We start from the raw sequence: 68104 nt of genomic DNA on the forward strand, positions 1-68104 counted from the left end.
CCATCCATCCATCCATCCATCCATCCATCCATCCATCCATCCATCCATCCACTGACCTATCATTCCCTCGTCAGCAGTCTGAATTAGCAGCTGGCTCTGGGAGATGTGTCAGAGCCTGGTGTCACTGTGTGTCACCTCTGTGGAGCTCAGGGTACAGAGGACAGCCCAGCATCACAGCACTGACGTGTTTACCCTGTGTAACACTCCCGCATGGGCAGGGCTGCACGTTGGGAACCTGGACCTTGTTTGCATCCATAAGCAAGGCTGCCCCCAGGGCTGACATCACTGGCTGACATCAATTTTCCTGGAAGTGTTGCCCTGGCAAAGACAGCAAAGATGTTTGCCCTGGTCAGGAACACCATAGTCTGCTTGGTGAGGATGGTGCTAAGAGCAGTTTGTGCAAAGGATGTGGGTGAATCTCATTTCCCTGTCACTAAAAAGGGCACACGGGAGGTGAAATTTTCCTGCCCTCCTTGCGTGGGCAGCAGGGAAGCTCATGGGGAGCCCAGAGTCGCAGGGGCAGAGCTTCAGCCTGACCCTCAGCCCCCACGCTGGCTCCATGGCCACGCTCCCTGTGCTTGCTGGGCTCCTCGGCAATCACACGTCAGCGCTCTGGTGACAAGAGAGTAAACATTCGGGGAGGAACCAGCCGTGACTCAGCGTGCTTTCAATGTGAGCGCTGCAGTTCCCCGCTCACAACAGAGCCTTGCACAAGAACCAGAAGCATGAGATTGCTAAACTGCCCAAGCTTCAGCAGGCACAGCCTCCACTGGTGACTGGAAAGACAAAGAGCCCAAGGGACTTTGACTAGGAACATGCAATTAAGAGAGAAATGTGTTTTAAAAGGCTATTAAATAATCTGAACCTTCCTTCCTGTAACCTTTACTCACCTTCAAGTAACTCTATTGAGAAAGTAAGACATAATCTGCTAGCCAGGTGTGGATTTAAATCCATTCAGGACACAAGGTAGGATGCTGATCCACAGAGGAATGCCACACCAGCACCCCACAGAGTGCCAGGGCTATCAGTGAGGCTGAAGAGTGGTGTTGGCAGAGCCAGCATCAGGCAAGGATTGCAGCTGGGGTTAACACTGCACCAAGCCCCCCAGCACTGGCTTTTATTTTTTTGCTCCTGGTAAACTTTGACGAAAACAGGAGTTAGCAAAAGCACGAGACTTCCTGATCTTACTGTTGCATTTACACTTGTAACCACAGGCTGGAAATCCCCCTGCACCTCAGGGTGTCTGCACCATGCTCGGAAATGTGAGTGTGCCCAGTACAGAACATCTTGTCTGGCTGCAGCTCCTGAGCTCTTTCAGGCACAAAGATGTAAAAATGGAATCACATTTTTTTTTCCAAGTTGCAATATGATTAGGCTTTCTCCCAAATGTCATGTGTAAATAAAGGAAATCAAATTGTTTCTGATGGATTTTGTGCTGGTGGAGGTGGCTGGGTGGTTGAGCTGGAGACTGATGGGCTGAGCAGGGAAGGCAGAGCTGTGAGCCAAGGGCTTTTCTTGGTGGATATCCTGGGACTGGAGAGGGGTTTGTTGCATCTCCCATGTCAAAGCCTCTCAGATTGTCATCTCATCATCAGCATAATGTGTCCTACCTGAGCTGGGTTCAGATAAGAACTCCACCTGGCCTGGATTCTTATAAAGAATCTGGTCTGCATTCCCATAATGAGTCCCACTGGTCTGGATTCAGCTGGTGGTGCTGAGCTCTGGGTATGTCTCCAGGGTTGGACTGCCAGGTTTTTCTGGGCTGTGTATGCCCCACCTGTGCAACCTGAGCCAGCAATCTCATCCCCTCCTCTCCTGCAGCTCTTGATCCCCGTGCTGTGGATGTGTGGCTGTAATTACAGGAACTGGGAAGATCCTGTTTCCCTGGGGATGAGCAGTACTGACCGCTGCAAAGTGGGACACTGGGGCTCAGGGAGTCAAGACAAGGTGTGCCCAGAAGGGGACACCAATCTCCACTGGAATCTCCACCCCTGCCTCCTGAAGGACATTTCCCTTACTCTGAAGCATCTCATGGCACCTTCTGGGTGCAGGCCCTGTTGTCTGTGCCATGCTCTCTCCCCAGGCTGAGTGTGGCATTCCCAGGTTGCCAGCGCTGTGCTGCAGGGTGTGCCAGCTCTGTGGCACACAGCAGGACTAAAGGGCCTTTGGGCTAAGTCCAGGTGTGCAATAAACATCATTTCTGTGTTACAGGGCTGCTCCTGGAGCTGAGCTCAGCCATGGGCAGCTCCAGCACCTCCCCAGCCCCAGATCACCCCGAGGCAGCTGGTTGCTCTGCTGGTGCCAGAACCACCACCTTTGAGGATGATCTGTCTCCTGCCCCCTTCTCTGCCTCTCCAAGGGAAAATGGACTCCAGCATCTGCCGGATACTTGCTGAGGCTGAGCACAGGAGCTGCTGGAGAAGAAAAAGGTGTGTTGCCACCATGGAGCTGTGGAAATGTACTGGCACTGTTGGGCAGGGCAGGAGGGAGCGGAGCAGCCCGGGGTGCTTTCAGCACAAAGACCGTTTTTCTTGTGAACAACTCCAGTCTTGCCACAGGAATGAATTTGGGCTAGGGCTGAGCTCACACAGGGCTGGATCCCAGAACAGGCTGCTGGGATTGGCTGCATCACATCCAGGCAGCAGCTTTGTTTAGTAGAAGCACAATGTGAAACCAGCAGTCAGGTCTTTGGGCATGTGAAATCAGTACCCATCTCTTCCTGGGGTGCCTGTGTGGGAGCAGAGGGTCTGAGTAGGATGCTGGGGTACCTGGAATTAGAAGCCACAGACTCCCCAGGTGCTGCCCTCTCATTGCACAGCACTGCTGGAGCTGCCAGTGTGTTGCAACTGGCTCAGGATCTCCTCCAAGTGCCCCAGTCCAGCACAAGGTGAATTCTTTTCCTAGCAGACCTCCCTGGAAATAAACCACGTGTACCTCAGCAGGCTAAAATCCACACAGGGAATAAGTCTGCATGAAACAAACAGTTGGTCTCTCTCTGTTTCCTCTGTTATTGATTAATGCCTCTTAATGACTCCGACCTCAAAAATCTTGTAGTTGCCGCCTGTCACAGAAGATCAATGGAGCAGCATTAGGAGATAGAGGCAAACTGTCCCGGGTGAGCTCTCTGCCGAGGCCAATCTGGGACCAGCACAATCAATAGTTCAGCATGACCTCTCCCTCTTGCTTGCTTTTTTTCCCTCTTTGAGCTGGTTGGGCAATAAAGTCTGCTCTGAGCTTTCACCAGGACTAGATTATAACTATCCAAATTGATCTGATATGTAAAGGATAAAAGGGCCTCTTAAGCCAGCTGTCTGCACTGGCAAAACTCAAGTGGCTGAGCAGACAGGGTCAGACCCTCATTAATTCCTGGATGCTTGGGACCCTGCTCATGCCATGCGTGAAGGCTGGACCACAGTGCTGGAGGGAGTCAATTAGTCATGACAAATCCAATCCGACTTCTCCCCAGAGCTTTCCCAGTCATCTGCCTGTGCTGCTGGTGCCTTTTCATGAGTGCATCGTCATTGAAGCCACCATGCCCTGTCCCTCCCCTGCTCTTTTTGCAATACCTCCCTGTTTCTCTTATTTCCCTCTCTCCAGGGAGAAATTGGGCTGAGGAGGGAGAGCCCTTTGTTGATTCACATGCTGGCAGATGCTGCAGGGAGCAGGTGTGTCCCAGGTGAAGTGTGAGGTCCCTGGGCAGAGGAGGTGAGAGAGGATTCTCCTTTGCTCAGACAGCCACTGCCTTCTTGAAAACATCCTGCATATCAACCCTCCAAACTGCAGCCTCTCCTCACTGAAGCTGATAACAGGGAGCACCTGGAAGATGAATGTTGACTTAAAGACTGTGTCCAGAGCTGCTCATCCCACTTGTGCATCTCCATCTCCTCTGAGGCCAGCTGAGCCCCGTGCCTGATCCAAGGAATGTCTCTGTAGCCAAGCCTGACTTTGGGAGCCAAATGCTCAGGGTGAAAGCCATGCCTTGGCTCTCATGTGGAGGGGCTGGGGGCTGGCAGGGGCTGTCTGTGGGCACTGGTGAAGGAGGAATCCCCTGGGCTGTGTCTCCCAGAGCAAGACCTGATGCTGAATAACTCCATAATCTAAGCCAGTGCAGGGATCTGCTTGCTCAGCCGCCTTCTCTGAGCTCCTTTGCAAGCTCCCTTTCCTCCTTGGCTGGGAAGCGCCCACGGTTGGCACATGATGGAAATCCCAATGAGAGAAGCTCCCCTTCCAGAGCCAGCACCGCAGGGCTCCCAGCCACAGCCACCACACTTCGCCTTTATCCGCAGCAGTGCCTGCAGAGCGCTTGAGCTTCCCTCTCTTCCACCTCAGTTCAGGGCCAGGGACATCCCTGGTGTGTCCCCAGCCCGAGGGGATGGTGGGGAATAAAGGGTGAGACCCCCAAACAGTTCCCAGCAAGCCAGGAGCTCTGTGGGGGCTGCAATCCTGGCCCAGGGTATCCAACGAGCCCCAGCACCTCCATTCAGCCCCCTTTAACTTCATAGTGCTTAATTACAAGTAGCAGGGATTTGGAGAGGAAGCAGAGGGGGCGAGCATGGGACAGATTGGAGGGAAGATTGTGCTGGGGGTGGCAGGGCTGTCAAGCCAGAAACACAAGAGCTGATTAGCATTTCTAATTATAACCGCTGCGCTGAGCCCGGCAGGGCCCGGCAGGCAGCAGAGGCAGCGGACGGGCTGTGCGGAGCCAGCTGTGGATGCCACGCAGGAAGCGCGGGCGATCCGCCTCAAATCCTTCAAAGATGCACAGAAAAGAGCATTAAAGCCTGGATCCATCATCTCCGGAGCTGCGGCGCTGCCTGGGAATGCCTGCTGCCATCGCAGCCTGCCTGGGGCAGAAATCCCTCTGCTTTGTGGCCGTGGGGCTGATCCTGATGGCAGAGGAGGCGGGGGTGAACGTGTGCCCCTATTTTGGTTCGGGGTCCTGCATCCCGCTGCCGAGCAGCAGCTCTGGGAACGCGGGTGATGGCATTGTGCTGTCCCCTGCTGTCACCCAACCCTGACATCCCACCCAGAGAAAGGTGGGCAGCTCAGGGTGCTCTGGAAGGGACGAGAGATGGATGGCTGGGGATCCCTGCTCACGAGTCAGGGCTGCTCTGCACTGCTGCACGCTCTGGCTGGAGGTCATGTACTCATTATCATTTAGTCAGGTAAATATTACGGGCCAGCAAATGACCGCAGCAGGGCTGTGGCTGCCCTGCGAGCTCCCATGCCCCGAGGGCACAGCGCTCTTGGGGACGTGCCCGCAGAGCCACCGCCTGGCAGGGAAATGAGCAGAGGCCAGCGGGCGGCACGCTGCGGGCTTAGCTGGGATTAGCAGGGCTTTGACCAGGAGAAACTGAAGCGACTTAATCAAGGCAGTGAGTGAAAGAATTCCCAGGGAGGAGATGAGCATTGACTGATGCCGGCATCTTCTGGATGCTGAGGGTGCCTGCGGGACCATTTCCCCCACCTTGGAGCTACACAGCTCTGGGTGCCTGCCTGATACTGGAGCTCATCCTGGCAGTGCCAGGGGAATTTTGGGGAGAGATCCCGTGCACAGGGGCAGCAGCCCAGACAGTGCATCCCTGGTGCCTGGGATAGAGGCTGGAGATGGGCACCGTGGGGAGACATCTCGTTTCCCTTGTGCATTGAATATAAAGCATCATCACACCTGCAGAATTTTTATCACTCTTTTGATTGGATTAATTAATCATTCTGTGATAACTGCTCATTAGGCATTCTAACAATCAATACTAATCACTTAATTACTTGGCGTATTACAGTTTGGGATGGTCTGTTCATTCCTAATTAGATTTGCTGGACAATCCACCCCCGAATTTTGCAGAGCCCCGCAGCAGAGTTCTGTGGATTTCAAGCCACCTTCAGCCCTAGCCCAGGTATGTCATTTCCCATCTCCATCGAGGATTCTTCTCCCACTCTTGGCCTCCAAAATCAGGGTTCAAGTCACAAGGAGCTGCAGGAGCAGGGTGAGCAGGGAGGGTGGAATGCATCCAGCAATGCACCATCCTGTCCCTGCTGTTTCCCAAATTACCAACCTCACCATCAAAAATAAATCTCAGAAGCTCTTCTTTTTTCCTGTCTTATTTAACACTAAAAATAAGAACCCACTGGAAAACCGTCTTGGCTTCAGTGGGATGGTAAAAGCTGCCTGGACAGGGGCTGTGTGTGGCCGAGGTGATGTTCATCGGCCCTGCAGCAGCGCCGTGGGCAATGTCAGCCCAGCCCACACAGAGGTCAGGGAACAGCACTGGAGCAGCAGGGACCTCCTTGGGGTTAAAAGCAGACAGCAAACACACTGCAAGATTTGGGAGGTTTCAGCCAGTTTTGTGTGATGCTCCCTATTTATCACCACTATTCAGATTAGTCCAGCAAAGGCTTGTGCTCATTAGGCCCTGATTACTCAGTGCTTGGCACTCACACGGAGCGAGGATCTGGGCTCACAGTGACCAGCTTGTTTTCAAAGGTCATTTTGAGCCAAATTTAAAAGGAAGGAGCAACCTGAACCATGAAAAGGGGGCGAATGGATAATCTGAAGATTTACCGATGGCAAGCAAGGAATTATTTTAACAATGACCTCGTGACTGAGCCTCCCAGATCATTTCCCATGGTATTATTTGCATCTGTCCCCTTTGCTCTAACTTGCCTGTGCACACAGGATCCCCCTGGATGGGGCTGTCCCTGGCCTGTCGGACACAAAGCAGCCCCTGTCTTGCTGTGAGGTTTCCCTACCCAGCCTAGTGCAAACAGGGAGGACGAGCCAGTGCTGCTGCTGGGCTTCAGGGTGGGAAAGGACACAGCGAGGAGGAGAAGGAGCTGCAGTGATGGCAGGGCTCAGGCTTGAGGGGTTGCACCCCCGAGCTGTGCTCGCAGGTTACTGCTGTGGGTAACAAGGAGGGATCTGGCTGTCTGTCACCCCAAATGGCTTTGAATAAACCTGGAGCTGCTGTGAGTGCTGGGGGCCAGGTGGGATCAGCATCTCCACAGACGCCTTCCTGCTCTGCCAGGATCATCAGCCAGGGCTGGGAGAGCCCCTGTGTGGTGGGGAGAGCCTGGGGATGGGAGTGGGTGGGGATGAGCTCCTCAAGCGGGATGCGCGGCCGGATGGGACCCCCGGCTGGGATGCCCAGATGCGGAGCGGGGCCGTGGCGGGCAGCAGCCCCCCGGCTCCCCGGGCTGCGGCGGAGCTGCGAGCACCGCCCCCGCCTCCCGCACCGCCCCGCGCCGGGCGGAGCCGCCGAGCCCCGCGGGCCGGGCCGGGCGCTGCGGCGGAGCGAGCGGGCGGCGCGGCTGGGCCCCCCTTCCCGGGACCCCGGCCCCCCCCGGGCCCCCCGGCCCCGGCGGCGGAGCGGGGGCCGCGGCCGCCCCGGCCATGCCCCCCGGAGCCTGAGGCCCGCGGCCGCGGGGCGCCCGCAGCATGCGGAGGATCCGGCGGCTGGTGCATCTGGTGCTGTTCTGCCCCTTCTCCAAGGGCCTGCAGGTACCGGCAGGAGGAGGATGCGCCGGGATGGAGGATGCGGGCTCGGGGATGCGCCGGGCCGGGGGGATGCGCTGGCATGGGGGATGCGGGCTCGGGGATGCCCGTCTCAGCATCCTGGCACCGGCCGTGCACAAAGGGACGCTCCGCCTCGGTCTCCCCGGCGCCGGTGCGAGGAACTGGGGGCCGAGCACCGGCACCGCGCGGGTTTGGAGCGGCCCCGGGGGTCTGGAGCGGCCCCGGGGGTCTGGAGACGCCCCGGGGGCCGCAGCGGTTGCATAACCCGCTCCGCGCTCCGCCGTGCCGGAGCCTGGGAGCAGCGGGGCAGCCCAGCCCGCAGCGCTGGGTGAAGCCGCCGAGGCAGCTGGGCAGGGATGGCTCCTTCCTTCTCTTTCTTTCTTTATTTTCCATCCTCTTCCTATCCCTGATCTTCCGAGGAGCCGGGCACCTGCCTCAGATCTCCAGGGATGCTGGGGCCAGGGATGTCAGGGATGCTCGAATGGGTGTTTTCTCTGCAGCCGTGGGATGAGAAACCCTGACTATGGCAAAGATGCTGGACCAGAGGGGTTATCCCGGAGGGGATGAGGGGACACGGGATGGGATACCCTGAGGGGGCAGAGCTGGGGCTGCTGTGGAACGACCCCCAGGTTCCCAGAGGAGACACAGGGATGGAGCAGGATTTTGTTGATGCTGCATCCATTTTGCCTTTGAAGTCAGCCCCAGCCCAAAGTCACTCCCAGATCGTCCAGAGTCACTAAAACTAAACACAGCAACTCTTGTGGGGTAACACTCTTCAGTGCAGGGGAGGCAGTGGGGACAGAAACCCCTGTGCCTTGACACTGAGGTGCTGGAGGAACTCTCAAAATCCAAAATCCAAGAAAAGCTCAGGGGAAGCTCTCATTGAAATGCACCCCTCACTCCCATGTTTCTTTCCACCATTTAGGGGATGATGAAGGCAGAGCTCCCCATGCCATGCTCAGGCTGCAGTCCTGACCCCCCTTCTGCCACAGGAACACGAGGGATTCCAAGTCAGAATAAGCAAAAAGTGACATTTTGTCTATTCCAGGGTTTTCCAAGACATATCTCGAGTGGGAAGTCCCTTGCTGAGGGCAGGGGGCCTCACACACCCACCCTGGGCAGTTTTGGGGAGCTGCTGTGCTGGGGGGATCTCAAGGTCTCAGTGTGTCTGACTTCAGGGCCATGAGCTGGTTCTCAGCTCACAGGAGCAGCCACCCACACTTTGTCTTTGCCAAGTCCTGGCTGTGCTTGGCTTCTCTTTAATTTAATTTCATGTTAATTAGCGGTGCCATTGCTTGACAGGCAAACCGGGCACCCTGGCCCACTTCACACTTTGGGGTTTCCAATTAACAGGAGAAATGTCACGATCTCGAGGCAGACCTGCCTGCTCTCACCCTCACTGCCCGTTCCTGTGGCTCCCAGAGCCCTGACAGCTCCTGGAGAGGGGCTGAGGAGGAGCATTTTGGAGGAGGGAAGTGGTTTTGGGCTACAGGACCCAAACGAGGGTCCCTGGCAGGTTTTAAAGGTGCTGCATCCACTCAGATCCAGCCCTATCCCAGCAGCAGGTCATGAGGAGGGTTTGGAAGTGGTCAAAGGCCAAGGGTTCTGTAGAATCACCTATAGAAACGGGATGGAACGGTTTGTTTAATGCAAGGATCCATTCCCTGTCCTTTGGAGCTGCCGGGATCTGCTCTGTTACACGAGCCAGGTGAGCAGGCTCTCTTGCAGGAGGCCAGATGGCAGCAGTGCTGCTGTGCCAGGGTCAGGGGGGAAGAAACAGAGCCAACAAAACAAAATCCTGCTGAGAGCCTCCGAGCTGTTTGCACAGAGCATCACCCGTGAGCTCGCAGGTTTGTTACTCACCCGCTCCCACACGGGAACTGCTGCTGGGAGCTTCCCCTGCCCGTGGGGCTTTGTAAAGGGGGGGTTCTGCTGCCAGGGGTGTCCCCAAACAGGAGCAGAGCTCTTGCAGCCCCACCGGGATACCCCAGGCAGGAGAGCGGGAGGATGTGGTCACAGCTCCTGGGAACGCACAGCATCCAGCTCCTTGCAGCCCAGCACCATAATCCCCCTGCTTTTAGGGAATTTTAAGTGACCTACTTGCAGCAGGAGTTGCATAAGAGACTGATGAATATATGTAAAAAGGGCTGGAGGTTTCCCCAGCGCTCAGGTTGGTTTGTGTGGCAGAAGCCATCCTTGGCCAGGTGCTGCTGCCCTGGGCAAAGCCCTGCCCTTCAAAAAGGGTTTCAAAAGCATTTCCTTTCCGTTGCAGGGCCGCCTCCCGGGGATCAAGGTGAAGTACCTGCTGGTGGTGTGGCTGGGCATCTTCGTGGGCAGCTGGGTGGCCTACATGCACTACTCGTCCTACTCGGAGCTGTGCCGCGGCCACGTCTGCCGGATGATCATCGTGAGTGGCAGCACAGCCCCTGGCTCCTGTTCGGGGTGCTGGGCTGAGTGGGGCTGTGGGAGCCCCATTTCCAGCCTCCTGAGCCCCAAAATTGGGAGGAGGAGCTCTCCTGGCAGCTGCTGCCCTGGTGCTGTCCCTGACATCGCACGGAGCTCGGAGCAGGAGGGGTGACCTTACCCTGCCAGGGTGACAGTGAAACAATTTCATGAGATGTCAGAGGGAAGCAGCCAGGGCAGACGTGGGCAGAGCTGTGTCTGTGCAGATGAAGCTGGAATGTCAGGGCAGGGAGCAGCATCTGTGGGCAGGGACAGCATTGCACCAGTCCCCTCTGGGCTCTGCAGAGCAGGAGGAGAAGGGGGAGCACTCAGGCCATGGTGCCTCTCTGTGACTGCTGCTGAGCCCTAAGGAGAGCCCCAGAGCTCCTTGTGGCAGCCTGGCTCTGTGTGTTGCCCCTGTCCTGGGTGTGCAGGGTGATGCATGTTCCGTGTTCCCCGTGGCAGGATGTCCCCAGGACTGCTGTGTGTGCCTGGCGTGGGACTCAACCCAGCCCAGGCGAGCAGGGGGAGCTGGGCTGTGTCAGAACAAACCTCCTTGATCAGTCCCTCAGCAGAGAAGGGAGGCAGGAATTGCCATAACAACAGCGACGATCGTTTAATTTGATTTTCTGCCTGACTCCGACCGCGGGGTCCTGGGCACTAATTCCTGCTCGCAGCTGGGGCTTCCAGACGCCGTGTCTGGCCATGTCCCCTGTGAGCAGGTCCAAGGGTTAATTCCCATCCACAGCAGAGAAAAAAAAAGGGAAAAGTTGCAGGGGATGCCTGCAGCTCCAGCTTCCAGCCCTGAGGCTGCCCTCGCTGTGGAGCTGCAGCTTCTCCTGCCCAGGGATGTCTCCAGTCCAGCCTGGCCGTGGAGCAGAGCCACCGTCTGTCCCTGTCCCTGCCACCCCCTGGACTGGGGCCAGCCTGGGTCACAGCAGGGACTGCTGCTCTGCTGAGCACCCTGAGCCTGTGCATCCTCACCCAACCCCACGCTGCCCTCTCCTTCAGCCCACAAGTTCTCCCGAAGCCCTGGATTTGCAGCAGCAGCATCCAGGAATAAATCCCTGAGGTCCCTCCAGCAGCACAGGGGTCCCTGCCAGCCCAGCCCCACCACGCTCAGGGCACTGAGCCATCCCTAAGGGCCAGTAGGAATCTGTCCCTGCTGAGCTCCTCTCTCCTTGCCCTCCCCAGTGTGACCAGTACAAGAAAGGGATCATTTCTGGCTCCACGTGCAAGGACCTGTGTGAGGAGCGCAGCCTCCTGTTCCAACACTGCCTCTCCTCCTCCCCCAGCCAGCAGGTAGGTCTGAGCCCCCCAGCCATGCCAGGGGCTGGGCACCAGCATCAAACCCTCTGCCCATCCTGAACCAGAGCCCAGCTCCTTCCACCTGCTGCCCTCCTCCCTGTGCTGCAGGTTTACAGAGGGCTCTGGAGGGACAGGGAGGTGATCATCAAATGTGGCATCGGGGAAGCCCTGAGGGCCGACAGCCGCCCGGACTCTGTGCCCAGGAGGGACGTGGTGCTCTTCGACAAACCCACGCGGGGGACCTCGATGGACGAGTTCAAGGAAATGCTCCTCAACTTCCTGAAGGTCAGTGCAGGGCCCTGTGTGATCCCACAGGTCTGGGATGGCTCCCGTGAGTCAGAAACACCGATGGTGTTTTTCCTTCCCTTTGAACGAGAGCTCCTCCTGCCCGTGGCCCCCACCCACTGCTGGGTGCCAGTGCCATGCACTGGATTAGTGGAGGAAAACCTCCATTCCCTGCCATGAATCCTCATCTGTGAGGTTTCAGTAGCCACATCCCTGGAGGTGGCTGTGCCATGGCTGTGGGTGGCATCTGTGCTGGGCAGAGCTGATTTGGTGGCCCTGACCCCTGTTGGGGCTCCTGCAGCAGTGGTGGGGTGGCAACTCTGGCAGGAGGGTCTAGAGCACCTTTTTACTCTTTACTCTTTTATCTGAGGCTGGTAAAACTCTGCTGGAGCTGGATCTGCCCACGCCTGGTGTGGTGCTGGATTTCCTGGAGCGTCACTGTTTCCTCCTCTCCCCAGCTCAGTTCTTTGCTCCCCCAGTTCAGTTTTGTGATGTGACACCCAAACACGGAGAGCTGTGAGGCTCTGATGCCACTTCTTGTTGTTTTTGCAGTCCAAGCTGGGGGATCAGCCATCTCTTCCCGCCTTGGTGAGCCGGATCATCACCATGGCAGACGTGAACCGTGACAGGAAGGTGTCCCTGGCAGAGGCCAAATCCATCTGGGCACTGCTTCAGCTCAACGAGTTCCTCCTCATGTTCTCCTTGCATGAGAAGGAGCACACAGCCAAGCTGCTGGGGCACTGCGGGGACCTTTATGTCACCGAGAAGATCCCCCACACCTCCCTCTATGGGGTGGATGTCCCCCCTTTCCTGCAGTCCCTGCTGCCTCCCATCGCCCACCAGCTCATCCACCAGTGGTTTGCGCCGGCCTGGCCCCGGCGCGCCAAGATCGCCATCGGCCTCCTGGAGTTCGTGGAGGAAATCTTCCACGGGACCTACGGGAACTTCTACATCTGCGAGAGCAGCCTCAGGAACGTGGGCTACAACGACAAGTACGACTTCAAAATGGTCAACCTGCGGAAGGTGGCGACGGAGATGACAATCAGAGGATTCCTCAAGGGCCGGCACTGTGAGCAGAACGGGGACTGCACCTACGGGCGGGACTGCACGGCCACGTGTGACAAGCTCCTGAAGCAGTGCAAGGGTGACATGGTGCAGCCCAACCTGGCCAAGGTGTGTGGGCTGCTGCAGGACTATCTGCTCTATGGAGCTCCCCTGGAGCTGAAGGAAGAGCTGCAGAAGCAGCTCCGAACTTGCATGACCCTCAGCGGCCTGGCCAGCCAGATGGAAGTGCACCACTCCCTCGTGCTCAACAACCTCAAGACCTTGCTCTGGAAGAAGATTTCCAACACCAAATATTCCTAACGGGGGAAGCACGGCCCTGGCGTTTCCAATCTGAGCTTGGAGTGAGGTCCAAGGGCTGAAGGCCTGTTTCTCCATCCTCTCCCACCCAGGAAAAACATACCCTGCACAGGGAATTCAGCAGAGCTGCAGCCCCTTCTCCTTCATGGAAAACCAAGCATCATGACTTCCACCACCCAGCAGGATCAGGGATGGGTTGGCAGGAGCGGAGCTGGGACACGGAGCCGAGCTGAGCAGGCTTGGGGGAGGAAGAAGACACGGAAAGGGATAAGGAAGCAGAGCCCAGCTGGATGCATCAAACTGTTCCTTGATGAGCAGGAAAGCAGAGCAAAGCGATGGGAATGAATCATTCATGCTGTACTTGTCACATCTCCTTTTGAGGAACGGCTCTGATGTAAATAAACAGCTTTGACGTGAATCACACCCGTCCATCAATAGCCAAACAGCAGCCTGTTAAGTACCAGCTTGTTTGTGATCTAAAAAGGAGGAAAAGGTAGATTTCCCCATTCAAAAGTCTCTCCTTAAGTGTCTGAGTCACCTGCCATCAGATCCAGCTGTCACACAGGAAGCAGATCAGCTGTCTGGTGCACCGTGGAGAATGGTGGCGGTTCTTTGGTTCCGTTTTTAAGTGCCTGACCCTGACAGTGATGCCGTGGCTTGTGAGAGGCTCCCCCAGCTGCTCCTGCCCCCAGCCTGCAATTGGCAGCACAAGCCATTCCCTCACGTGTCCGCTCTGGAAGCGGCCGAGGCCAAGGATGGCTTAAAGGCAAAGGGCTAAACTCGAACCGCTGTGACCCCTTCGTGTGCCCCGGGAGTCACTGCCCACCACACTCAGAGCAGGGATAAGCCAACCCCTCCGTTTCATTCTCCAAAAACTAAGCTGGGCTTGCCCTGCAGAGGTTGAAGGTTAATACCAGAATAATCCAGTGCTTCTCTCATTATTAAAATGAATTTCCGGGCAAAGCTTTTAGCAGGTCTCCAGACATTTTTTTTTGGCTGTGTCTACTCTCCCAGGGCTCCAACTATGGCTGTTTCCTTAAAATGCTCAATTACAGCAATCTTACAACTCTGGGCAGGGAGGAAGAGCTGGATAAACTCCCCCAAGGTTGCTCTGTTCCCAGCACAGCCGTGTTCCTGCTGCTGGAGCATGTGCTGCTTCTCCTGCCAACAATTCCTTAGGGAATCACAAAATAAAAATACACCTGACCAGGGCTGCAAATTTAGGAGTCCTTTGGGGAGAAAGATCAGGATTTTCCTTCTCTCGGTTCTTAAGGATCCTCATCACCTCTCACTGGGGACATTTTGGTGTCAGGAGTGCTCCGTGTCCAGCACTCAGAGCTCACTCCCTGCTGAGGAGCTGCCTCTGAAATGTGATTTATCCATGGAAACGTTGAGCACTCCCAAGGATTCTGTGTTTGAAGGGGTCCTCAGCCCGGATGGAGTATGGACACTGCCAAGGTCCTGTGTGCAGCTTCAGGTGCACGGCAGGGAAAGGCAGAGCTGGAATTCACTGGAATTCAGCAAGGGAGGCTCCAGGCAGCCACCCCATCTCCTCATCCCTTGTCCTGCATCCCCATGGCAACAGCTCCCTGACAAATCCATCTCCTGCCATTAGCAAAGGAATCCAACACCCCTGCCAAAATCCCCTCCTCAGGGCGTCAGAAAAGCCATTTTTCATCCTTCCCTCCCACTAAATCCCTGCTGTTCCCTTCCCTCAAAGCAGAGCACCTGGAAAAGTGGAGGGAAACCATTCCCTCAGTATCAGAACCTCTCAAAATATCTATGAAGAGGTGGCCCCTGTAGCTGAGAGACCTGGCCTTGACAGCTTAATTGAAATAAAGACACTTGTGACAACAATTGTTCCATTAATCCATGCCCCTGGACACTCCCAGGAACCGTTGCTGACTCCCAGGAATTCTGTCACTAATAAAAGGCACAAAGCGAGTGCAGTTTACAAACCACACTGGCATACAGGAGAAATGAGTCAAGGCAAAGCTGTTTTACACTATTAATTCCTCCAAATTCCCCACAGGAGATGGAAAAAAAGCCAGGACACTCCAAGACTGACAATCTGATCTCATTGGATCCCCTCTGTGCCCAAGGGGATGGAGGTAAAACCTTTAAATGCTTTAAATCAATCCTAAATTCTCATATCCACAAAGTCTTAAATCCTAGAATGGTTAAAAAATAGCATTACTTGGGGTGCCACAAATACACAGCATAATCCTTTCAGTCTTGTAGGTGGCATCTTTATTTAGTGGTTTTTTTTATTTAAATCCTTCATAACCATGTAGAGAAAACACAGATGATCAAGTTTTAGGAATCTCCAAACCATCAGACGTGGATGCTGCCAACCAGTTCTCAGCTGCCACGTTTGTCAGACGTTCTGCAGCTCAAGGCATAATCTGCAAATAAAAAAAAAGGCCCAGGATGTCAGGAAAGTTGAAAAACAGGCAGGAAAAGGGAGCAGTAATGTCAGTACTAATGAGCTAATTAACCCCTGCCATCCAGACTCTGCTGCCCTCATTGTCTTGGGATTGTCTCAAGATTTTTCACATCCCAGGGGAAATAAAAGATGAAATAGGAAATGAAACCACACTTTTTAAGGCTCTGTTATAAGGGTTCACAAGGAAACTTTTACACAGGGATTTCCTTCAGTCCAGAAGGACATGGCACAAATTTAGCAGAAACTCTTTGCCATGACATCAGAGGGGTTTTAGAAATTAATCTGGCTGGGGGAGTTTAGGAAAGGGATAATTTGAGAGCAGGATAGCTCGAGCCTGCTTTGGGCTATTCCATCACTCCCTAAAAATCCAAGGTGAGTTTGCCAACCCTGGTGCAGAGCCAAGCTATTAATAGTGCAGGGAAAAATAATCTGGACTTATCCCAGCCTTTGAAGCCATGACACAAACCAGCCCTTGGTGATGAAGGGCTGTCTTGTGCACACAGAGATTTTTAATTTCTCTCAAAACCACTTTCATGCAAAACATTGACGTTTTCCACAGCTGAGAGCCAGCAAAGCAATATCCATGGCCCAGGAGTGCTGCTTGGGGAAGGGCAGTTCCAGCAAATGCCATCAGGAAAATGTCCATGGTTCTGCTGTGCCTCACACAGGGAAGCTCTAAAGAGCCACTCATTAGCACTCAGTGCCCATGCAGGACCCCCGGTGTGAGGAAAGCCTGATGAAAAACCCCAAACAAAGATTGCAGGGTTAAAAGTCACAAAATTCAAATAAAAGAGCCACATCCTCAAGCATAACCACATCCCCACAACCTTATTAACATTCTTTTCCAAAGCCAGTGACTTTTGCCAATTAAAGGGTTCACTTTGCACCACTGAGGGACCTTTGGCCCTGTAAAAGCCATTTAATGAGGTTTCCCATTTAGCAGTGCCAGAGTTACTCACTGCAAAGCCTCAGGGTCACCATCCCTGCGTGCCCAGAGCTGCTCTCGCTCCGTTTCTGGCATCCCTCAAGAAGGGGCAGTGGCACACAGCACGATTTGGATCCAGGGAGCAGCAGCCTGGGATAGTGGAAGGTGTCCCTGACCAAGGACTGAAGGACAGTGTCAGCTGTGTGCTGTCCACCCCTCACCATTCCCCATCCAAGGACCAGGAAAAGCCATCAGGAAGTGTCAGGTTGTTGAGCAATCCTGAGAGCTCACAGGGCTCAGAGCACCAGGGAAGACATCGCCTGTTGCTGTCTGCCACCGAATGACACAGACGTGGCACTGCAGCCACGCCTGCAACACGAGCTGGGGCAGGGGCTGGGCAGCTCCCAGCACTGCAGCTCACCTGGCCCGCGGCTCCTCCGGGTCTGCACGGCCTCGGAAATACCGGGATGCTGTTCAGCCACACCCCAAAGCCTGGTTACAACACTGCTGCTTCACTGGCAACGGGAATTCAAAAGAAATAAATTAACAGCACAGGAATACTTTTATTTTCTGAGAAGGTTAAGGTTGGTGACTCCCAGTGCTGCCACGTGGTTTTACAGATCACTTCAACTCTTCTGTAACACAAGTGGCACCCACAGGGTCTGATTTTCAAGGCTAAATAATCAGAAACCCCTATGCACAGATCAAACACAACTTCCCAGTCTGCTACATCCAGATCTCACGTTTCAAACAGCTCAGTTAAGTTTTTCCCCAGTCTCCTATCAGGCTGATTAATGATGTCAGGCTATCAATCACTCTGAGTGCTCACGGGGTGCAGAACAAACGAGCGTAGAACATAGCCTGGCTCTCTCTTGCCACTCTCTGACACAAAGATGACACAGCAGCCATCTCTGCAACGCCGGTGGCAGCCTGGGGGGAACAAATAACCCATAAAGACTGAAAAAAACATAATTATGGGTGGATGTCCATCTCTGGAAGCATTTAAGGACAGGTTGGAAGCTGCCCTGAGAAACCTGCGAGAGTGGAAGGAGTCCCCTCTAATCCAAACCATTCCATGACTCTCTGGTATTATAAAAACAAGATTTTATCACCTACTTAAAAGCACTGCTACAAAGGTATTTGCTGCATATTGGGATACCAAATGTAACACTCCACTTACAGTTAGAGGTGGTTGAAGCTTGTTCGAGCAGCCTTTTTCTGAAGGATTACCCTTTATTTTTAAAGTCACACCATCTTGGCTGGTTCATTTTTTGTCCACTGCCAGGCTAAAGAAAGAAAAATAAAGGAAAAATGCTGTTAATAACCACCTAACAACCTTAATTTTCTGTGAAACGCGCCATATAACTGAAAACCAGAGAATTACAACAAGAAGGGGATCTACTAAAGATTCACGTTAGCTACTGAAATATTTGAAAACATTTTCCTGAAAATCTTAAAGCCCTTCATTTCCTTCCTTTCTTCAACGGGGTATATTAGAATATACACAGCTGTGTATGCTTTATATTACAGCTCTACGTATTTAAAAAGATATATATTCAGTTAATAACATACAAATATATGACCATATTAGATATTGATAATATATATAATAATTTATATATATGTATTATTATTTTGCTTGTAGCGCATTCCATGATATGCCCGATTTATGGCGCACGTGGTTGCTCCCGGAGCCCACAGAGCCCCAGGGCCGCTCGGGGCCGGCCCCGGCCGCGTGGCTGAGGGGGAAGGGCCGTTCCCGCAGCCTCACCTGGCTCGTTCCTTCCGCCGCAGCCGCTCAGCGCCGGGGGAAAGCGGCACCGGCCCTGAGGGAGCCTCGCCGTAACATGGCGGGGGCAGGCGCAGCTGTGGAGCCGCCTCAAACAGCACCAGTTTCCTGCGCATGAGGGACGCAGCGCTTCCCGCTGACCCCGCGGGGAGAGGGGGAGGCCGAGGCCGGTCGCGGTCCCGCTGCGGCCCCGCCAGAGCTGCGCTGAAGCCCCTCAGCAGCTCCGCTCCCGCCGCCCCGCGCCCGCCGAAAGGGCGAGACGGCCCCCGCCTCACGCTTATATAGGGAGGGACGGGCGCGCGTGCGCGCCGCTCTGCCGCCCGCGAGCGCCCCCTGTCGGGCGGGAGGACCCAGAGACGGGAGCGGCCGGTGGGGGACACGGGATGGGACACACGGGATGGGACACGGGATGGGGCACACGGGATGGGACAGGGGATGGGACACACGGGATGGGACACACGGGATGGGACACACGGGATGGGACAGGGGATGGGACACACGGGATGGGACACACGGGATGGGACACACGGGATGGGGCACACGGGATGGGACATGGGATGGGACACACGGGATGGGACACACGGGATGGGACACGGGATGGGACACACGGGATGGGACACACGGGATGGGACACACGGGATGGGACACGGGATGGGACACACAGGATGGGACAGGGGATGGGACACATGGGATGGGACACGGGATGGGACAGGGGATGGGACAGGGGATGGGACACACGGGATGGGACACACGGGATGGGACATGGGATGGGACACACGGGATGGGACACACGGGATGGGACATGGGATGGGACACACGGGATGGGACACACGGGATGGGACACGGGATGGGACACGGGATGGGACACACGGGATGGGACACACGGGATGGGACACGGGATGGGACATGGGATGGGACACACGGGATGGGACAGGGGATGGGACACACGGGATGGGACACACGGGATGGAACACGGGATGGGACATGGGATGGGACACACGGGATGGGACATGGGATGGGACATGGGATGGGACATGGGATGGGACACGGGACGGGACACACGGGATGGGACACACGGGATGGGACATGGGATGGGACACACGGGATGGGACATGGGATGGGACATGGGATGGGACATGGGATGGGACACACGGGATGGGACACACGGGATGGGACACACGGGATGGGACACACGGGACGGGACACGGGATGGGACATGGGATGGGACACATGGGATGGGACACACGGGATGGGACACACGGGATGGGACACGGGACGGGACACGGGATGGGACACACGGGATGGGACACACGGGATGGGACACGGGATGGGACACACGGGATGGGACACACGGGATGGGACACACGGGATGGGACATGGGATGGGACACACGGGATGGGACACACGGGATGGGACACACGGGATGGGACACGGGATGGGACAGGGGATGGGACACACGGGATGGGACACAGGATGACACATGGGATGGGACACAGAGCCCTGCCCAGGACTGCTCTAGGGCCTCCCATGGAGACACGATGCTACTAAGGGATAGGTATCCCATTTTCTCAGCTGCTCCTGGAGTCCCCCACATCCCGTGGTGGCAAAGGTTGGGCTCCCAGCGTGTCCTGGGACAAAGTGGGGACCCTCCCGTCCTGCATCAGCCACTCTGCAGTGTCCCCAGCATGGGCCCATCCTTCATCCCTTTCCCTCATTGCTGTGATTGTCCCGGCCAAGACTCCCCATCCCATTCCACAAGGGAAAAATCCAAAGAGGATCACAGGGATAAATCCTTTTATTTGCTAAGAAGAGATGCAAAACAGAAGTGGTTTCAGGTGAGATCACAAGCTCAGGAAAGCCACAGGACAGCGGCACCCCCCTGCAACAGTGACAAGGACAGGAGCAGGCGCTGGCCTGGCTCTATTTCCCCTTGCATTGCTCTGTACAATTTTTTGGAGCTAAAGATCCTCCACGGCTGTGACCGCTGTGGGATCACCATGCACAGGACTGGGGGGTCCCTTCCCCAGCCAGCCAGCTGTGCCAAGAGCCGGTGCTCTGGATGCAGAGCCAGTCCCATGGAATTGGAGCAGAGGCACTGAGCTCAACCCTAGGGCTCTAGTTGCCCTCGGCTTTCTTCCACAGCTCCTTCATGGCCTCGCTATGCCGCCTCTTGTCCTTGGCACGGATGATGGTCATCCTGAAGAGTTTGCAGTAGAGCTCCACGGCCGCGGGGCTGTCGTCATTCCCGGGAATGGGGTAGCTGATCAAACACGGGTTGCAGTTCGTGTCCACCACCCCAACCGTGGGGATGTTCATCTTGGCCGCGTCCCGGATGGCCACGTGCGGCTCGAAGACGTTGTTGAGGGTGCTGAGGAAGACGAGGAGGTCGGGCAGGCGGACGCCAGGGCCGAACTGGACGTGGGCGTTGGTGAGGAGCCCGCCCTGCCAGTAGCGGGTGTGCGCGTACTCCCCGCACGCCCGCGCCGTGCTCTCGACCAGGTGGCAGAACTGGCGCTTGCGGCTGACGAACAGGATGATGCCCCCGCGGTAGGCGACGTGGGCCGTGAAGTTGAGGGCCAGCTGCAGGTGCTGCATGGTCTGATCCAGGTCGATGATGTCCTGATCCAGGCGGCAGCCGAAGATGTAGGGCTCCATGAACCTGCGGGGGCAGTGGGAGGGCGGCACAAGGGACACGGGGATGGGGTGTGCGGGCATCGAGTGTTTGTGGATGTGTGGGACCCCACGGGAACCACCCCATGCTCCTGCTCCTGGCTGATACCAGAGGTGTTCTCTGTGAGAGCCCTTGCACCCAGCGTCCGTCCCAGTCTCACACCCTCTCAATGTTGGGGGGAATCTCCTGTCCTGGGTGGGCAGTTCCAGGCTCAGACCAATCCAGCAAATGTGGTGTGGGGAAGCATTCCCGATGTCAACAAGCACTGGATCACGAAAAGCATCACTCACCTGTGCCGACATCCTTTTTTGTGGCCCAGGTGCACCCGAGCATCAAAGAGATCTTTCAGGGTGAAGAGCTCCTTCACATTGAAGAAGTCGGGGTGGCTGAGAGGCTCGGTCAGCAGCTTGTCATCCTCAGCTGAGAGAGGGGAAACAAATAACCCGTGTGTTTGGTGTGGCCGAGCCGGGACTGCGGAGCGGCGGCCGATGCAGCACGGCGGCTGCTGCAGGGCTCAAGCGCTGTGTGCAGGGGGTGCAGGCAGCACTCACCGCGGGGCCGGCTGGCTGCCGGGGCCGGGACCGGGACGGGGACCGGGACCGGGACGCTGCTGTAGAAGCGCGGGGCTGCTGCGGGAGAGAAACACGCGGGTCACACGGGCGGGTCACACGGGCGGGCCGGGCCGCTCCGGGCCGGGCCGGGCCGGGTCCCGCCGCTCACCTGCCCGCAGGAGCCGCGGCACCGCCATGCTCCGGGCCCGCCGCAGGGCACGGAGGAGGAGGAGGAGGAGGAGGAGGGAGGGAAGGTCAGCGGCGCTTTCCGCTTCCTGCGGGGCGGAGCGGAGCGCGGCCCCCGCCCTGCCCGGGGCGGTTGCGCGGCTCGGAGCGGTCGCTCCCCGCTCTCCGCGTTTCGTCGCCGGGCAACGCTCCGGGCCGGCGGCTCCGCCATGTCCGGCCTCAGCCCGGGGGTGCCGCGCCGCTTCCAGGAGCTCACCTTCTACCGCGGCTACGGGTGAGCGCTGGCCCGGGCCCGGCCCCGGCGCCCCGCTCCCCGCGCTAGCTGTGCTCTCCCCCCGCAGGCAGCCGCAGGCTCACCCCCGCTTCCGGACCGTCAACCAGAGCTACGGCAGCAGGGCCCCCACGGTGCACGAGCTGCCGGTACGGGACCGAGCACCCGAGGCAGATGGGGACACGCTGCCCCTGGCCGCATCCGCTGCATCCAGCCTTTGCAGCTGCTGTCGAGGTTGGCATTTAAAACATTCCCCCCACCCCACCCCTCTCCTTTTCTCGCCATCCGCAGAACTCCTTCCACTCCCTCTCGCACAAGTTTTCGGATCACCTGGGCAAGATTGGCATGTGCAGGAACGAGAGCCTGAACACGTCCCTGGAGAAGAGCCACTGCACCGGCTCCGACACCTTCATCACCGCCTACGAGCACCTGGATTTCCACCCCAGCTACAACCCCAGCGGCCCCTCGCACTGCCGGGACCAGCCGCTGTAGCCAGGACACCGCTGCAGCTCTTGGCTGCCTTGGGAAATACACCCACAGCCAGCCTTGCTACTAAACAGACCCGCTAGATTACAGAGGGAATGTTATTTAGGAGTAATATGTTAAAGATTTCATGTGGTTAAGTGTCAGTTAGGTGGCTGATGTGAAGCATTTTACCTAATTTATCAGCAGCTTATAAATGCTAGAACTACATAAATTCCGTATTTATCCCGTTATCCCCTTCTCTGTCACTAATGATCCTTTACACTCTTGCCTCGTGTACCATGTATCATTAAAAATTAAGATGAAACTGCTTCTCTACTATTTAATGAATAATCAATCTGCAAGTTTTCCAGTGGTATTCATTAACTCTCTGGATTTCTGGTAGAAAGTTCATGTTTCTTCTCTCTCAAAACAACAAAGTTTTAAGAAATTATTCAAATAATGACAAGTAATCAAAAAAAAAGTTTAAAGTTTTATTGGAACAACTGTAGGGACAGGCAAAGAAACTGCATCAGTTGGACAGTGACTGCACTGAAAGAACATCTGAACATTTTTGACTGAAAAATGAGTTTTTAAGAGAAACTACTCTTCCTGTTGATGGATAAGAAACTGTCCCACCTTACAGGTGTAACATAACATTAAAGATGAGCAGAATATTATTCAAACTGTTTGCTAAAAATATAAACAATGAGTGTAACATTATGTCCAAACCCCACTGCGACTGATACTCTTCACATGTCAGAAATATTCCCTGCCTGTGGCATGTGGTAAGATCTGGGTAAATCCCCCTCTGCTGCAAACACACCAATAAATTGGAACAGATAAATAAACTGAGCAGAAATGGGCCTGAAAAGTCAACATTTTGAAGATTTAACATCTAAAAAGAAATAAGCAACCCTCTTTCATTTGCTGTGATTCTTCTATTAGACTCTAGACAATACCTGGAGCTTCTTAGAACTTCCCTTTCTTCTCCTGAAATGAGAAAATAACAAAGTGCTGAATCAATAGAAATAGTGTGACAATGTTACATATATTTTTATCCACAGATTTTTCTGCAGGTGGCATAATTTAGAAATAAGGCTGCCTCTTAAAAATATAAACAGAGTGGATTCTGTCACATATTTTCCCACTCCATCTGAAAACACCCACCTCTTCTTTCTTGCTTCAATTTCTTTCCTTTTAATCTTGAAACCAGTTCCTTTGAAGAGTTTGGCATGCAGTGTACAGTGTATCTAAGTGTTCAGAGGTTAGACCAAATACACCTTCCTTAAAAGAAATACCTATACAAATTCAAAATATCATCCTAAAAACGACTCATTTTACCACACAGGATCTACCTGGAACAATCTTTCTACTCTGTCTTTTGAAAGGAAGATTTTCACATTTGCAGATAAAATTACGTGAGGCTGAACTATCACCAACTGAAGGGATGAAAAATTTAAAAGCTTCTACATTAATAAAAGAAATGGGGGCAGGGATGCTGTGTTCCTGCCTTTTATAAAGAGCAGCTACATGTCAAAACACATGTTCCTAAAATAGCTGCAAAGAACTGGGAATAAAAAATTAAGGGAGTCCTTATTTTCCCTTGAGGAACCTGGAAGTTGTTCCCAAAGCACACATAACCAGTCACTGGGGTACCAAATGAAGCAATAAACCTCTTTTCAGATTTATCTGACACCTGTGGTACTGCAGTCAGGATCTGTAACTCACCAGAGCTGTAATAAAAAACACCAAGTTGTTTAATCACTTAATATCTAAATTAACAAGTTTTGTGCTCTGACTGGAAAGAAAAATTAGCATTGTGTATTTTTAAAAAATACAAACCATCACTCATTAAAGGAAAGGAAGCTTTACAAGCTTCAGAAGAGCTGAGTTTATGGTTCCATGTATCTACTGCAATAACTGGTGTCAGGAGGGTGGGAGTAATAAGAAAAGGAGTTTTCTGGACACTCCCCAGAGCTGGAGTGACAGGGCCAGCAGGGCTGTGCAGTCTGTGCCTGCTCTGTGCCCTCCCTGGTGCTGTCACGGGCACTATAAACAGGAAATAAAATCTGCTTTGATGAAGATTCAGCCTTGAGAGATTTGTGCTGCAGTCCCAACTTTGGTACCACATGTGGCAATTTACTGGCACTCAATATAATCTTTTTTATTCCTCAGCTGGTCAGCCTTTAGTGATGTGTAAGAGGGATTTCTTATTGCTCCAAACCACCAGACTTCGCTTTTCTGAACAAGTGATGAGAACTGGGCCAGGATGAGGACACTGCCATGGGAGCCCTGGCTGTTGCAGTTCCAGAGATGCTCCTTGACACACATTTAATTACACATGGAAAGATTCCACTTCTTCACCACAAACACCAGGAAAGAAAACTCCTGGGGTTCTGCTACCACAAGAACCATTCCAACCTCCCCAAAGCCACCCCTCTGTATTTTGTAAATTCTCCTCCTTCATTTTTTTGTTACAAAGAAATAACGACATCCTCAGTCAGGAGGGAAGATGAGGGAACACAAAAGTTATTACTCGCTCAGGATGATGACACAAACCATAGGAACACTCCAGTTTCACGGTCCATGGGCAGAACCCCATTTATTAAACATTAGAAACTCAGCAATGTACACCAGTTCCTATATACAAATCAAGTTCATCAATTAAAAAAAAAAAAAAAAAAGTGCTGTTTGAAATCAGGTTTTATTTAAAGCACAAGGTAACTGGAATTGCATTTTAAACTGGGAGTGAATCAGGTCACGAGTGGTACTGAGGACACAGACACAGTGACAGGGGCACAAGACACTTCTGAAGTCTCAATGTGGATTTACTGAAAACTTTTGAGGAGAAACATTCAGCTTTTTATACAAACAGTACAGAGTGCTTCCAAGATCTCTAGGAAAATTAAGTATACAGTTTAATCCTTTTAAAGCAAGGTACTTGGAAAACTTCTAGTTTAAAATACCAGCCTATTGACCTATTCCAAACAAAAGGCTCAAATCCTGCAACGGAATCAAGGCAGAGCAAAAGACAAACCTGTGAAGAGGGAGTGCAGGCACTGAGCTACGGAAAAAAAACACTTTTCCAAGGTATCCTACCACAAAATGGAGATGAGCTAACACACTGACCTTTAAACAACCCGGCCAACCGACCCCAGGGCTACAAAAAGGTGGCTGGACAGTCAGAAATGCCAAGTGAGCACTAGAAACATGTTCCAAACGTAGCTGCACCACAGCATAAACACACCAAGGATGTTTATTTCTCTACATGCCACAGATACTACTCTATGCTACAACGTATTTTGCCCACATTCTGCATCACACCAGGGACACCATGGGATTCTGGATCCAGTCTTGGCTGCTTTTGCTCCATTTTGCAAGTTTAAGGCCAGCCTGGAGGAAGACTCCTGAAGTGACTGAGAAACAAAGTGATGCTAAGTGGTGGTTTGGCTGAGAGAAGTTCTGCAGAAGAGCAAAGAGAATATCAGATCAATTCACAGGGACAAGATGTGAGAACAAACTCCTCCAAGGACTTCACAACACAAAAATGAAAATGAAAGAGCCAACAGCTCCAATTTATACCTTTTGAATTTGCAGCAAAACCAGTGTGGGGGCACTTTTTTTTGTGTGTGTGATGTGAATTGCTACTTCAATCCCGTTGAAAGTCACTACAAATAAAAAGATAGTAGTGAAAAATTGCTTTATTCTGGCTGCTGGAAACGGAGGCAGAGAAAGAGCCTGAAGAAAGAACAGTGCTGAAAATATCCGTGGCTGAAAAAATCCATTTGTGTTGTGACTTCCTACAGCAAACCCAGCTTTGCTTTATTGCACCATAATTGTCAGTGAAAAGTTCACAGAAATGTAACATTTTAAAAACCACTTCTGAAAATGGAAAGTTAAGGGCACTCAGCTCCAGAAAGTTCATTGAGGAAACCAAAAGCCATCTCTGGGTTACTGCAGGGCATCAAAATGAGAAAGTTGAGAATAACAAGGAATTGTTTGAGCCCTGCAGGCCCAACAGTACAGAAATCCAGGAAAATCCAGGGAAATCATGTTGTCTGAACAGACACACTCCTTCACTTGTCTTGGACTGCAATTGTGCTTGGAATCATCTGCTAGCAGGAGGTTCTGGGTATTCAAAAGGACTTTGAGCAGCTGCTGAGATCCCTTTGCACAGGAGATGCAGACAGAGCCATCCACTTGATTTACCTGAATTTGCATTTGTATCTTCCAGGCTGGATCTCCACAGCCACGAGTTCTGCCCAGGGACCTCCTCCCACAGTCCTCGGGTGGGAAATCTGAGCTCCAAGCAAAACCCACCCCACAGGATTGTCCTGAGGCAGCTCAGGTGTGGCCACTGTCACATCATCTGCATTGCTATCCAAGGCTTTCCTAAGATCTCCCAACAGGTTCCCAAATAAATTCTGTGCGCAAACAGGTTTCCCTTTGAGAGACAATTAGAGGCCTCATAATTTAAAGTGTAATTAGCCAATATCTTATCTACAGTAACTACAGCATCCTGTAGGAATGCAAGCCCTAAAAATCATTATAAAAAATATTTCCTTAGAGCGTTTTAAATAATTTACAAAATTCTACAAAAGCTACGAATGTCTATCTGTGATATCCCTGTTAAATAGAATTATTTTCACATTAGTGTGTGTATGATATACAGGTATCAGCATCTCCCACTGCCTCTCCTTTCCTGTCTCAAGTTTTATCAAGGTAATTACAATCAGAGTTATTTTATAAAAAGACTGCTAGTGTAAAAAAAAAAAGTACTTACATATTTGAAACCTTTTTTTCCAAGAGGGAACCTGGGCAGTCCCCTGCAGGTAGATCAGTAAATTTTGCACAGGTTTTGGTTAAAAATTCCTGCCCTTGGTGTACTTCACTAGCAGCTTCCCTGTTCTGCAGCACAGGTATTTTTCCTTCCATTTTGGAGCTGGATACCTGAATTTCTTCCTGCCTGTCAACTTTTTCTTCCTTAATGCACATCTGCACACGGTTATCTGCACATGCTCCTCCACTATTATACACTGCTGCTGCTGCTGTCACATTGAATTCCTGCCTTGGGCAAGCTAAACTTGCATCTGGCCTCCTGTCCAGCTGGTTATTCCCTCCCTTACAGCCCACCTGAGCACTGTGCTGAGCTGCCTCTCTGCTGACTTTATCTGCTTTTCCCACACTGCACCCAGGGCGTGGGGGATCCGCAGTGGAGTCAGCCCAGCTGCCTTGGTGGATATCTCCTTCCTTGATCCACATCTGGGTATTCTCAGCTCTGGAGGTTTCTCTGCAAACCTGATCAGCTTTTCCTGCTGCCACGCTCTGTTCCAGAGAGGGGAGGCTGGAGTGGGACTGATCCCCTGGAGCATCAGCCTTCCTGCTACCCTCAGCTGCCTCTTTGACACACTCAGCTCCTGCACAGCTTTCTGCTACATGGGGACTCGCCCCTCCCACAGTGAGTTTCTGAGAAGAACTGGCTGCTGTTATTGCTGGTGTAATTTCCCCGCTAAATTCGCCTTTTGGCAAGGGGTTAAGTACATCTGTGTCCTGGGAAGCTGCCTCCATTCCCGAGGCACTGCTCTGGGTGAGCAAACACTCTGCTTTCTGCTTTTTGTTCAAAAGCATCAATTTCTTCCTGTCCCGGGCGTACTTCAGACCTGCAATAAATTTACTTGAGATTTTTAGTTGGAAGGTATTCTTCCTTTTAGATCTGGGCTTTGCATTCATGACTTTTCTCACTTTACACCCTTCATTTCTGCTGGGTTTTGGGGGCTCTGGGTTACGGACATTCCTTTTACCTGTTGCATTCCCAAGTAACTCCACAGCAGAACCACCTTTAACCCCACCCAGTCCTTGTTTAGCTTTTGACTGACCAGTAGTAGGAACATTCTCGGCAGAGGAAGCACATTTCCCACTGCCAGCTAACATTGCACTTTTCCCTTCTGCTCTCCGAGAGCTCTTCACCTCCTCAGTTTGCTGAGCTACCTCAGTATTTTTACTCTGACCCAGCACGAGGTCAATCTCGTTTTCCACCGGCTGCTGCTTTGCTTTTCCTTTATTACCAGTTTGTTTGGTTGCTCTAAATAGGTCCGGACTTGCATCACCTTTTTGCATCTCTGAATTGCTTGCAGAGTCTTTAGCCTTTTCTGCCAAAAACCTCCTGATTTCTTGCTCGATGCTGTCATCGCTGTCCACTGAGCTGCTGTCACTGGCGTCTGACACAGCTGGGAAAGCACATTTTCTATTTTTAGCCCCCCGCTGGTTTGAAACTGGTTTAGGTTTATTGCTTTTTTTAATCTGTAAGTTAAACTCCAGGTTTTTCATGGTTTCTGGCTTGTCATTGGGAAGCTTGATGTTGTCTGGAGGGTTCCTGACTGCATTCTCCCTCACAGCTTTCCTGGGTTTTGAGAGGCAGCTTTTTAGCAGTGAGGGATTTTTACATTTCCACTCATTTTGCTGGAGGCTACTGAACTCATCCAGCAGCTGAGTTTCTGTCTCACTGAATCTGACTTTCTTCTTACACTGAGCTTTCTGGTCCTTGGATTTCTTCTTTAACTTCCTTTTAGACCGTAGCAGATCCTTGATAGCACTATCCAGGTCCTCATCACTGTCCAGAGAGCTGCTCTCATCACCCGACCCCTCCCTCTCTGGGGTTTGGATGGGGTTTTTTATAGGTTTTCTTGTGCTACTCTGAACCTGCAGAAAAGGGTTTACAGAGTCCAAGGACACACATCTACTGCCATCAGAGCCAGACAATTTGGGAGACATCAGCTGCTGCTGCCTCGGGTCTTTATTACTCTGAGCATCCCGGAGTTCTGCGGGGTTGCTCAGGGCACGCTCCTCTTGGAGCACAGGGAATTTGGAATAGTTACCTGGCTGGAGAAGTCCTGGTTCCAGCTCTTCAGGTAGTTTTGACCCCCCTTGTTTTGCTGTTCTGCCTTCCCTTTTAAGTCTCCTTTTCCTACTCAGGGATAATTTCAGTGTTTTGGGCAGAGCAGGCTCAAGGGTCCCGGTGAGGTTGTTTGGATCAGAAGGCAAAGGCATCTGGATGGAGCGTGACAGGCTGGGAGGTTTTGTTCCAAGGTTTTCTGACTGTGCTTTCAGAGCCAAAAAAGCCCTGATTTCTTGCTCTATGCTGTCATCACTGTCCACAAGGCTGCTGTCACTTTCACAACGGGAGGACGAGAGAAGCTGGGGAGAAAAGAAGGAGTCTGCAGTGAGGGATTTGTTGTCACTTCCCATTTGGGATGGCATGATTGTTTTGGAAATATCCAGGATAGCTTCTGCACACATGAGTTCTGCAGATGTGTCTGCTCTGCAAGAGGCCTGCAATGTGAGCTCACAAGCAGCAATCTTGTTTTCTGGAAGTGCAAAATGTCTGGCTTTTTTCAGTGGTTTAAACAGCTTATTAAAGTCATTGCTGGTGCTTTCTAATCCCGTTGACTTGGAATTAATTTCTTTTCTCTTGTTGCTTATAGGGTTTTTAGGGATTTCTGGTGAGGCACTTTTTGTGGAGCTAATTGTCAGGCTGGCAGAAATGTCTGCCACACCCTTTGGATCAAATTGTTCCCTCTGCAAAGGTACACAGTTTGCTGCATGACCTGCCTCTTTCCTGATTTTCTCCAGCTGGTAAAGCTGAATGGCTTCTTCGATGCCATCATCGCTGCTCGAGTCAGATGTGTGCATGCTCTCCTTGGTAAGTGCTTCCCTTGGCTCCCAGTAATGAGCTCCACTTCCCTCATTCTGCTCCATGAGCCAGGGCTGGCTGGCAGTGGCCATTTCTAGATATGCTTGGTTCACCTGACTCAAATCACTGGGCTCTGCTTGGATTTTTGACTGCAAACACTTGGACTGGGCACTGGATTTTTGCAGCTTGGGATGGTGTCTCAGGAGCAGTGCATTACAATCTTGCTTTATAGCACCACAGTTTGCTCTGTTCGTTGCTTCTTTGTTGCATTTCAGGACAGATCTCACACGAGAATCTTTTTTATCCTCCTCAGTAACACATTTACTAATTTCTTGCTGCTTTTTCTCATTCAAGAACTGCACTATTTCAGCTTGTATGCTCTGTTCAAAGGAGTCATCGCTGCTGATGCTCTGAGGAGAAGCAGGCTGGAGCCTTTTCCCAATTCTCAGGTGGTCAGACAGGTACTCTTCAGAGAGCATCTCAGCTTTAAATTTCACAGGGAGGAGGTTACTTGCCACTTTGTTCTGAGAGAATTCTCTCTTAAACCTTTTGTCTCTGCTCACATTCTCAGAACGCTCTGCATTCCTTGGCAAGGACTGGGCACTTTTGCTTTTTGTTTTCAAGTACTCTTGGATGGCTTCCTCTATACCTCGGTCCACAGAATCATCGCTGTCAGAATCCAGCAGGAGAGTCCCAAATTCAACATTCTTTTCCACTTCACTGTCATCAGAATCCTCAGGGCACCCACTCTGGCTGTACTGAGGATGCTTCCGCAGCAGCGTGGTGCTGGATGTGACTCTGGTACTGGTGCCTTTTTCTCCCTTCTGTTTCTTCTGCACAACACAGCCACACTCATGGCTCATACCCAGGGCAGGCTCTTGGCTTTGCAGGTTGTTTATGATCATCTGCACTTTGGCGCTCACAGAGGTTCTGGTGACGTTGCTGTCGGATTCAGGGAAGCAAACGGGGTATCTACAATTCCTTGCTGGTCCAAAGGACTCCCATTTTGTCTGAAGAGCTACCAGAGGAGGAGCATCCATAAGGAACATTCTAGCAGACCACAGCAAAGTCCACGATGGAACAGATTTTCAGACTGGTCTCTCCGCCATCCTGAAACAAAGAAAAAAACAAAAATATTTATTATGCATGTGGCTTCTAGAAATTCCATGAAATAATCCTGGTAACATAAACTGTAAATTATTAATACCCAGGACTACTGTGCCAGATATCACAGGATTTACTCCTCAACGTCACTTGAACAGGTAAATCAGTCTCTACAGCCACTGGGGATAAGGCAGAGCATTCATCATCTGTGGTTTGTAGTATTTTCTGGCAAAATCACAACCCAATTCAGGTAATTCACTTCTGAAAATTCTTCCTGTGCTTTCCAGTACTTTTTGCATGTGCTCCTGAATAATGATGCACTGCCCAGACCCACAAAGGTACCCAGTGTGATGGCATTCAGTGCACTGGTGTGCGTAAACCCCTTTGCACTGAGGTTGCCTGAATATTTTTGCAGAAAACTTAGTGGCAGGAGAGAAAGAACAATTTTAAGGAATTATTTCATAGTGGGAGTGGAGAACTCAGCAAAATACTCTGCTCATTATTTCCTTTGGCAAAACTGCCCTTTTTAAGGACCACACAGCTCAGCTTTCCAGTTTTCCAACGAAAGCAGCACTGGCTGTGTCCACATGGTGCAGGACAGGTGGATGTGGAGAAACCTGGACCATCATCTGGGATGGTGGGACACAAAGCAACTCTTCCTCAGAGAGCAGAGATCTCACACAATATCCCAACACAGCCTTTACTAGATCTGACTTGGCATTAAACACACACAGCCCAGGGACTTGGGGCAGCTCAGAGAAAAGGAAAGGGAACTTATTTCTTCCTGAAACACACTCTAGAGCAATAACCCCGAGACATCAGTCATCCGGCCTCACTGCAGGATAAAAGCTCTTGGCAAACACAGCTCTTGGGGAGTGCACAAAAGCAGGATGAAGATTAGGAGCTATTCTTTGTGTTCCAGTAGAAACCCCAGACAGAACGAAGCTTTGGTTTGTGGAAGAGTGGAAAAAGCCACCCACAAAACTCCAGTTAACACCCCAAAGAGTTCACCACCTCCACATGGTCCCCTAAGGGTCGGAGGCTTCACCTGCAGCATCATTTGGTAGGACCACTGCCAGTAATTCCCAAAAACTACAGCAGCTGGGTGGCTCTTGAAGCCCAGACTCCACACAAGCACAGTGAGTCCCAACTGCAGTGGCACTGGACTCTGCCAACATACAAGGACATGATTTTCCCTCTGAAACCTCCCTGACCTTGCACTTGTCAACTATTGTCTAGATCTGGTTTCAAATTAATCAGTGGCATTAAATATTTTAAAAGATTAATGACTCTAAAGTCTTCAAAACTTCTATTTATTTACTGAGAGTAAGGTAACAGACAACAAGGGAAGACAATTATTCATCACTCTTCGCTTGGGCAAATATAAATTAAAAACATTTTTCCTTGTAATAAGCAGCTAAGGATCAAAAAACCAGAAATTAGGATACCTCATTACCTTGAAGCAACACAATTAACACACTTTAGCTCCCAGCTTCATTAAAAAATAAAACCCTAACGTTTCTCCTATTAACCTATTTCCACAGTTTTCAGGGAAGAGGCAGGTGCCTTCACTATCCCACACCTGGACTGGGGGTCCTGCGAGAATTACACGGGATTGGGGTGAATTTTTTGTGTCCCAGCACCCACCCAGGGCACCCATGGAGACCGTGAGGGGACACGTGAGGGGACACTCAGCCAGGGGATATTCACAGAGGGTGTGAGGGGACATGAGGGGACACCCAGGGTAGGGTCTGAGGGAAAATGAGGGGACACACATCCAGGAGGCAGGGGGTACCCTCTGTAATTCTGTGAGGGGAAATGAGGGGACACCCACAGGGGCTGTGTGAGGGGACATGAGGGGACACCAAGGCGGGGGGCACCCACAGGGGCTGTGTGAGGGGACATGAGGGGACACCAACCCGGGGGGCATCCACAGAGGCTGTGTGAAGGGACATGAGGGGACACAAGCCGGGGGGCACCCACAGGGGCTGCATGAGGGGACATGAGGGGACACCAAGGCGGGTGGCACCCACAGAGGCTGTGTGAGGGGACATGAGGGGACACCAACCCAGGGGGCACCCACAGAGGCTGTGTGAGGGGACATGAGGGGACACCAAGGTGGGTGGCACCCACAGAGGCTGTGTGAGGGGACGTGAGGGGACACCAACCCAGGGGGCATCCACAGAGGCTGTGTGAGGGGACATGAGGGGACACCAACCCAGGGGGCATCCACAGAGGCTGTGTGAGGGGACACGAAGGGACACCAAGCCGGGGGGCACGCACAGGGATTGTGTGAGGGGACATGAGGGGACACCAAGCCGGGGGGCACCCACAGAGGCTGTGTGAGGGGACACCAAGCCGGGGGGCATCCACAGAGATTGTGTGAGGGGACGTGAGAGGACACCAAGCCGGGGGGCACCCACAGGGGCTGTGTGAGGGGACACAAGGGTACCCCCAGCTCGGGGGTTACCCCGGAGGGGCTCTGACGGGTCCCCCGCGCTCGGGTGCCGCACGCAGCCGCCGCCCGCGGGACCCCCGCGGGGCGCCGCGCCCACTGCCCGCGGCCGGCCGGGCCCTGCCCGCGCCGCCATGGCTGCCCCTTCCCGCCTTCCGCCGCCCCGGACCCGGGCCCGGGCCTCCCTCGGCCGCCGGCGCGGCGGAGCCCGGCCGCGCCCCCCGCCCGCCGCTCACCTGCCGAGAGGAGGCCGACAGGGGGGACGGGGGTCGGCGGCGCCCGGGCAGGGCTGTCGGCTCCGCCGGGCTCCGCTCCGCCGCTGCCCGCCGCGCTGGTGCAGGAGCGGGCGGCGCTTCCTTCCCTGCCCCCGGGGAGCGGGAGGCATGCGCCGCAGGGCTCCGGCGGGGAGGCGGGGAGGGACCGCACCGGGCCGGGGCACAAAGGCGGCGGCGGCGGCGGCCGCTGGCCCTGAGAGCCGGCGCGGAGCGGAGGGAGGGCGGCGGGAGCCCGGTAACGATCGTAACGGAAGGGCCGCCGGGGGAAAGGGGCACCGCGGCCTCCTGCAGCAGCCCCGCGGCCAGGGCCCGGCTCCAAACCGCGGTCCCGGCGCGGAGCAGGAAAACAGCAGCGGAAAGAACGAGGTGGTACTCGGCTCTTGCCTCGGAGCTATGCGCAGAGCAGGGGATGATCCACCCGCTCCCTTCGGGGTGCAGCGGGGCTGCCAGACTGGGGGAAACTCAAAATATCGGCAGGATGCAATGCTTGGCTGTCCCAGGCACAGAGTTCGGGGTGCAGAACGAGAAGTGAGATGCAGAGAGCCAAGGCCTCTGCTTTCAGCCGCTGAAGCAGGTGCTGGGGCTCCTGGAGCTGTTGGGTTGTTGGAGGGTTCATATAAAGAAATACAAAGTTTTAGTGCTCTAATTCATCCCTGTTTTGTTGGCAAGCGGGTTTTCCCTGAGGACACACTGCCAACCCTGTGCTATCATCCCTGTGCTTCCAGAGCAGAACCAAGCTGTGGGATGCTTCCTATCGGGACACCCGTTTCAACCTGCTCGTTCCTAAAACACACAGAGTGAGTCACAGCTCTGTCTATAAATCTGCACAAGCATTTCCATTCCCCGTCTCTGGCAAACAAACCCCTGGTGCTGCCTGTTTTCACTTTGTCAGTGCGTTTTGTTTCCCCGTGGGGCTGGAACACCTGTGATGATGCAGAAAAAATCAGCATCTTTTGGTTGGGTGTCATCAAAATCACAGGGGAAATGCTCAGGCTGGGTGATGACAAGTGGGGGACAGCACCTAAGGAGGCTGGAAATGGGGTGACTGAGAGTGTTGCACTCTTTTAGTGGCAACACATCACAAGATATGGGGGTGACATACGGCAAGGAACAGATTTTCACCTGCTTTTATCCCAGAGCTTCTTGTTTTGGGGAGCACATGTATTTCTGTGCCCTTTCCTCATCTCCAGCTTCACATTTTAATTCTTTTCCTTCCCCCAGGAATCCTTTACTACCAAACCAGGTTTGACCCTGGGAATGTGGGGCAGGACCATGTTGCAAATCACCAGACACAGTTACAAACTCTTATTAATTTATTTCTTGCTCTTACAACAGATAATACAGAGCCGATAAGACATTTGCCTGTGTGTTCTTGTCCCTGGGATATGTAACATGCTTTTATGTTCTGATCTGGCTCGCTTGAACGAGACTGCTGAAAACAGCACAGCCAGCAGCTGTGTGCAGGAGGAAACAATGGACTTGCTTTTCCTTCACTGCAGAATTGCAGCCTGGAGGTGAGGAAACTTTGCTTCGCTCACCATATTCCTCCCTAGCGCTGCGGCAGAGGAAATAAAAGGCTCTTGTGTTCCTGTATCCTCCCGGGCCAAGCCAATTTACATGTGAATGCACTTTTAAAATAAAATTAAAGTCAAAGCTGTGGCCAGAAGCCTGATAAATGTTTTTGTGCACATGCAGTTGCTTGGGAGGGGGGAGGCTGCTGCTGCTGCTGCTGGAGAGCTCTGCTGTCCCCAGCTGAGGTGGCATTTGTGGCTCTGTGTGCCACTTTTACTTGAAAGAAGAGCAGAGCCTCTCCCCGAGGTACCATTAGGGGTGATTTGTCTTCCTGATCCCTGATCTTGGGTGCAAATGAGAGCAGTGGTCCCCCTCCCCGCTGGACGGATGACAAAGTCACGAGCACTAATTGGACCCCTCATTAGAATGGCTGGAATGGCAAGGGAACATTTCCAAAATGAAACATCTCCCCCGACCTCCAGATCTGCTCTTCCTGTTTGCAGGGATAGGTGCTTATTACAGGTGTCTCTGGATACCTCAGAGCCTGAAATCACAGCTCAGGTGATGGCTTTTATTATTATTATTTTTTTTTTCCCAGCAAGAGAAAGGACAAGACTAAAACCAAATTAGCAGGAATAAAAGGACTCACCCGGCAGATTTTGTTGTTGGGTAACCTGTGGCTTCGTGGCCAATTAAAATTCCTACATGGAGCTATGTTAAAACACCAGCCATGTCTGCTGTGCTGCTGGTTTTTGGGAAATGGGTCACAACTGATACAGGCTGAGGGCACATCCATGCCTAGGGAAGTCGATAACCTCGGGTTCCACAAACCCTTTCCTCTGCTGGGGGTAGTTTTGCATTCCCCAAGCACCTCTTGGGGTTTTGGGGCAAAACTCATTTACAACAGCACAATGCTTCTGTGATCATTGAGTTTTTTGGGGAAAAAGCAGTGGAGGAAGGAGGTGGACAGAGCCAAATCTGATTTTCCCTCACCCTCAGTGTTTAGGGTCCTTTTTTCACATGCTGCACTGAACTTCAGGACACCCAGTGCTGGCCCTGCTCCAACATCTCCCTGCCCTGTTCAGCTCCTTCAGTCTGATCTCAGATGATTTATTAGATGGAGAACAACTGGATCATGTAGTAACATGGCAAATTGAAGAGTTTAGTTGTTATTTAATAAATGCCAAGGAGACTCATGAGGCCTTGAAGTTATAATAGAAAGATCTAATTTAGGAAAAAAAAAAAAAAAAAGGGAAGAGAGATGCCTGTGAAAGCTGCCAGGAAACAGTGCTGGGTATTAAACATTTCTGTTTGCCCTCTGAATGGAACAGAGATGGTCTGAGCTTCCTTTTAACAGGGCTGGATGCTGCCCAGGGAAGCAGCACCTGAGGCAAGAGGAGGTTCAAGGGCAGTTTTTGGTGGAGCTCAGTCCTGGAAGCTGTGCTTTGTCTCACCTTGGAAGACATTGTAGTTGTAAATCACCTTTGGTTGACAGATATTTTTTTTTGGAGAAAAGAAACCATCTGACTCCATGAAGCAAATTAAAGTGTAATTATAGCACAGAGGCAGGTTACAGAGTGCATTTAACATTTTTGAGTCAATCCTGGTGGGTTTCCATCACTGACTCTTATACAAAGTGCAGCTGAAGGTCTCTGTGGGGCACAGCTCATTGCTTTGGAAGATGTCCCTTTTCTTGTTAATTGATGTCCTTTTTCTTGTTAATTCCACGTGTATCTGGCATAAGAAGACAAAGTGAAAAACACAATTTAGTGCCAAGAGTTTAAACTGTAACCCTGACCTTTCTTTGCTACCATGTGGCAGAGACCTCTAAAATATCAAAGGAAATGACAGCCTCTCTCTCATATTCTGTACCTGGAACCTTTTAATGGTTTTTGTATGACTCATTCCTATCTAGGTTGAATGATAAATATTTCATGTTTACAATCCTGGACATGGGCCGTGTGGGCTTTTAAGAGTTTTCTTTACACAAATCCCTCCTTTCTGCCCATCTCCGCGGGCTTTGCTCGGAGGCAGTGCTGTCAGTATTCCCACAAGGACGCTTCCAGCTGGCTCCTGTGCTTGTCACAATTCTGCTTGTGCCCATTAGGTGTCAGACTCTTATCGGCTCAGTCTCCAGTTCCTGGGATTTCGAGAACACGAGAATATGAGAAGCCAGATCTGGAGTGGCTTTTCTGGGATGTTCTCTCACCTGTGGGTCCTACTCAGAAAGGGAAAACTGGTCCTGTAGTGTCGCCCTGAAAACTCAGCTTCTGAGCTTGCTGACATGGTTTTCTAAAAACTTTCCCAGGACAGTAACTATAAACATAGATATGTGTACATTCTTTCTGTTACACGTCTTGTGATGGGCATGTCTCATGGCCAGTGCAGTGAGAAAGTGTTATCCTGACCACCCAATCCCTGGCCATGGTCAGAAGCCTATAAATCCTGGGAAGAAAAATAAACTTTCTCTTCTTTTCAGCACACCTCGACCTGTGTCCATGTGATCTGTTCATCATCAGCGCCACTGGGCCACCAAACGGAGACTCTGTGCTGGTTTTGTCCCAGGTTATACCAGCTGGGATTCCTCCAGAGCCACTGCTCATCCCTGGGCAGCAGAATGAGCATCCACAGGCAGCAGCTCCTGCCCCAAACCTGCCAGGTTTTGCAGCACATTTGTGTTTTAGGCCACCTCTCATTGCGTTCCTGAGGTCAGCTCTTCCTTTTGCAGGAGCTCCTCACACTGCTGTCGTCTCTGTGGGGTCACTGAGGTGTTGTCAGAGTGGTGACCAACCTCTTCCCACCTATCCATTCCTTTTGGGATGAGCACTTGGAACTGAGTGTTGATGTTGGGTACCAAGCCCTGCCAGCACCACGAGTGCTCAGATATTTCCTGCACCTCAGGGCTTGGGAGCACGGCCAAACACGTGGGGATTCATTCCGGGACAGAAAGTCAGGCTTTTTTTCTACTTTTTAATGATGCAGTTTCCCACAGCAAGACTTTGATTCCAGCCACGAGCCAGGATATAAACACGGGCATTTGGTGTCATGAGCCAAGGTGGCCGGTGATGAAAAGGTGTCTGTGAGCCTTAAAATGGCCTATTTAAAGGGCAGGATCAAAGATGTACCTTGGGATAGATACCTGCCCTGATACATGAAGAAAAGCCAGAGTGAAACAGAGATGCTGCACTCACTTTATATTTCAAAAGAAAACTGCTTTGACTTTGTGCTGCAGTTGCTGAGAGCTTTAATGGGGCAGGGGGAGGGAAAGAAAACACAACATCCTCCAGCTGCCCTCATTACTGCTTCTCTGACTCTCTGCTGAGGAATCCCAGCACAGCCATGGACTTGTCCCCCTGCAATTACCAGGTCCTGCATTTACAGAAGTGCTTTTCCTGACCTGCTGCTCGCCCAGGAGCATCCCTGCAGCCCGCTCTGAGGCAGAGGCTGCTGGATTCCTTCTGTGGAGCAGCTCCTGATTCCCAGCAGAGCCATCCTGAGCACTGTCCCGGCCTCCATTAGCTCTAAACCGATGTTTCTAAGAGGCAGCTTCAGCTTTTCAGATCACCTTCAAGGAGTGCTCTATTTTTAGCATCCACGGACTCTTGGCTGCAAACAAGTGAAACCTCTCTGCAGTGAATTCACAACAGGGCAGCTGGCAGGGGTTCAAAGTCTCTGTCCAAAGTGCAGCACAATGGAAATGTGAGGTCCCTGTGGAGCAGGCTGAGCCCACGGAGCCACCACGGGATGCTGCCTGTCCAGTCCCACCAGGGCCAGGGTGCACAGCCTCCTCCAGCAGCACCTGCAGCTGCCAAGTGCTCTTTGCTCCAGTGGCTTTGATCAAGGGTTTGCAAATAGCTCCTGTGTTTGGTTCAGTGCTTAAAACGCTTCCTTAAATAAGTTTTAGATCAAGCCAGACATCACCCCTGTTTTGAGTTTTCATCAGGCTGAAAAAACACGCTGAGCTGGGGGTTTGTGCAATGCTTTGGCTTGGGTTCTTCTCCAGCGAAGCAGCACAGAGTGAATCACTCTCAGCAGAGCAGCCAAAGCCTCCCCACTGCTCTGCAGGGTGAAGGAACCTCCCAGGAGCAGTTCCAGGCTGGCTGGAGCAGTGCTTGGAGAACGGGCTGATAATTATTTGAGGTATTTCTTTTTCCCCCAGCCTTCATTCTGTTCTCCCAGTGGGCCAAAGGCACCTCCCAGCGCCCCAGCCCAGAGATGAGGAGGGCAGGAGCACCCCAATTTCATGCAAGCTGCATCTTTTCACACTTCATGTGTCCTCCTGACGTTCAGGAGGCTTTTAGGGCCATGCCATATGGCCAGTGATGGGACTGAGTGCAGTGTCAGATTCACCCTCCCATCCTGCAGAGCTGTCAGTGATGGAGAAACGTTGGCTGGGCAAATGCCTTGAGTACAACAGATCCATAACAGCTTTGGAGACAGAGCAGGACATCAAATCCTGTCCTAGGAAGCATTAAGGAAAATGTGGTGTGCTTTCTCCTGGGTGGGGCTTGTGCTGCTGGCATTGATGGTTTCCTCATCCTGATCTTGAATCCCCTGTCAGCAGTCTGGGCTCCTTGGAGAATGACCCAAACCCTCTGTGATCCTTCCAGCACACCTTGGCCCACTGGGATGCTGAGAGAACAATGTGGGGCTACAAACCTTCACCAAAAACATGGCTCAACAACACACAAATTCTTGTCACTGCCCAAGTGGCCGGGAGGAATCAGAGGGGGAAGAAAGCCCATTCCCATTACCTGAGGTGATTTCCATTTTGCTCTTTCCTTGCTGCATCCCACACTGTACAGGGTGAGGGCTGGGTCTGACCCTTAGCCAGGCTCCTCTGCTTGGCTGGAGCTCAGGAGAGCCACGGGCAGGGAAGGGAAGGTGCGGAGGCAGCACCTCGGGCTGTGTGTGCCTGCGTGGGACGGGAAAGCCGGAGCAGCTTGAGCCGTACGTGCTGGGAGGAAGGAACCGGCTGCGAGGAGCTGGTGGGAGGAGGAGGAGGAGAAAACTGGGTGTCAGCAAACGAGGCAGATTGAGAGCTGAGACGTGTTAGTGGTTGTGTTTGGGATATGATCAACGCTCCCTTGTGACTTGCACAGCCGGCAGGGGCCTGAGTGGTGCAAATAGAAAATCTGAAATCAGTGGGAACGGAGCTCCTACATCCCCTTGTGCTGCAGGAGGCTGCAGGGGAGGGTGAGGCGCTCACACGCCTTGCAAACCCAGGCACGGGCTCATCCAGCTGCCACAGGGAAGGAGGTGGGCGAGCTGGTGGGGGGCACAGGGCAGCCCCTGCTCCAGGGAGCTGGGCCAGCCGTGACTGGTGGCTGTTGTCAGCACAGCCAACCCCATGGAGTGCAGCCTCCTTTTCCTTTGGATACATGTGGGTATGGCCCTGAGGGTTTGGTCCCCAAAATCTCTGTCTGGAGACATCCCCAGCACAAGGGATCAGGCGCTTGCCACTGGTTTGGATGCTGAGCAGTGGCTTGGCCTCAGCACCGTGGGGAAGGGGGAACACAGGGTGGGAAGAGGGGGGGCTTTTCCTCACCCCTCGAATCTCTGCTGTGATAATTCATGAGTGTCACTGGCACATCTGTTCAGAGGGAGAGCAGTAATACAGGTCCAGCTGAGCGACAAAATTGCTTTCAGGGCTGTTGATTCCCAGCTCGGGGGTGTGTGGTCAGCCTGACTGCAGGCTGGGGATTTTTAATTTATTTTTTCTCTTCTCCTTTGCCCTGTTCCTTGCAGCCAGCAGAGATCAGTAGCATGTAAAGCAGGCAGAGGCAGGATCTGTGAATGCTATCCCCCTGTTCCCATTCTCTGGGATAGATGGGCCTTTTGGACTCACTCATGAGACCCTGAAACCTCTCACACAGCGCCTCCGTGAAAGATTTTCCGCTCACTCATGGCCAGGTTGCCCTTTTCCTGTAGCCCCTGTGCCTGCTGGCTGCGGGCTGAGCTCGGGGCCCGTTTCTCCTCTAGATGGTGCAGCTGCCTTTGGGCTCAGCGAGGCACCCCGTGCAGCCAGACCCCGGCCCTGCAGCAGAACCGGGGGTGCCGCCAGCCCTGGGCTCTCCCCGTGGCTCCTTCCCAGCGTGGGATGGGACAAAGCCGAGGGACACAGCCCGCAAAATGTCACCTGTCCTGCGCCAGCTACCTGTGGAGCAGCATGGCTGTGCCAGGCCGGGGCACCGCGGCACTGAGGGGATGAGAAATCCGTCTCCTGCTATTCCCGGCCTCTCTGTCCTTGGCAGAGCTGGCAGTGCCCGCGGGAGGTGCCGGCAGAGAGCAGCGGAAGGCGGAGGAGAGGGGACAGATCCCGGGGGTGCCCCCGTGCCTTGCGGCAATCCGGCTGCTTCCTTTCACGCCGGGCAGGCCGGAGGAGCCGAAATGCCACTGTCGCCTTCTGCTGGATCCCCTGCCAGCCTGCCGTGCCCTGATTCATCCCCAGCACGGGAGGATGCGGCTGCCAAAGCCGCGGGGCTGGGCAGGCTCGGCTACACTCGGAACCTCGGCTCCCACCTGCGGTTCAGCCTCTCCCCGTGGCAGCCAGGAGGGCCCGCACTGGGATGAGCTTCTCCTCCGGGATCTGTTCCCTGTCGGAGCCAGGGACATTTCTGCCTTAGGGATTGCGTCAGGACAGAGAGAGCTCGGCTGGGTTTGGCAGCCCCCTGAGCCAGGAGGACATCACCGAGCCAGGCAGGTTGGATTTGGGATCCTGCAGGCAGGGGAATCCTAGGCAGCTCTGCCTGCAATACTCCCAACTTGTTTAGCCTAAACCCAAATAAATACGAGCCTAATGATTTGACTGAAACAATAGCAGACATTCCAGCATAAAGCAAGCTTTCCTCCTGTTAAGCTTTGCTGGCAAGCTTTAGAGCCTGTATTTTAAATAAATGTTATGGGTGCATTTAAAAACACACCATATGTTCTCCCGCAGATCTTTCTGGGAGCTGCCTGAGCGTGGCTCTGACTGGATCCCCTCCTCCCGGTGCCAGGCTGGGCTTTGCCGTGTGCTGCCCATGGAAGCAGGAGCAGCTCCCTGTGCCCCGACTCTTCCCCACGAGGAATCCACACGAGGAGCTCTCCACGCCCCACAACACGAGTTTCTGGAAGTCTCCGCTGCGAGCACGAGTCGCAAAATAAACTCTTATTTCTGTGGCAGAGCTGATTGATTTGGTGATGACCTGCCCTGCACCCCTGCCACGATTCCCAACACTCTCCCAGCTGCAGCATCGGGCTGTTTTTCGCCAAGCAGCCCCAAAGCCGCCGGCAGCAGGCTCCGGGATGGCTCAGTTCCCCAGAACCGCTGTAGGTGGCACTCCGGCCCCGCCTGGCTGCCAGCGCTGCGCTGCTGCTGGCACCGAGTCAGGGGATGAGCTCGAACTTTACAGCAGATCTTCCCTTCTGACAGATTACTGCTTCATTTGTAACAGGAGAACTTCTCATTAAGTACATTTTTGACATTTTGTTGAAGTGGGGGGAGGAAGAAAATAAAATCCTCGTGTAGCCGAGCGTGCCGGAGCGTGAGCTCGGCTTCGCAGGTTTGGGAGCTGGAGTTGAGTTATTTTCTCTTTTGCTTTGGTTCCAAAGTCCCTTTTCACAACTATTTACTCTTGAGAACGGTTGCTGCGGCTGGGAGATGGGCACATCCCAAAGAAAACCCGGCTGAAAGCCAGGAGGGCTCGGAGGTGGCAGCTCCCTGTTCCGGCAGCGCTTGGATTTCAGTGCTAATCCAAGAAGGTTTGATCCGAGTGCGTTTTCAAGGCAGATCCAAATCTAAGGGTTCTTCTCATTGCTCTGGGCACTGTGGGGTGCCTGGGCATGCCAGGCTTTGGCTGTGCTCAGGGTTGAGCCTCTCAAGGCGTGAAGTCAGTCCTGGTTCTGCCTGGGACCTGTGGCTGCACATTGGGGACCTGGGGACACCCCCAGGGGGACCCAGCTTGCCTTGGGTAGAGCTCTTCTCCCACCAGGTTCCCTTTGCCCTAAAGGACAGAACAACAACTAATTTTAGTGCTAATTATGCAAATCAGCCTTGATGAAAACTCAGGAGTGAGGTTATTATCACTCTCCTTTTTTTTTCCATGGTGTGGAATAGCCCTTTTGGAAAATCCTTCTTCTTGCAGAGCCACAAATTCTTTTTTCCTCTTGGGTTTCTTTCAAGTGGAGAAAATGCTGAGCGAGGCTGTTGCCATAAGCTCCCAGGACATTTTCATTGATCCAAATCAAAGAGCAAGCATCAAAAAGCACCGTGTGACGTTCTGGAGGTATTTTAATTATGAAAAGTGTTGCAAGCAGCTTAAAGAAAGCAAGTGCCTCACGACAGAAAAAGCATTTCACTTCTTTTCCTTCAGAAAACCTTTTTTCTCATTATCCAAGTACTGAAACCGTTCACTCCTCAGGGGCAAAGACCACACTGGCCTTTCCCAGCTCACACTGAGCACAGCAGCATCAACAAAAGTGTCTTGGAGTGCCCTGAGATTTTTCTCTCCTGCACTAATTGCCACTCCAGCCCTGACTCTTCCCACTCCCTGTGCAAACACAGGTATAAAATGCCTTGCTGCTGCTGCTTTGCCACCCCAGTGATGCCCAGTGCTCCTGCAAAGATCCCTGCTCCCATTCCAGTGTTTTCTTCAAGAAACACTTTTGAACCAGCTTTGAAAAGCATTTGGAAACCTGATTTTCCTTGTGTCAACAGCTCTGGGTTCAGATGCCCTGTTCCTCTCACTGCTCCCCCTCTGCTTGAATTCAAAGCTGGGATGAACCTTTGGTTGTTGCTGGTTCAGGCCATTCCCTCCCTCCTTGGGGACATGGCCTGGGAGGTGACACGGGCTGGAGGTGCAGCCCCAAGTGGCAGCAGGCTCAGGGCTGGGATCCTCTCCAGGTGATCTCCCTGGCACTGCCTGGCTGTGGCTCCTGTGCCTCACAGGTTGGCTCTGGCCAGAGATCAGACCTTTGTCCCCTGGGGAGTGACACTCTCCTGCCTGAGAAAATCAGATTACACTGTTTTCTATCCCTGGTGGCTCCAAGTGCTGCCACTCCTTGTTTTAGAGAAGGACCTTGCAGACAGAGACAATGCTATTGGTGCTTTTCCCTGGGACATGGAAAAGCTAAAATGGCTAAAAACACCCATCAGGAGCTGCTCTAGCACCTGGTCACCCCTCACCCCCAGCACCATCACTGCAGACATGCTGGGGGCACAAAAAGGACCTGTTTGCCCCCAAAGGAGAGACTTGGGAGACTCAAGTGTGGCTGTTCCACGCCGAGAGAGGCTGAGTGGGCCCAGGGAAGGGTGTCAGGGTTTCTCTGGCGAGGGAGGGATGCGCTCAGCTCCCGGCAGATGGTACTCCCGTCTCCCTGCACTTGATGGGATGGTGGGAGAAGTTATTATGAAAGACTGCTGTGACATTCACAGCACAGATCTGCCAACTGGTGTCTCGGGGAGATGGAGGGAGCGCGTTGCCGTGCTGCATAAATTGGTGCAGAGATATATCTGGTGCTGTGCTTCATGGCAGGGTGGGAAGGAGCTTTCTGCTGGCAGGGGAATGGGGTGTCCAGCCAGAGCCCTGCTCAGGGCTGGCTCTGAGACCCTACAGAGGCACTTGGGTGCCTTTTTGCCATGAGGATGTTTGTAATTTCTAAAAACATGGACCTTGTGTGACAGTGTCTCAGAGTAATGCAGTGCTCCCCTCCCAGTTTCCCCCCCAGTTTTCAGATGCCCTGTCCCAGTTGTGGCTGAAGGTCCTGTGGAGCCACTGGGACTCTCCATCCTGTGAGCCCATCCTGGAGGAGCAAGGGCTGCCTGTCCCTCACCACCTGCCCTGCAAGCTGGGTCAGAAGGGAGCTGTGCTCTTGCTTTCTCTGTGTCCTGGAGTTGTCATTTCTGCTCTTTGGACAGAAAGGAAAACAAAACTCAGACAATCCCAGCCCCAGCTCAGATTTAGGTGGGCTTTATTTCCCCGCTTTTTCCATCTCTTTGCTTCCAGGGTCAGTTTTCCTCTGCAGCTTGGACAGCAGAGCAGAAGCCTCACCATGATCCTCCTCTTTGTTCACTATTTCATTAGGTCCCTCTGCATCTTGATGGGGGCTTTAAATTTCCATGGCAACTGCATCCAGGACACCTCCCCAGTCAGGAACCCACGCTGTGGGGTGCTGGGGGGCCCCAAGCAGCCAAATCCCCCATCCTACAAACAAAAGTGGGCACCAGCAAGTCGTGCCCTGGGGGGAACCTTTCCTGCTGGCACAGGGGGATCCATCCCTGAGCTGCCTGTGCCTCGGTGGGCTCGGTGGGGCAGGGGTGTTCCCAGCTGGGTGGGTGCCTTCCCTGTGGTGTCTCGGCAGCTGGGGAGCATCAGCCTGGGAGGAGGAACTCAGCCTGCTCACACAAACAGCCAACAAAAACGAACGCCCACCAGGATGAGTTTCATACCTACAAATTATCTCTGCCATGGAGCTGCAATTAAACAAACCCTGCCACCAGCACAGCACAGGAGCAGCAGGGAAACCTGAGCAGCTCCCAGCCCTCGGTGCCTCCTGTCCCTGTCCTTGTCCCTGGGTGGCTCCCCTGTGCTCAAACTCTTCGTTCCTCCTCCAGGAGGGTGCTGCTGGCCCCTCCAAGCACAGCAAGGGGGGCTGTGCATGATTTGGGCTGGTGTGGGGGTGTGTTTAATTCTCCAGGGGGTTTGCTGAGGGTGACTGGGAAGGAACTCCTCCTGCAGGTTTTAATTCCCTAAATCTACAGACATAAAGTCGGATGTGAAAGGGCTTAATCCTGCTCTCACTTGAGGAAGGAGACAGAGAAGAAACAACTTGAGAGAAGAAACAACTTGAGAGAAGAAACAACTCAGCACTTGGGGCTGGGACTGATTTTCAACCCATTTTCCTATCCCAGCAGGAAAATCCTGATTTCTGGCCATTCACTGAGATCTCCTGAGTGATGGCACCCACTCTCCCAGGGTACCCAAAATAGCTCCAAAAGCCCAAAGGAGGAGATGGGCATGTGGCTCTCAGTGGAGCAGTGAGGGACAGGGGAGCTCAGGGGATCCTGGGATTCTGTGGGGTGAGATGTGAGCCTGGCTCCCTTGGGCTGCCCAGTCTGGCGAGGCAGAACTCCTCAAACCTCCCTTTGCCTTTTGATGAATCCTTTTATCCCTCCTCAAACAACTGCAGTGTCAGGAGGGCCCCAGACACCCTAAATCAGCTCAGTTTGATGCTGGGACAGAGGAAAACTCTCCCAGGGGCATTGCAGGGAAAGGGGGATTTAGGTCCAAACTCATTGCAGGCTTTTAGGAGGGAATAATTAGCTCCCTGTTTTTCACCAGGAGCTTCTCCTCCTCCCTGTCCTCTTGTGCCAGGACAATGTGTCATCACCAGAAGATGCAGCATCATTTCCAGAACATGAAAAAATAAAGTAGCTGCCACTCATCAGTGGGCTCTGTGCTAATTGCCCATGCTCTTTAAAGTGGGAGCGTGGCCGGGGCTGTTCCTACTTCCAGCTTGTGGGATAAAAGATCTCTGTGCAATCCTATAATAACCTCTTTCATCTGACACCCTCTAAGTGCTTTTGGACATAAATTAATTAGGCATCACAACACCCTGTTGGGTTCAAGCTCACCCAAGGGTTTTCATTGTGTGTTCAAACAATTCATCCCATCTTTGTGGTGCCTGTTTTCGGCTGCCCAAGGGTCACGTTGAGCTGGGGGCTGAGCAATTATTTCTGCCACGTGTTACCTGCTCCTGCCAGGGCTGGGCTGTCCTCTGGGTTAATCATGGAATTGTGGAAGGGGTTGGGTTGGAAAGGACCTTAAAACCCATCCAGTGCCATGAGCAAGGACACCTTCCTCTATCCCAGGCTGCTCCAAGCCCTGTCCAGCCTGGCCTTGGACACTGCCAGGGATGGAACAGCCCCAGCTGCTCTGGGCCCCCTGTGCCAGGGCCTGCCCACCCTCCCAGGGAAGGATTTCTCCCCAATATCCCATCCAAAGCTAAGGCTCGAGGGGCTGGGCAGGCCCTTGCAGGACTTGGGCTGTGAGAGGAGAGGGGCAGCAGGAGCTGTGGACATTGTGATGCTGGGGGTGTGGAGTGGCTCATCAGCGGCTCCAGAGTCATAATTATATCTCTTTAATGAGCACCCACACCATTATCAGGGGCTCCTCTGGGCCTAAGAGGTGATCCAGGCTCTTTTAATTACTCCTGACTCCTAATTTTTATGTCTGTGCTCATCCTTGTAGTTCCCCTTCCTCCCTCGCCATAAAGGACTCATTCCCAGGAAACAATTCCTCTTCCTCTCCGCTCCTTGTGCAAGTTTTTTCCTTCTTTTTTCCCCCAGATCTCACAGAAAGAGGCAGGCCAGGTAGAATCTGCCCACCTGCAGTGTCAAAACCAGGATGTTGGGTCGGGAGGGTTGAGCTTTCCAGAGGAAAGCCAGGAAGGTGGTTGGGATGGAGAGCCCATCTCCCACAGGGGCTGGAGCCGAGAGGGATCCAAGGAGCCACCAGGAGCATCAGGAGCAGATTCCCTGCGGGCACTGCCTGTGCTCACCCCTCGGCCAGCACTGGGGACACTCACACCTCAGCCAGGAGCTTCCTGCGGCTCCCCAGTGCGGGAATTTCCTTGGGATGGCCCCTGGACGCTGCTCGGCATCCCTTGAAGGGGAGCGGTGAGAGCCACCCCAAATCTCCTTTTCCCCATCCCCTCCTCCGAGCAGGGACGGGCAGGTTTGCCTCAGCAGCACAAGCGCCTCAGAGCGGCTTTAATTCCATTTTTGGATTTTCCTGGCCAGGGAGGGGGCACTGCCGGAGACATGAAAGCCCGGAGGCGCTTCAGAGGGAAGGAGGAGGAGGAGAGGAGGAGGAGGAGGAGGAGGATGCTGCGTGCTGGGAGAGGCAGCCCCGGCTCTTAGCGCTGCCCCGGCCGCCTTTGAACGCGGCCAGAGAAGGCGATTGATGTCCAGCCCAGCCCTCGGTGTTTCTGTGATCGGGGTGAGACCTCTCCTGCCCGGGGAGCCGCCTCTCGGGAAGCGCTGCCTCAGCAAAAGGCTTTAAACTCCTTCGCGAGGGGGTCCTGGGGAGGGGGAAACGCATCTGGGGGCTTGGGGCTCTGTGTGCCCCCAAACTTGTGCTTGTGCAGGTCCCTGCAGGGCGCTGAGAGAATTTGGTTGTGTCCTTGCAGGGTGATGCCATCCTAAAGAAAAGGATCGAGCCAGCCCCAGGGGCAGAGGGGTGTTTGGGGAAACTGAGGCACGGAGCTGCTTTGAGCCTTGCAAAGCGCTTAAGCTCGGCTTAAAGTTGAACTGGAGCTTGGCCTTCCACACCTGACCCATCCCCCCCCGTGTCTTCCACAGGTTTTTGGTTTTTTTTTTCCCCTTTGACTGAAGCAAAAAAGAGTTTTTAAAAGTGAGACTCGGGCCTTGAAGTGACACATAATTGAAGGTGGTAATTAAAGGCACAGCCGAGTGCTGAGTGAAAAAAGGGAAAAATAAAGGAAAAGTGCCGGTTGCAATTTTACAATTTAATTAGGTTGGCTTGCTCTCGTAGTGGGGAGGTGGCAGGCAGACCCTGGAGGCACACGGGACTTTCTGATGTTTCTGGGATCCAGCTTTCCCAAGGATAACTGCACAGCTCTGCTGCACATTAAAAGGCAGAGATTAGCAAAAGGCCTATTTTAATATCATTTTCCCACCCCCCCAAGAACGGGGGAGCTTCTTGAAGCAGAAACTTTCAATAATTAAAAAAGCAAAAAAAAGGGAAAAAAAAAATTAATAAGTGTTGATATGGAAAGTGTATGAAAATAGATCTCTGCTGACTTCCCCGCTCTGAGATATCATTGAGTGGCAATATTTTCAGTTTCTTTAATAGGAGAGATCCTCTTGGTGGCTTTGACAGCACTGGGGGGTGGAAAACATGGATTTGAGGGCAGGATTGTGTGTCCCAGAAGCCACCTGGGCAGTGGGTTGAGGTTGGGGGGTCAGTGCCAGCCTTCAGCAGGACTTTGGGGTGGCAGCTTGGCCCAGCCTGGGGAGAGCAGGACCCTTGGCAGAGCTGTGCTTTGGCATGGGAGTGTTCTCACTTGTATAAATTATATAAATCATCCCCCTGCACGAGGGAGTGTGCACATAAATATGTAGATTTAGGCTCCAGCCCTCATGACTTATTCACCAGCAGCATCATATTGTTTCTAACTTTGGAGCAGTTCCTGGAAACTGTTCGTTCTTCAAATTAAAAAAAGATCTATGAGCGCTGCTGGTGTGTTCTGGCAGCGCTGCCGAGGCTGGGGATGGGCTGGGCAGCAGCAGGAGCCTCCCACGAGCCTGGATTCATCCAGGGGCTCACACCCATCCCAGGAAGGGAAGGGGAAACTCTCTGGATGTGGGGTAGGAGTGACAGTCCTGCCCTGGCTGTGTTCTCCTGCCCCAAACTCCCAACTTGCAAGGGAACGAGGGGAAATCTTCACTTCTGCAGCAGCCTCTGTTTTCCTCCACTTGAAGCACCCTTGGGGTGACCCTGGAGCTTTTTCCACATCCCCCTGCCTGATGCCTGGGCTGCTGCAGGGTCCCAGTGATGCTCCAGACTCAAAGAGTGGGTTTGGATTGGGAAGGAGCTCCTGGCTGTGGGGGTAGGGAGGGCCTGGCACAGGCTGCCCAATCCTGGAAGTGTCCAAGGCCAGGCTGGACGGGCTTGGAGCATCCTGGACCAGTGGAAGGAGTCGTGCCCATGGCAGGGGGTGGAATGAGATGAATTTTAAGGCCCCTGACGACCCAAAACATGATTCCATGGTTCCACGCAGCTCCCACCTCTCTGGCCTCCCTCCCAGCCTCTCACTGCTAAACTCAGCTCAGATTTTTCTACATTTTCCTGATTTTGGGACACTGAGGGACAGCAGGAGCAGTGTCCACCCGGGAAGGATGGATGGGAATGCTCCTGGCTGCTCCTGCTGCTCGGGACCATTGCCCAGGAAAGCAGCAGCCCCCAGGAGCTTTAACAGCAGCAGTTGTGGCACATCCCAGAATATCCTGCTTAATAGACCCCAACAAGTCAGTATTGTCCTAAATGGTTCTGAGCAAGGAGCAGGGAGGTAGTAACAATGCAGACATGCCATTTTCCAAGGAATTATGCCTGGCTGGGATTTATCGGAGAGCTCAAATTGCTGTTAATAAAACACAGTTTTGCTGGCGCAAGGGAAATTGGTTTTTGCAGAGGCTGGAGGGATCCAAGTAGAATATTCCTGGTGTCATCTCCAGTGCAGCAGGAAAATGAGCTTCCTGCTTTTGGCAAGGCCAAAAAAGGTTGGATCATTCTCCCTCTTAGAAAGGAGATCCTGAAAGGGCTTCCCCTCCTGGACTGCTGCTTGTTCCCTCAATTCCTTCATGCTCCCTTTTGCTGGCCCTCAAAGCTGTGCTCTCTCTTTTCCATGTGTTTTAAATTTCTTTCCATTCCTAAAAGCTCCCTGAGAAGTTCTCTTGTCCACAGCTCCATCCAAGTCTGCCTGGTTTCCCCCCAAATTTCTTTCCTCACACCTCTGTGCTGCTTTCCTGAGCAGGGAGAGCCCAGCCCCGTGTTTCAAAGCACAAATAAACAAAAATAAACTCCCCATCCTGTAATTCCTCCACTGCAACTCTGTTCTTCCCCTCGCCTTGTGTATTCACAGCAGCTTGGGAAGAATGCTGCAATTTAATTTGGGAATCATTCCGCTCGGAGAAACCGCAGAGGAGGAGAGTGGGGATGTGTGGCATGGATAAATCACGGCGTGCTGGGAATTCACAGCTCTGCACGTGGCAGGATGGGTGTGGATGGGATGGATCCCTCAGCCCCGTCCCGTCTGCAGCAGGAGCCTCGCACAGAGATGGATTGGGGGGATTTTTTTTGGATTTTTGGGGGATTTGTGTTTATTTGGTTTGTTTGTTTAAGGGGAAAACATCTGCTGGTGTGTTCCTGGCAAATCTGGGATGTGAATTATTGGGAGCAGAGCACTGGAGTGCTGGAATCCACTCCTCACCTTGCCAGGTCCCTGCTCTCGTATCTCCTCATCCAATCCTGGAGGACAGCCCACACCCGAGGAGCTGTGTGGAGCTTTGGGAATCCACATCCCTGGAGGTTCCAGGCTGTTTCCAACCCTTCTGTGGGACATTCTGCTGCCCTCAGGTCCAGCTGTGATCCCGGGAAGCCCAAGGCTCTGAGCTTTCCTGGGATTTCCTGCTTCCCTCAAAGGATGGAGCCATCCCAGGGGAGGGACAGGGTGGGCTCAGGCAGGGGCTGGGGACCCCAGGAGCCTCCCGAGGGTGTGGAGCAGCAATGGGCTCGTGCCTGGGGGACTGCTGGAACAGTTTCAAGCAGAAGAAAAAGCCCCATTTTCCCTCCCCTGCTGAGGATGAAACAGGAGATGGAGCCTCTCCTCCCCGGAGAGCCCGGCCCTCCCCGCTGCCGCTGGAATAACAATGACTGCGAGAGATAATTAGTGGAGCTTCTCCAATCCTGGCAATTAATTGAACCCCTCCAACCCCGATAATTAACTTGAGCCCCTCCAACCTCGATAATTAACTGAGTTCCTCCAACCCCAATAATCAGCCCAACCCTGCTCAATAACTGAGCCCCTCCAAGCCTGGTGCTCAGCCCGGTTCCTCCAGCCCTACTCAGGCTGTGCTGCCCCATCCTCACCCGAGGAGGATCCTGGACAAGGAGCCACTGGCCTGTCCCCATAGCTCTGCCCATCCTCCAGGGCTCAGCTCCTTCCCCATGGCTCCCAAAATCATCCCAGGCCAGGAGATTTATTGAAGTCCTGAGAGGATTGCAGGGAATTTTTATCCCTGATTATTCATGTGTAACAAGAACTGGCAGCTTTTTTATTTTCTGCTCTCCCAGGCTTTTCCAGAGGCTTTTACCCCCTCACCCTGCAAGGGTTTTCAGCAGGTTGCTTAAGTTTTATTGCTTTGATCCCATAATGTGCCGTTATGCAATGAGACAAGCTCTTCCCGTCACTTCCCCAGCTCCAGCCAGGCCTTTTGCTGTAATAGGCACAGCACTGCCTTGAAATATTAACGAGTTTTACCTTAATTACCTTTCAAGCTTCTCAGAGCTCTCTCCATTTCCCTTCTCACTCTCTTTTTAATATCAGCCACGAGCAGAGGCAGATGCTGGGTGAGGGTGGGATTTTTTCCTCCCTTCTCTCCTCATCCTGTGCTTTGGATGCTGCAGGGTGAAGGAGGGACCTCGGGGGTGTGGGCAGCTCCATGGGCACTGTGCAGAGTGGACATTTTTTATCTCATGGTCCAACATTTCCCCTCAGAATTTTGGTTTCTAGAAGGAAGAGAGCGCCTGACGCTTTTCCCGTGTTTTGGATAAATGGGATGTCCCATGTGGCACCCAGAATCAGCCTCTCCATCCTCCCTGGCAGAGGAGACCTCTCCCCTGTCCCCACTGTGGCACTGGGAGAGGCAGCAGCTTCCTGCAGCACCTCACCAGCTGTGCCCACGCTGTCACTGCTGCTGGTGACACTTCAATTCCTGCAAACATTTATTAGATAAGTGCATTGGGGCAGCAGCAGAGCGCTGGCATCTCCGAGGCACTGCTGGAGCTAATTGCCTGATTCATCCCAATTCCTCATCCAGAGGAGCCCTGGCCCTGCTGGGGACACAGGGGGAAGGACAAGAGGGTGGGGATGGATGTTATTAAACACCTCAGCCCTGCAAACCCCGCTCCTTTTAAAGCCAGGCGGGGTCACTGCATCGTTCCTCGTTTGTTATTAAACCTTTTTGGTTTAGTAACACACATCCAGCCATGGAATTCTGCACAGAGCACGGGAAAGTAGGGCAGGGGAAACACTAATAGCTCCCAACAAGGAGGCTGATTCATGGCTCTTTGCTGAAAAAGCCCCGTTTAGCTCCCCAAAGCCTAATTTTGTGTTTGCTGTCATGTTCCATCAGCCCCACGGGAGGGGGCTGGCTGCTGGGCACGGTGGGATGCAGGCACCTGGTGGGATGCAGGGACCAGTGGGATGTGGCACCCAGTGGGATGCTCTGCCCCTCTCCCAGCCTGTCCCCACAGCTGATGTGTTCTGTCAGGTTTTTTTACCGTGTTTTATCAGAGTTTTCCCAGCCAGCAGTGGGATCAGGGCTGGCAGGAGGGATCAGGGCAGCGTTTCCAGGCAGTGCTGTGGGCTCAGGGCTGGGGAAAGCAGCAGCTCAGGTGTGTTGGTGTCACCCTGGTGGCTTTGCTGGCAATGACAACACGAGCCTTGGCTGATTCCCCGGAGGCTGTCACCCCCAGAGCTGCTCCTGCAGGCTGGGATTGTGTTATTAACGGCACGGAGAGCTGTGAACCCCAACCAGGCGCTTTTTGAGTTTTATTTCTTCTCCCACACAAGCTGCTCATCTCCTCTGCTCAGACCTCAGCTGCTCTGATGAGCTGGCTCATTTGGTGGGAGAGAAAGGGGGGAAGCAGGGAAGGAGGGGGTGATCCCACAGGGAATTTGATGCTGGCAACTCCCAGCCCCATCTCCCAAATTCCCTCCAACTCCCCAGGCCTTGCCCTTTGCACCTTTCTTGTTTTCCTGGGTATTTTTCTCAGCAGCAAAGTGGCAGGTGGAATTCCTTGTGTCCCGTCAGTGCAATGGGCTGCCACGTCCTCACAAAAGAAGGGATAAATCCTGCTCTGAGGAGTCACTTCCTGAGCTTTTCCTGCCACCACTTTTCTTTTACACTGAATTTTTGGAGCGTTTTGGGCTTGTGGAAGTGTCCTCAGACCCCTCCTTTGCAGCTGCAGGAAGCTCTAGTGGCCCCCAGCTCTGCTCTTCCAAAGAAGGGGGTAGCAGCAATCCCTGTTGGATTTTTCCTGGATCTCTCCTGGTTTGGAACACCTTTTCCACCAGCAAATTTTGCTGTGGATGGATGGGCAGCCTCTGAGAGCACGCTGGATGTGTGGTTCATTAATTACTCCTCTTATAGGGCTATTACAGCCAAGAAATTGCATTATTAAAAAGAAATCTTTGCAGATGCTTCAAATGCGACGACCTATTCAATAGCTGACACTGGGTCATAATTAAAAGTAAAAAGTAGGGGCCAGAAGAGGACAAAAAATGGCAGATTCTCTGAATATGGTTAATGGAAACATTATTAACTTTAGGAAATTGCATAGGAGAAATCACTGGCTCCTGGCCCAGTTTAAATATGCAGCAGGCTCCTGACATGTGCCTATGGTGATTAATAGCATGAACAGAAAAAAAATATTAAATTAAATCCATTGAAGTGCCTTTAATGGCTGTGTCTGGCTCCTTTGTTCCCTTCATTCCAGCAGACAGGGTCAGCCTCAGGATATTCCTGATGTGCAAGGCACCACTGGCACCCAAGAAGTTTTTCAGCCAAATTGAGAACCCAGAGGAAAATTGATGCTGCCCTTGGGGGATTTGCAGATCCTCCACGTGGACACAAACCTCTCCCAGGTCCCTTTTGCACCCCAAAACAGCCTTTGGGAGATGCTTTCACTCTGTTTTTCTCAGCTCAAACCTTCAGCTTTGCTTTGCTTTGCTTTGAGGTTTTTTTTTTTGCATTTTTCCATTTGTTCCTCACGGATGTCGCTGTGGATCAATCTGGCGTTGGGCCTATTTGCCACCTAATATTTCTCAATAATTTATTATCAGCAGTTTAATCCTCCTGGGAGCTCCCTCCACATTAAAGCCTCTTGTTCAGTCAGGTCATGTCGCAGACTGGAAGCACTTCCAGCCCTTTGATTTGTTTGTGTTTCATGTTTTTGTTGGGAGAGCAGTAAAAGACGTGAATTTTTGCCCCCTCTTGGAATGAATTTATCATCTCTCTTGTTTCCTTTATTCTCTCCAATTGAACCATCACTTTCTGGTGGCTCTCATCTCGTCTCCGTGGGCCCTGTTCCATATGGATGCTGTGGGATGCAGTGGGAAGGGAGTGCAGAGCAGGAATCAGCTGCCAGAGCATCCTCACCCCCTGCACGTGCTGCTCCCCCTTATCCCTGAGATATTCCATGGGGGAGCAGCAGCTGGATGAATCTCCTGCTCTGATCGAGCTGATTGACATCCCTCATTCCAACCAAACCCCAAATCTGGGTTCAAAGAGTTTAAAAAGTGCCAAGCAGCTCAAAAGCTGGAGCAAGCAAGGATTTGGGTGGGCTTGGAGAAGAGATTTATTTTCTGAGTATTGCAGATCTCCAAATTAGCAGGTCCCCAAATTTCAGCCTAAGAAGGGAAATGTCTCAGCCCTTCTGCTCCATCTGGACCAGCAACAGCAGCAGGGCCAGGCTCTGTGCTGCTTTTCAGGGCAGAAACCAGCTCATCCTGCACCCCTTGACCTCTCCATCCCATTTCTCCTCCCAAAGGCTGGCTGGATTTAGGGCAGCTCATCCCTGGCACTGCTGCCAAGAGTTTTGGCAAGGCTGATTAAAAGCATTCATGGAGAATGATATTAATTGAATGGAAAATAATATTAATTAAGACTTTTGCCCTCTCCCAGGGAGGAATCAGGCTGGATGTGCCGCTCTGCTTTGTTCTTCAGAGCAGTTTTCAATCCCAAAACCAGCCCCCCAAAAGGGAATTGTCACTGCTGGTGGCACCAAAGCCCAGCTCAGTGTCCTGGGTGCCAGCTGGGCTGGGACAGTCTCTGGAAGCTCTGGGAGTGCAGAACTTTTGGTATCCCCCAAATCTCAGGCGAGGTTTTCCAGGCAAAAAGTAAATCCTTGCAGGAAAAGCCAAAACCTTGTCCCTTGCACCTACTCTGGAAAGGGCCCTTACAGCTCCAGGAAGGGATTTCTCTGCCCAGAGACTGAAAAAAAGGGATCATTAACAGGTAAATCCTGGTGAATTCCAGGCAGGAACTCCTCATCCTCCAGGAAGGAATTCCTTTACTCAGGGACTGTAAAAAAGGGATCATTAACAGGTAAATCCTGGTGAATTCCAGGCAGGAACTCCTCATTCTCCAGGAAGGAATTCCTTTACTCAGGGACTGAAGAAAAAGGGATCATTAACAGGTAAATCCTGGTGAATTCCAGGCTCATGGATGAACCACAGGCACAGCCAGGGCTGGTGGCACTGGCAGGGGACACGGTGCCACCCCAGGTTTGTCACATGCTGTGTCCCACTGCTGGATAGAGGAGGGAGAGACTCCACAGCATCCAGAAAACTCGGGAAAAACTTTGGAGCAGCAGCAGAGCTCTGCACCCACCCCGTCTTTGCACCCCAGAGAGGAGCAGCAGCTTTAGGCAGAAACAGGGACAGAGAGCTGGAGATTTCCATATGAAATATTGAAATTTTTGCTCACTGGAGTGGAAGGCAGAGCCGATGTGGCTCCTGAATAAATCATCGGAGCCGACACACGTGCTCGCCCGCAATGACGTCTGCGAGGGGAGAGCGTGGGACTGGGGAAGAGGAAAAATAAAGTGGAACAAAACAAAATATAGGGCACTTTCCCCCCCCTAAGAGCTTAATTAGCTCGTCTCAACCTCCCATAGCATGGCAGCCAAAATCTGCTCCCTTTTTTGTCAGCCCATCCACCGTGCCCTCCTCCTGCTCCGCTGAACTGAGTGTGCCTTGGAAAAGGCAGAACTCCGTTAAAATTTCATGGTCTCTGCGTATCCAGTGGCCTGTCAGGAGAAATGCTGGAGTCTGGGGAGTGCAGAGCCTGCCCTGAACTGGAGGAATGCTGGGAGAGACGACACGCAGAGAACCCCACGCCTTCAAAGCTTGACTCAAGAAACGCTCTAAAAACCTCATTGGGGCCTTTTAGAACTTAAAAAAGCTGATTGAAAGAGATGGGGAGAGACTTTTTTCACGGGCAGGTGATGCCAGGACAAGTGGGGAAGCAGATCTGTGTACTGGAGGATGATGTAAAGCTTGAGGAGTCCAAGGGAAGCTGTGCCCTTGATAGGAATCAAATGTTTCCCAGGGCGTTAATTCTTGTCTAATTAAGAGCTCCGGAGATCCACAGAGGGCTGGTTTCAGCTGGTTCTCAGCCCTCCCTGGAAATCATGTTTTCCAACATCCCTAGCATCATCCTCAGAAAGTGTCTCTGGAGTTAAATCCTCCAGACAGACGAAGGTTTTTAAAAAATGCATCGTGAGTGCATCATCGGATGAGCAGGAAAGTAGGACAGGCACAGGGAGTGCCAGCGCTTCCTTCCTGCTGTCCCCGGGCACCTGGGGCTGTTGGGACATCCTGGATCCCCTGAGCATCCTGTGCCATCCGTGTCCTCCTCAAATCCAGCTCTGGGGAGTGATTCTGTCTCCCAAACCATTCTATGATTCTTGGGATCTTCTCATTTGCTCCCTAGGACGAGTGGCAGGGGCTTTGCGTGTTAAAGGCATGAGAAAGGGCTGCAGGAGCGCTCAGTGCTGGCAGTGAGCGTCCCTGGCATTCCCAGGATTGAGGAATATCCATCCAAATCCCAAGGGAAACCCGTGTTTTCACCTGCCTCCTATTTTTGCCTTCGTTCCTCTCTCTAATGAATCCCGTGCAGGGATGTCCCTGTCGCTCCCTGCTCTGCCACAGGACACGGCTCCTGAGGCATCCCAGGATTTATTCCTGCCATTCCCTGCTCAGGGCTCCTCTGATCGCCGGGATTAAGAGGCTCTGGATGGAGTGTTGTGACAGGAAGCAATTACATGCAAATAAGAAGCTGCGCAAGAGTGAGTAAACATTAGGGGTTGCATTTTTCCTGTTGAACCTCCGTGATTTAAAAGCCATTAAAGGCTCAGCCAGCGCTCTTTGGCAGCAGCTTCCCGGTGCTCCGGCAGCTCTCACATCCTTCCCTTCCCATGCTCCGGGCAGCATCGGGAGCTTCCAGGGCTCGGGGCTGAGATGAGTGGTGATCCAGGTGCCCCAAATCCTCGGGTTTGGACAAGCTGGGCACCCTTGGGCAGGTCCAGCCCGTGCTTTCCCCTTCAGCCTCATTCCCTCATCCTCCCGAGCTCATCCCGAGCATCCTGCTGCTGTTTGCTGCTCCCAGGCCTTGGCTCCCACAGCACCAACCGGAATTTCTTCATCACCTCTGCCCAGTTCCGCTTCTGCCGAGAGCACGGAGCTCGCTGGGTGCTCCCAGAAACGAGGGAAATCTCTGCTGCAGGGATCTGATCTGCTGGGATCTGCTGCTGGGATCTGATCTGCTGGGATCTGCTGCTGGGATCTCTGCTGGGATCTCTGCTGCTGGGATCTGCTGGGATCTGCTGGGATCTGCTGGGATCTCTGCTGGGATCTGCTGGGATCTCTGCTGGGATCTGCTGGGATCTGCTGGGATCTGTGCTGGGATCTGTGCTGGGATCTCTGCTGGGGTCTCTGCTGGGATCTGCTGGGATCTGCTGCGATCTCTGCTGGGATCTGCTGGGATCTCTGCTGGGATCTGCTGGGATCTCTGCTGGGATCTCTGCTGGGATCTGCTGGGATCTGCTGGGATCTCTGCTGGGATCTCTGCTGGGATCTCTGCTGGGATCTGCTGGGATCTCTGCTGGGATCTCTGCTGGGATCTGCTGGGATCTCTGCTGGGATCTCTGCTGGGATCTGCTGGGATCTCTGCTGGGATCTCTGCTGGGATCTCTGCTGGGATCTCTGCTGGGATCTGCTGGGATCTCTGCTGGGATCTCTGCTGGGATCTCTGCTGGGATCTCTGCTGGGATCTGCTGGGATCTCTGCTGGGATCTCTGCTGGGATCTCTGCTGGGATCTGCTGGGATCTGCTGGGATCTGTGCTGGGATCTGTGCTGGGATCTCTGCTGGGGTCTCTGCTGGGATCTCTGCTGGGATCTGCTGGGATCTCTGCTGAGGAAGCAGCAGCAGCAGCAGCAGTGGCTGTGAGGGGCAGGATGGAGTGTGAGCGTTGCTGTGTTTGGTGTTTCCTGGGAACTGGAGGCTCTGCTCCCACCTGTGAGGACTCTGGAGCCCCTGACCGGCTTCTTTGGGGTTTCACTGCTCTGGTTGAGTGCTGACAGCTTTGGGAAGGGTCAGATAAGAGTCTGATTTATTCTGGGGCTGCCTGAGTGGTGGGATGGGGTCCAGGCAACGCCTCCATGGGAACAGAGCTCAGGGGAGCAGCAAAATAATCCAAGAAATGCCTGTGGCTGCAATTCCCAAAAGGTGCTGTCAGGAAGGGACTGTCCAGTGGGATTTTTGGGGTGAGGTACAGCAGGGAAAGGAGAACTGTGCTCAGGGGCAGGGAATGGGCCTTATTCCCTCAGGGAAATCCATCCCTGCACCGTCCAGTGCTGTGGAGGAGCAAATCCTGAGTCCCAAGAGCCAATCCTCACCCACGGGGTCTTTCAGAGGCATTTCTCCTCAGTGGAATTATAATTCCATCTCCCCTGCAGCCTCCCTCGGAGCAGGGATCCAAGATTGATCCTCACATCCCGCCCTAAGCAGTTGGTCCAACATTTGTCTCTGGCACCCGGGGACCTGTGTGAGTAAAGCCGCAATTTAAACCGAGGAAATCACAGAGAAAACAAACCCTGAGCCCCCATCCAGCCATTCCTAACACGTCACTCTCCTGACAGCGCTGCCACAGAGCCAGAAAAAAAGCTCCAGCCTTGAAATTTTTCTAGTGGAAGACAAATGAGGGAGATTCATGTCTCTGTTGGTGCTACATTGTTTTGCTCAGCTGGCTGCAGAGCAAATAAGATGCGGTGTTGCATTGATTTGTAGCCCAGGAGCTGTCCTGGCAAATGGATGGGCTGGGAAAAACTTCATTTGGGGTTTAAATTGGAGAAAGCAACAGGAAAGGGTGCCCAGAGCCTCGGGATCCCAGAGCACCTCCTCCCTGGGGCATGGGGGGCTCGAGTTCTCCCCTTTTTATGGGATGATTTTCCCTGTGGATCTGTGGGATCATTGCTGTCCCTCTGCACCCTCATCACTGCTTGCTGCCCTGGTGTTTGCACACCATGCAAAGAAGAATGGAAACCAAGCCCATTTCCCGTCATTTCCAGTCATTTCCAGTCATTTCCAGTCATTTCCAGTCATTTCCAGTCATTTCCAGTGGTTTTGGGGAGGAGGAATGGGAATGGCTCCTCCTCAAGGCTGTGCCCATGGGGAGGTGCCAAGAGAGGGGTGACACCATGAAGTGCCACCCTCAGCATCCTCAGTGGACAGAAATCCAGGGAAATCCTGTGGATCCATCCCTGTGAGCCTCAGGAAGGGTCTGGAGGGAGCAGAGGGGTCCCTCACCCCTCAGTGGGGAAAATGCTGCTTGTTAGCATTAATAAATGTAAAATACAGAAATAAAAAATAAAATAAATGGGAAAATATCAAATCAATGCCCAGGAAAAATGCATCACAAGACTGGCAATCCCCCCAGGTCTCGCTGTAAAGAATTGGAATATCTGAATATGGAATATTCAAATGGAATATGGAATATTGGAGTGTCCAAATGAGGCTCCTCCAAAGCCACCTCCATTCCAGAGCACTGGGGAAGAGGGAAGAGGGAAGAGGGAGGATGAAGCACGAGGATTTTCATCACTTCTGCAGCTCTTCCCCTTCTGTCCCCATCAGCCCTGATCCATTGGCTGCATCCACTGCCTAAGAAAAATCCCCCACTGCTCTCTGCAGACAGGAGGCAATTTCCAAGTCCCAGCTATTCCCAGGAAAAGTGATGCTGGCTGTGTCCTAATGGAAAGGCAGCCAGTTTTATAGCAGAATGCAAATGAAAAGGTATAAATAAACAATCGCTCACGAATAAGTGCTTGCCTTTAATGAATATTTCATATACAAAAGGAGTCATTGACATTTTGCTGGATTGCTTCAATTAGCTCTTGAGCCTCATGTTCATGCAAATAATAAGCTTGCTTTTCATAATGCTTTGTTAATCTGCTTCATAGTGTGAATTTATACAGTAATATATCACCCAGACCTCCTGCTGGAGCCTTTATTGGATATAAATGACTTGGTAATTGCTATTGATCATTAAAGGAGTGTGGTGTTATTTTGGAATTGCAGTGTGGGGGATCTTTGCAAGACTGAAGGATCTGGCTGCTTGGGCTGGTTTATATTCAGGGCAGTGACTAATGGGTCCTTGGGAGGAAAAGCCAAAGTGTGCCAAGATTGAGGCTGGGGAAAAACACTGCTGGAGTCATTGCTGCCTTCCCGTCATGAAACGCTCGCGGCGACGCATTCGGAATAGATCTCAGCGTATTCTGTTCCACGCATCGATCTCCAGCCCAACGCCAGCCTCGCTAAGATCAGCCAGGAAAACATTGTGGCTGTGTGGGGAACACAGCTGCAGGCTGGGCCTGGAGTGAGTGTCACGCTCCTGTGACAGCCGCGGTGGCCCCGGGCAGGTCCCTGTGCGCGGTGACCCCGCCAGGGTGGGCAGGGACAAAGCCACCAGGGCCCTTCCCAAGGCTCCCACAACGAGCCCAGGTGGCTGCAGGCCTTTAACCGGGGCTGGCTGCTGTGCTGCTGGTGGTGAGTAATTAAAGAAGGGTTTGACAGCCACCCTGGCCGCAGCGTTGGGTGTATCGACCCCAGGTCCGTGTTCCCAACAGGGAATTCGGCCTGAGCCTCCTCCTCTCCATCATTGCTGGTTGTCTTCCAGCTTCCAACATTAAAACCTCTTCACTCTGAAGTGGAGAAGGCTGAGCTTGCACTTTGGATTTATATTTTTCATTTAGAAAACACCTTTTATGTTGTTCCTTCACCTGGAAGGGCCGTCCCTGGCTTGCTCAGCTCCATTCAGTGCTGGCTCCTGCCTTGCTCAGAGAACAGCAGAGCTGGGAAATCTCCGCCTCTCCAGCACCCCAGGAGGGCACCCCAAGTGCTCTCCCTCCCTGGGATGGGCGATTTCAGCTCCTTTGACATCCACATCCATCTGGAAAATGGCTGGGGGCATTAACTCCTCTGTGGCCCCAAGGGCTGTGCTGGCACTCACTTCATGAACATCTTGAGAGGGCTCTGGGCTCCCTCTGTGGCTCTGGATTTATTAAAAGCCTCTCTGTGAATTTTCCCCCTTCCAATTTACAGTGCTTCCCCCCTGGAATGTGCTTTGATTTTTCAGCAATTTTGAAGTCCTCAGGCTTTGCCTGGAAGGTAATTTATCCCCGTTTGTGATTTTCTGTGTATGTACATGTGCTGCAGTGCATTGGGAAGAAACACAAAGAGCAATTGGCTGTGCAGGGGCTGGGATTGATGGAGGAGTCATTTCCAGGAGCTCGCTCTGATCCTGCCAGACAAACTCTAAATCCCACCAGCTCCAGAGGGGGCTGGAATCAGCCTGGGGAGGGGTCCTCTGGATGCCCCAGGCTGACAGGAATGGCCACTTGGAGCTGTCACCAAAGCCTTTTGCAGCCCCAAAGGGCCAAGGCAGGGGAAGTGTCCCCCCTTTTCTCCCCTTGGTGTGAGCCCCACGGCAAATCCCGCTTGCCCAGCTGGCACCCAGCAGCCTGGGCTCCCAGGAGAGGCTGCTCCCATCTCCTCCAGCCCAGCTCTGCTCCTGCCTCACCCCTGGGAACACCAGAGCACAGAGCTGACCCTGCTGAAACCTTCCCCCAGTCACCCCTGGGCCCTTCTGACGCCAACTTTCACCTCACCAAAGCCATTTGTTTCAGGGAATTTTATAAATGCAAATCTCCAGTGCTTTTTCATGCCAGCCACATCTCCCGAGGCTGGGTTTAATAAAGGCTGGGAGCTCGGGGGTGAGCAGGTCAGCGTGAGCAGCTGCCTGGGATTTAATGTCATTTGTGTCCCCTGGGAATGTGACCCCCAGCCCCTCGTGAACCGTCTAAAAATGCTCCTCAGAGCAACCTTTTCTCTTTTTTAGCTGTGACTTAGTCCCAGGATTGCTGTCTGATCCTCACCTGCTGCGTTTCCTGGGATTTAACACTTCTTTCCCGGCCATTCCTCCTGTTTTTTTCCTCTGCTGTCGCTGTGAACTCTGTCCTCCAGCAGCTCAGGCAGGTGTGGGGAGCCTGGCACACGAGGTGATGTTCCAGGGCCTTAATTCTGCTTTTTCTCTGCCTTTTCTCTGCGCCAGATCCTGCCCTCGAGTGGGAAAACAAGGACAGAAAGAAGGACCCCTCCATCCTCCGCAGCACTGACTTGTGAAAATCCAATTGTCACCTCCCCAAAACTGGGAGGGAGTGATGGGGAGGGCCAGGGCTGATCTGCGTTTAAAAGAGGGGCAATCAGCTGAAGGAAGAGGAGCAGGGAGGGGGAGATAAAAGGGAGAGAGGCCCGCATTTGAATGTTGTGTTTCCTTATGGCAATTATAATTTAAAAGCTGATTTACTGCCAAGAGAAACAGAAAAGAGACCCCTTGGCACTGCCCCAAACTCCTCATTTACTCTTTTAGAGCAAGGAACATTTCTAAAAACCGAATGGAGCATCTAACAAGGCTGGCTAGGGTTCTTTGAAAGATGTCTCCATCAAAGCACCGGGGTCAGCCTCTGGGGGAGTCGGGGCTGGTGGCAGGGAACGGGGATGGGGAGCAGTGCCTGAGGTCACCCCTCTGCCCCAGGGGCTCCCCGAGACTCCCCACCACTTTGTTTTGTGCTTTTCTTTAAATTTGGGAGTTGCTGCAGCAGTTGTGGGGATGGAAACATCCCCAGAAAAAAAAATAACCCAGCCTTATTGATTATTTCAGTGTGTGTGAAGGATCCACACAGATATCCCTGCCCTGCTCCATCCCCCTCACCCTCAGATGGGGAGAGGGGCTGGGGAGGGAGAGCACTTAACAGACATAAATATTTTACAATTTTTAATTAATTATGAGAACCCTGCAGGGGCTGGGAGCAGGACCATCCTGGAATATGAATTATCAAGAGCACTTTGTCCCAGGTGCCCATCCTTTCCAGCCCAGCTCCCAGCCATTTCAGGGATATAAAATGGAAATAAATCCTGCATCCCTCCACAACAAGCTGATGTTTTTTGGGACAGCTTGTTGAGTTTCTCACTGGATGCCCATCCCAGATCTGCTTTTTTGGGGCAGCTTGGCTCTGCCCCAGCTGGGCTGAGGCTCAGGCACTCAGGGAGGAGCCACTGCAGGAGGGGTTTCTGTTCCAGAGCTTTTGGGAGGAGGTTTTGGGTGGGCCTGGAGGAGGCAAGGAGCTCTGCACATCGATTGAGTGCTGCTTCCCGAGAGAAGATTAAGTGGATACAATTGGCCAGGATTGACCTCGATGGATCTCTCTTGATTTATTCCAGCTGGGGAGCTGATCCAGCACTGGCTGGGGCAGGTGTTACACAATTCCTTGTCCTCAGGAGCCTGAGCCTTGGCTCCCACGATGTTCCCGTGCTGAGCCCGTGCCAGGCACACAGAGCAAGAGCAGCTCATGATGAGGCAAAAACAGCCTAGAAACCATTTCTGCCCCGTGCTCTCCACTCTGAGGGCAGTGAGTGAGTTAAACTGATCTCTGAACCAGCTCAGCTTCACCCTGGGGCTTCCTTGTGTGAAGAACTCGTCCAAAGCTCTTGATCCATCCTGCTGTTCCAAGCTGGAGCCATCCCAGTGGTGCACGGTGGGCTGTGATGGCACAGAGGAGCAGAGCTGGCTGCTGCCAGCCTGGTGCTGGGGACACATTTTCCCAACAGATCAAGGAATTTGGTGAAAACTGCATTTAATCCAAACCAAGGCTGTTCTGAAGTCCAAAAGCAAAGGCAGAGCTCTAAAGAAAGCGAAATCCCAAATGTGTAAATGAATCCAGGAGGAGCTGGTGGTGCTGGGGCCACACCACAAGCAATGAGAAACTCTCACCCCTCACCATTTTGGAAGCCAATCTCCTGCAGATTAGGTTATACATGACAGGGGATGGGCACAACTCGACCCATGGATGCTGCAGGAATATCTGCAGCTTCTCCAAGGAAATGTGGAGTAAGGAGCTGGAGTCTGGAGCAAAGCAAAGCCCTGGCAGGGAGTAGCCGAGCCTGAGCCACATGTGCTGTTTATAATTAGCCCGTGTGGCAGCCTCCCATCCATAATCAGCCTCTTCCCTAATAGACTTCCCTAATAAGAGCACCCTGAAGTGACCTGGCTGTGCAGCCCTCTCCTTCTAACTGGTTTGATAATTGTGATTGATCTCCGAGGCGCTGCAGCTCTGCTCGCCTCGTTCCGCAGCTCCACGCGCTCACGGCAGTTCTCTTCCTCCAGCCCTGACTTCAGAGCTGAGGTTCCTTTGAGCACTCTCGGTACCAATTAGTGACACATCTCTGCCTCGAGAGCAGGACCCCTCAGCCTGAAGGGAGTGGAAATTCCCCAGCTGGGTCCAAGGCACGTTTCAGCTGGGGAAACAAACAGTCGGATGGTCCCAGGGCACAGCCAGCCCTGTCTGGGTCATGCCCATGAAGGTTTTGGGCACTGCTTTGATCTGGTCCTTCCTGGGCAGCTCTGAGGTCCTGGGTGCCCTCCCAAAGGGTGGTGATGATGGGACAAAGCTTCTTAGAGAATCATGGGTTGGGTTGGGTTGGGAGGGACTTAAAATCCATCCGGTGCCACCCCTGCCATGGCAGGGTCACCTTCCACTATCCCAGGCTGCTCCAAGCTTTGTTCTGCATTGGGCACTTGCAGGGATCCAGGAGCAACCCCAGCTTCTCTGGGCAGCCTGTGCCAGGGCCTCACCACCCCCACAGGGAAGGATTTCTTCCCAATATCTCATCCTTCCCTGCCCTCGCAGTTCAAAGCTATTATCCCTGCATCATTCCTACTCATTTTTCCCACCTTCCTCCTCTTCCATAAGTCACAAGCTCCAAACCCTTCTCACACCCTGACTGACCACTGTAAAATGATGAGAGTAGCTCAGACCCCTTCAGCTCCACCTCTAAATAAGGTTCAGAGAGGAATGAAGCATCACTCCAAATGTTTTTTCCCCTCCTGCATGGTGGAGCACTTTTAGGGAGAAGCTGAGCATTCCTGCCCTCTGGAGAGCCAGGGATGGAGGCAGTGACTCTTTTCCTTCTGATTCAGCCTCACTGCTGGGTCTGGGATGGGAGGAGGGAAGAGAATTCCCTACAGGTGGATCTGGAAAAGAGCTGTGAACAAATAAACAGACTGTTTGGAAGGGTGTGTAATAAATGGAATTGATTTGTGCTAACTAAATTGTAACTGTTATTAAAGTTATTATTAGAAATGATGAAGAATCAGTGTTATAAAGCAGATGCACCCCTTTTACAGATGTTACATGTCAAAATTAAGGTACAGGATGTAGTTTAGAAGATAAATGGTGTCTCAAGACCAAAATGGCCTTGAAATGGACCAAAATAAGAACAAATTTAGGCATTGGGCCTAAAGATTAGTAAATATAAGGCTAATTAGTAGAGTAACATAACACAACACTTAGTACACACGTGCAAACCTGCAAGGTTATCCAAAGGACAACGAGGAAGAGGAGAAGCCAAAAGACCCCAAAAGAAGACTGAAAACCCCCTAACAACAAGTGGGACACGATGGAAAGTCAGTAAAATCAGAAACAGGAGGAAACTTATGGCAAACATTAATGAATATGTATAAGCACACAGTATAAAAGTTTAGCTTGAAGTGTTTTGTTTTGTAAATGAGGTGGGGTGAGAAGCCCTCCTGTACCCCAGTTGGTTTTGCTTGTGCCTTAACCATTTGTAACCACTGGCCAATTATATTCACGTATAGATATAGATACAGATATATATATATATAAATATATATCTGAATATATTTACTACATACCTTTTGACTAAATTGTATTTTTTTACTATTTTGTATCCAATTTATCAAAGTATATTATTAATTAATTAGGTTTGACTGAGTGGGAATCTGAAAGTCATTTATAACAGGTGAGAAAGGGGGTGGCAGCTGAAGGAGCTGTGGAGCAGCACATTCCCCAGATGTGTGCAGATGTGCAGGAGGTGATGTGCAGCACTTCACACACCAAACATCCCACTCATCCCCTCGAGGCTGGGAATTTTCTGCAAAATTCTGCAAAAATGGGGGAGAGCAGCTTGTGGGGAGCTCAAGTGCAGGGAGTGAACCCCAGCCTGTCCCCGCAGCAATGGGACCATCCACCCGAGGATGGAATTATCCCTGCTCCCAAAACAACCAAAAGGAAAACTGGGGGCTTCTCCTCCAAATAAAACAGAGCAGGATCATTTCTTCTGAAGGCTCTGCTGGACCTTGGCCTTTTATCCAAGTTCAGACCTTCAGGGACCTTTCATTCTTCCCAAACTCGTTCCCACTGGCCATCTCTCTCTTATTTGATGACAAAAGTGTAAATTTGAGGAGTTGTTTGTGGTCAGGGGCTGACCTGGCTGTGCCACAGCAGCACCCAGCTCATTCCCTGCCTCTGGAACTGCACTTCCCAAAGACCTGGGAGTTCTGGTAGGAATTTTAATTGGATGCTGAAGCCAAGCCCTGAGGGAATAGTTTTATTTTTGGAGTATTGGCTGTTGGGTCAATACCTTCCTCATCCCGAGGAAGTCAGTGCAGGCGTGCAGCAGGACTTGTGAATGGGAGTGATTTTCCATTAGCCTCTGGATGGGAATTGGCTCCCAGTTCCCAGGAATTCTTTATAGACTGTGTTTCCTGATGGATCTTCATCCTGGAGCCGTCAGCTGAGCTCTTCAGAACAGACCAGAGGAGGAAGAGGAGGAAGGATGGCATTGGGAGAATAATCTGGAGTTCTCAGCACTTTCCTGTGTATCTGCTTTGTAAATTAAAAGATGGGAGTTTTTTGTTGAATCAGTGGAATTCCAGAAGTTTGGAAAACGCATCTGCCCCATGGCCTGTAGCAAAGTTTGGAAGATCTGGTGACTCCAGATCCTTTGGTGGAAGAAATCGGGGAATGAGAAAGAAAAATCTCCTTGGCTGCTGCAGGCATCCTGGAGCATTACCACAGCTCATTGCCCACACAGCACCCCCCAGTTAAAAAATTACTTTCCTTTCCATGGAAATCTGTGCTGGCTGCTGCAAA

General features: G+C 52.6%; 4 protein-coding genes, 2 long non-coding RNA genes and 2 other non-coding genes across 9 annotated transcripts; 3 read left to right on the forward strand and 5 right to left on the reverse strand.

The window, feature by feature from the left end:
• Positions 1-7309: 7309 nt before the first annotated feature.
• On the forward strand, positions 7310-13877 carry DIPK1B (divergent protein kinase domain 1B). The gene is made up of 5 exons (XM_058853972.1): positions 7310-7495; positions 9783-9917; positions 11147-11254; positions 11369-11545; positions 12098-13877. The coding sequence occupies exons 1-5, from the start codon at positions 7433-7435 to the stop codon at positions 12908-12910; spliced, it is 1296 nt and encodes a 431-aa protein (XP_058709955.1). The 5' UTR covers positions 7310-7432; the 3' UTR covers positions 12911-13877.
• Positions 13878-15140: 1263 nt separating this feature from the next.
• On the reverse strand, positions 15141-18332 carry LOC131586757 (uncharacterized). The gene is made up of 4 exons (XR_009279226.1): positions 18050-18332; positions 17459-17564; positions 16700-16793; positions 15141-15312 (listed from the first exon to the last, which is right to left on the reverse strand). It is a non-coding gene; the product is annotated as an uncharacterized LOC131586757 (long non-coding RNA).
• LOC131586802 (small nucleolar RNA SNORA17) lies at positions 16536-16669 on the reverse strand. The gene has a single exon (XR_009279235.1). It is a non-coding gene; the product is annotated as a small nucleolar RNA SNORA17 (small nucleolar RNA).
• Positions 17075-17208, reverse strand: LOC131586801 (small nucleolar RNA SNORA17). Its single transcript, XR_009279234.1, has one exon. It is a non-coding gene; the product is annotated as a small nucleolar RNA SNORA17 (small nucleolar RNA).
• Positions 18333-19844: 1512 nt separating the features above from the next.
• On the reverse strand, positions 19845-21540 carry LOC131586603 (small ribosomal subunit protein uS2m-like). Of its 2 annotated transcripts, none has more exons than XM_058853613.1 (4): positions 21459-21540; positions 21290-21364; positions 21029-21158; positions 19845-20726 (listed from the first exon to the last, which is right to left on the reverse strand). In XM_058853613.1, exons 1-4 carry the CDS (start codon positions 21484-21486, stop codon positions 20183-20185), a joined length of 777 nt encoding a protein of 258 aa, XP_058709596.1. In that variant the 5' UTR covers positions 21487-21540; the 3' UTR covers positions 19845-20182. The 2 variants fall into 2 exon arrangements, with proteins under 2 accessions (XP_058709596.1, XP_058709597.1); XM_058853614.1 differs by having other exon boundaries at positions 21290-21367; positions 21459-21514.
• Positions 21541-21615: 75 nt separating this feature from the next.
• PIERCE1 (piercer of microtubule wall 1) lies at positions 21616-22539 on the forward strand. Its single transcript, XM_058853616.1, has 3 exons — positions 21616-21749; positions 21817-21895; positions 22038-22539. Exons 1-3 carry the CDS (start codon positions 21685-21687, stop codon positions 22236-22238), a joined length of 345 nt encoding a protein of 114 aa, XP_058709599.1. The 5' UTR covers positions 21616-21684; the 3' UTR covers positions 22239-22539.
• Positions 22540-24334: 1795 nt separating this feature from the next.
• LOC131586602 (protein phosphatase 1 regulatory subunit 26-like) lies at positions 24335-33824 on the reverse strand. Its single transcript, XM_058853612.1, has 2 exons — positions 33697-33824; positions 24335-31011 (listed from the first exon to the last, which is right to left on the reverse strand). The coding sequence occupies exon 2, from the start codon at positions 30948-30950 to the stop codon at positions 26991-26993; it is 3960 nt and encodes a 1319-aa protein (XP_058709595.1). The 5' UTR covers positions 30951-31011; positions 33697-33824; the 3' UTR covers positions 24335-26990.
• Positions 33825-33928: 104 nt separating this feature from the next.
• LOC131586712 (uncharacterized) lies at positions 33929-35358 on the forward strand. Its single transcript, XR_009279217.1, has 3 exons — positions 33929-34104; positions 34461-34532; positions 35071-35358. It is a non-coding gene; the product is annotated as an uncharacterized LOC131586712 (long non-coding RNA).
• Positions 35359-68104: the final 32746 nt, after the last annotated feature.

The sequence above is a fragment of the Poecile atricapillus genome, chromosome 20 (assembly GCF_030490865.1).
Source record: "Poecile atricapillus isolate bPoeAtr1 chromosome 20, bPoeAtr1.hap1, whole genome shotgun sequence".
Lineage (NCBI taxonomy): Eukaryota > Metazoa > Chordata > Aves > Passeriformes > Paridae > Poecile > Poecile atricapillus.

Excerpts from the sequence above, each read along its gene's own strand:
- LOC131586603 (XM_058853614.1), bottom strand. The coding sequence starts at position 21,486 with ATGGCGGTGCCGCGGCTCCTGCGGGCAG. Across the intron at positions 21,159-21,289 it reads GGCAGCCAGCCGGCCCCGCG|CTGAGGATGACAAGCTGCTG; the intron begins GTGAGTGCTGCC and ends CCCCTCTCTCAG. Across the intron at positions 20,727-21,028 it reads AAAAAAGGATGTCGGCACAG|GTTCATGGAGCCCTACATCT; the intron begins GTGAGTGATGCT and ends CTGCCCCCGCAG.
- LOC131586602 (XM_058853612.1), bottom strand. The coding sequence starts at position 30,950 with ATGTTCCTTATGGATGCTCCTCCTCTGGTAGCTCTTCAGACAAAATGG.
- PIERCE1 (XM_058853616.1), top strand. The coding sequence starts at position 21,685 with ATGTCCGGCCTCAGCCCGGGGGTGCCGCGCCGCTTCCAGGAGCTCACC. Across the intron at positions 21,750-21,816 it reads ACCTTCTACCGCGGCTACGG|GCAGCCGCAGGCTCACCCCC; the intron begins GTGAGCGCTGGC and ends CTCCCCCCGCAG. Across the intron at positions 21,896-22,037 it reads CCACGGTGCACGAGCTGCCG|AACTCCTTCCACTCCCTCTC; the intron begins GTACGGGACCGA and ends CGCCATCCGCAG.
- DIPK1B (XM_058853972.1), top strand. The coding sequence starts at position 7,433 with ATGCGGAGGATCCGGCGGCTGGTGCATCTGGTGCTGTTCTGCCCCTTC. Across the intron at positions 7,496-9,782 it reads CCTTCTCCAAGGGCCTGCAG|GGCCGCCTCCCGGGGATCAA; the intron begins GTACCGGCAGGA and ends TTTCCGTTGCAG. Across the intron at positions 11,546-12,097 it reads TGCTCCTCAACTTCCTGAAG|TCCAAGCTGGGGGATCAGCC; the intron begins GTCAGTGCAGGG and ends TTGTTTTTGCAG.